The sequence below is a fragment of the Numenius arquata genome, chromosome 18, assembly GCF_964106895.1.
Source record: "Numenius arquata chromosome 18, bNumArq3.hap1.1, whole genome shotgun sequence".
In the NCBI taxonomy this organism is placed as follows: domain Eukaryota; kingdom Metazoa; phylum Chordata; class Aves; order Charadriiformes; family Scolopacidae; genus Numenius; species Numenius arquata.
Window position 1 is genome coordinate 8,191,435 of NC_133593.1, and position 68,873 is coordinate 8,260,307.

Sequence of the window (68,873 nt, forward strand, 5' to 3'; positions counted from 1 at the left end):
TTGTGCAGGGCTGGCACTGGCCACACTAATGGCTTGGGGACAAGGGGAGCACCAGCATGAGGCAGTGCAGGGGTTGTGGGGGCCCCAGCAGCATCCCGAAGGGTGACTTGGGGAGAATGTGCTTGTTTCCCTGAAATACCCGGGAGCAGGGCAGGGAAATGGCAGTTGTGGGGCTGCACCCTGTGCCACTGACTCAGCGCCTGGTGACTCAGAGCCCTTGGGGGGCGCTGGGCTGTGGGCGTGGGCCCTTGCCCCCGGGGAGGCAGGGCTGGATATGGCCCCCCAGGGAGGCAGGGCTGTGCCAGTGGCTCCTCACCCTGGATGCCAAGTGCCGGTAACTCCGTGTATACCAGCCATGCTGAATCACAGCCTTGGCACTGCTGCAGTCCCCCAAAACGTATCGGCTGCATCCGAGCCTGGAATGGACATCCCTGGGAGCAGGGTTCAGGTGGTGACAGCGCCTTGGCAGGGTCCCCTCAAGTTTCCCAGCCAGGGTGGTTGCCGATGCCACCCGCGTCCTGGCACTTCGTGCTCCGGTGGCTCTACCTTCCCCTTGTGCCCGGCAGAGTGTCATCCCTCCTGCCTGGTTCCCATCTGGCCCCGGCACCTGGTCCAGGCCCTTCCCCGCATGGCTGAGCCTGCGGGCAGGATGCGGCCGAGGGCACCGATGAGGGATGCTGCCCACACTGCAAGGACCCGGGCAGCGGTGCCGGCACAGGCTGAACGAGGGCAGCCTCTGCACTTGAACGCTTGGCTGGCGCCCTGACATATTGGGGTTGATGACTCTGGCACTTTATATTTCCTTTGGCTACATGCAGCTGGGGAGGGTGGTTTAACCCCTGCCTGCCTGCACCCCACTCTGCCAACCCCAGTGGTATGGGGCAGAGCAGATCCTGGGGGTTCCGATTCCTCCCACAGCCGGGAGCAGGGCGAGGAGGAGCCTCTGTCCTTCAGCCGTAGGGGTTTGAGGGACTGGGAAGGTTTTGCTGGGGGCAGGGGGGCACAGCATCCCTTGCTCATAGAAAGGAGATAAGACCATGGCAGAAAAGGTGATGGAGCCGGGCTTCCCTTTTCCCCCCACTCTCCTTGGGGTCGCCTGGGGGGCAGCCACATGCTCCTGTGCCACCACCGTCATCTCTTCCTCCTCCCCGGTCCCCAGACCCCTGCGGAGGGTCAGCGTGGCTGCGTGCGGGGGGGGACGCTGAGCCCTGCTCCCCCCGGCAAGGCAGGGGCGGGAGGCGGGACGCGCTGCCATTGCCAGGCGGCACCTCCTTCCCTGGGCACCCCTGGCAGAAGAGCCGCCGTGCACCCGGGCAGCCGGCCGTGCCCGGTTCTCCCCTCCAGCACACACATCCCCCCCGCCCCGGGCCCGCGGCCCCCCGCCTCCCGCCCTCGCCCGCCGCCTTTGTTGTGAGATGAGAGCCGGCTGGCGGGGCTGAGAGCCGGCACAGCCCTCCCGAGCATGGAGCCGCTCAGCCACCGCGGCCTGCCGCGGCTCTCCTGGATCGACACCCTCTACAGCAGTACGTGCCCTGGGCTGGGGGGGCGGCGAGGGGGGTGCTGGGGTGGCGGGTCCTCCCCCCCCCCCCCCTACCTGTTGTGTAACGCTGCGTCGAGCCGGGGAGGGATGCTGTGCCGGGGTGGGATGCTGTGCTGGGGAGGGATGCTGTGCTGGCCATCCTATGCCGGGGGTCTCGCTGGCTGAGCCGAGTCCGGGCAGGGGCAGGCGATGCTGGCAGCGGGTTGTGCTGCCCTCCCTGAGCATCCTGTATGCCCCTCTGGCAGGGCAGCACTGGCCAGAGTCGGTCCAGTGTCCCCCAGGCTGCGGGGACCTGCTGCCCACTCCAGGGGGCTGCGTGAGCAGGATGGGTGACAGTGGCCCTGGCGTGGTGGGGCTTACTGGGGCTGGAGCAGCCAGACAGCTGGCACTGCCAACGGGAGTCCTTGGGGACGTGGGTGCTTTCTGCCTTCAGGTCCCATCCCTGTCCCTCTGTGGCCGTGGGAAGGCTCCTCTCCCCCAGCTGTGATTTTCTCAGCAAGCTCCAAAGCGCTGCGCTGAGGATGCTGTGGCAACGCGGTGTTGGTACCCAGGGGCTGGGGGTGCCTCCATTTCTGCAACAGCCTGGGGGTGCTAATTCCCCCTGGTCCCATGGATGGGCAGAGGGGAGGAAGGAGCCCTGGAGCTGTGCTGGTCCTGGTCCCATGGCATCTGTCTCAGTGGTGGCCAAGGGAGCCAGGGATACAGCTAGGGGTTGGGGGGGACTCAGTCACGGGGTCCCTGTTGTTCATTCTGGGGGAGTGTTGAGCCGTGTGGGCACCCTGGGGGTAGGTTTTGAGGTGCAGTGTTGAGCTCAGAGCCTGGCATTTGTGGGGCAGTGAGGTTTGGCATGGGTGCGTGGGGAAGTGGGATGCTCCAGAGAAGGGGGCATGGTGCCTCCGGCACGGATCTGGCATCTGCTGTGCCCTGGAGGAGCAGGGGCTGCTGGGGGGCACATTGCATAGGGCTGAGCCCCTCCCTCAAGTTTTTCAGCCAGGAGCCTGTGACACCCGTGGCCAGAGGCTGCATCCAGAGGCCAGCAGTCCCAGAGTCCAGGGGAACTGTGTGGCTTCTGCCGGTTGCTGGGCTGGAGCCTGGAGGCTGCGTCCAGCCCGGCCTCCATGCCCTCCTTCACAGCCACAGCATCTCTGCAAAGCGATGGCTCTGCTATCCCAAATCCTGCTCTGGCTGCCCTCGCCGTGGAGGGGAGAGGCATGGGGGAGGCTGCTATGCGTGTCCATGTTTGGGGAATGTGGGGTAGGGTCTGGCCTTCGTCACCCCGGGGAAGGCGGTGACGGTGCGGAGGAGATGCTGTTTGTGTTGAGCCAGCCTCTGGAGGAGGCCCGCGGAGGCAGGTCCGAGGCCAGCTCACGCATCCGTGTTGTCATGGTGAATTTTCACCCAGGCACAGGGAAACTGTGGCATTTTCCCAAAAGCTCGCGGGCTCCGTGCAGATGTTGGGTTTCTCCCAGTGGTGGGATAGGAAGGGCAAGGATTGGGGTGTGCCGGCAAACCACTGGGGTGCCAGGGAACAGCATGTGCCTGGTTGGAAAATGAAGAAAATGCCACCCTGAGCTGCTGTGACTGTGCTGCCTCTGCCTGGGCTGGGAAGGAGGAGGCTGCTGCCCTTGGCTGTACTCTCTCTTGGGGACCATCATGCTGGGATTAGCCTGGGTCAGACCTGGGAAGACCTGGCAGAATGGAAACATTATTTTCCTGGAGAAAATAATCCATGGGGATGTGTTCCTGGCCCTGTCACCCTCCTGCATCCATGTGCCAGCCCACAGGACCCCTGCCCTGATGGGTGTGAGCATCCAATGGGCACCAGCCCTTGAGTGCATTTTGGGGCCGAATCCAGCTCAGGGCCAGGGGTTTACAAGGCTGTTTTAGGTCGGGGTGTCCTCTCCCCACAGAATGGCTCCCTTGGGCTGAGGCTGCCCCTCTCCCCTCAGTCCCCACGCCTAGGGTGGAGCAGGAGGATTTCCACTGCTGCTAAAAAACGGGAGCAAAAATAGCACTGGGTTTTGGCACGGGCACAGGAACAGGCTGCAGGGGCAATGCAGCTGCGGGGGAAGGAGGGAGGCGCTCGGTTTGGGCTGGCTGGGTGGCAGGAGCACCCATCAGGCACGGAGATGCAGGGGCCAGCCCTTCCGTGCCCCCTCAAATGTTCCCCTCACCCATCCTGGCTGCTTGGTGGTGCTTGGTTGCCTCCCTACAGCGGGTGCTGGGGACATCCCTCTGCCTGGCCTCCCCAGGCGAATGCCCCATAAATACTGCATGGCCGTGGGTGGCACAGCTGGAGGCACAGCTGGAGATGTGGGGACAAGGCTCCGTCCTCCCTCCTGTGGGCAGCGCAGGGTCCCTCTCCCTGGTTGGGGCACTGCCTGCAGGTCTTGTCCCCAGCTTGGGTCTGGGACATAGATCTGCTCCAGCTGGGACCAATGGCTACATGAGAGCCGGGTCATTCCTGCCTCCCCGCAGGCCAGTCCCTTCCCCCCGTGTGCCATCAATGCTGCCTTCTTCTCTGCACTGCTGCAGGTGTCACCTCCCAGGGTCCCCAGCCGCCTCATTAAAGCTGTGTTCCTCGTTACCTTGCTGCCAAGCCGCCCCAGCCTGGGTTGCCAGGTCTCCCGCAGTGCTGGTGCCACTCTGGGTGTCCCTGTTGTCTGCCCCGTGGTTAGGCCCAGAGCCGCAGACCTTAGCCTTTTGGTGGAAGGAGGCAGTGGAGCCTGACAGCCTCTAAGTTGGTGTGCTTGGTGGGGACCGTCAGCTTTGTCCCCTCTCTTCTGCCTTGACTCCCCTTTCAGACCCCGCCTGATGGAGAAGGGTGCTTCGGCCAGAGGTTTGGGTTTCTCTGGGGCATTCCCAGTCCAGGGACAGTGCCTGGTTGGGTGGGCTCAGGGGAGCTGCGTGGAGTGGGTGTCTTGGGGAGGTGGCCATCGTGGGGGTACCTTATGCTGTCTTGGTCCTGGCTGGTGCTAGAGTCATCCCAGCTGGGACCCATCAGAGGTAGGAGAGACGAGGAACATCCCACCACGAGGAGGCAGGACAGGTTAGAGCTGGGGATTCCCTTTCCCTGGAAGCTGAGGACCAGGGGGACCTATGGGGTCCCTCATCTCTGCCCATCTAGCTCATTCATTGCCAGTCAGCTCTTGGGTTAAATGGGGGCTGTGGTGGCCATGTGAGGGTGGCTTCTGAGGGATGGTTATTAGCTGCTAATTGCTAAAGAAGCAAGGCCTGAGAGGGGCTGTGGTGTCCTGGTGGAGCTGGGATGCATCTGGTCCATGTCAGGGACTTCTATCGCACCCCTAGATGCAGGATGGGACCCCCCCATCCCTCCCCACTGGCACCAGCAGGGCTCTCAGCCTGAGCAGGCTTCGCAGCGCTGTTTGATTTAAAGATTTATTAACTTTCAATACGAAGCTGAATACAATATTAATGTGCCAAGCAGTGCTGGTGAGAGTCAGGGGAGTCCTCGGCCAGGGTGGCAGGACCGTGGGGGCATGAAGTGGCAGCAGTGTGAGGTCTGGTCTGGGATGGCTGCTCCAGCCCCCCCGCACCGTATTTTGGCCAGAGTATTGGCCAGGGTCTTGGCTGGGGTATCCCCGCTGTCTGTGCCCTGTGGGGACAGCCATGGGGCTGCTGGGTGGGGAGGGAAGCAAGGGGCTGGCGTGCGGTCGGGTTGGGCAAGCCTTGCCCACCACCTTTTTAGGAGCTGCCGAGAGGGTCTTGGCCGCAGGGCCCAGGTGGGGGTGCTGTCTGCACCCCGCGGCTGCCCCTGCCGCAGCCGGGCTCCCTTCCCCCTCCCCTTTGTCAGCATCTCGGGGCTGCTGCAGCCGCCTCTTCCCGCCGCCACCGAGCCGCTGCCGTTTCCATGGTAACAGGTTAGGATGTACCCCGGTCCCCCGCTGCGCCCCGGGGACCGTCACAGACCCTGGAGCCCCCCTGCTCTCACCTGGGGCTCCGGCTCCCCAAAACGGCTTCCCCTGAGCCATGGGTGATATGGGGGGGGGTTGTGGGGCATCCAAAAATGGGTGCTGGTCTGGCGTGGCCTCATCCTGCTCTGGGGAAAGCAGACCCCTTCTGCCCCCCCAGCGTGGTCCGAGCTGCCCACCCACCACTGAGCTGCTGCCATCCCCCTTCTTCAAGAGGGGGTGGCACTGTCCTCCGTACTGCAGACCCGGGCGTCTTGGCACCCATTCCCACGCTCTGAGGAGGACGGGTGTGGGGAAGCAGGGAGGACGGTGGCCGTGGCTGCCAGCCCAGCTCCATCTCTCCCCAGGGGTGGCACGGGGATGGCGGCAGGGCAGAGCCGCTCGCCTGGGGCTGGGGCGTCTGGCAGAGCAGCTGTCCCTGCGCAGAAGAGGCCTGCGGCCTCTCGGTGCCGTTAATTATGCAAATATAGGGAAGTGTGTCGAGCGGACACACTCAGCCCCTGTGGGGCCGAGGATGCTCTGTGTCATGCACTGCCTGCTCGGGCAGGCAGAAAGCAGGTAGCCAAGGTCAGCGAGGCTGGGGTGGGCTGTGGGTGTGGGCACTTGTGTCCGGGCATGGCGCTGGGTATCGGACATGGGGTCAGTTGCCTGCAGGTGGCCACAGGCTGGGGTGGTTGTGGTGCTCTGTGCAGTGACCCTCGGCTGTGCCACCACCTGGATGCTCACCACCACATTCTCTTCCCCTGGCAGACTTCAACTATGGTGCGGACGAGTACGACGCCGAGGGCAACGAGGAGCCCAAGGCGCTGCCGGAGGGCTCAGAAACCATGCCCTACATCGATGAGTCGCCCACCATGTCTCCCCAGCTCAGCGCCCGCGGCCAGGAGAGCGGGGACGGCGTCTCACCCACACCCACCGATGGCCTCGGCACAGGGGTAGGTGCTCGGGACGTGAAGCTCTGCACCGGGTGCGGTTGAAGCCGGGGCTGCGGGTGCCTGGCTCGGTTGTGTCAGCAGTGTCGGTGGTGCTCTGTGACCTGGGGGACTGTCCTCTGGCATCCCAAACCCTGCTGGCTGTGGTCCTCTGGGGAGCAGCATCCTGTTCTGCTGCTGGTGGTGCGGGTGCCACATCTGTGGGACACGTTGTGTCCCTGCCCCGTCGTGCCGTGGCAGTAGCAGAGCCAGGACGGCACGGGCTGGTCGGAGAGCGGGGTCCGGGGGCTGGATCCCAGCCGGGTTTGCTGGGAAGCGTGGGGTTCCCGGGGTCCCCTGCTGCGGGGAGCCCTTGGGGACATCGCGCAGCCGCTCCGCCGGGCTGCCGGCTCCATCTAGCGGCACTTGGGGACAAGCCGCCAGCTGGGGAGGGACACCAAGAGTGTGTCCCCCCCTCCTCTTCTGGGGAACGTAGATTTAACCCTTCCTCTCCCCCTGCTCTTCCGAGACCATCCTCGAGAAGCCGCTGGGGTCTATCCAGGATGATTCCCAGGAGGGATGCTTGGAGACCTGCGCGGCGGGAAACCAAAGGGCAAAAATGTTTGGCTTTTTTTTCCAGAATAAAAGTTTCCGTAAAGCCCGGGGGCGGTGGGGGCGCTGTCCCCGGGGACATCGGGGCTGCCGTCCCCGGTGTGTACCCTGGCCCGGTGGGCTCTTGGCAGGGCGCCGGGCGCCTCCGGCCCCTGGGCACAGGGCTCGGGGCTGGTGCGGGGAGCGCTCGCCTGGCCCCGGGCTGGGGGAGCCCCCCCGGCGCCCGCCGCTGCCCGGGCTGGGGGAGCTGCCGGGGTCCCGCTGCGGGCCGGGAGTTGGACGCGGCAGGAGGCTGGGCTGGAAAAAGTGAAGGGTTTTTTTTTTGTCATGGAAAGAGTTAAGCCCTTAACCCGGATGCTGAGGCAGAGGAGGCGAGAGGTGTGGCTTCCTCCCCAGGGCCCGCTGCTGCGCAGCATCCTCCTCCCGGCACCCAGCGCGGCCCCCCGGCGGTCCCTGGGGACAGAGCGGGGGGGGGGGGTGCCGGCCTTCTGCCACCCTGCTGCGCGATGGACCCTGTCCCGGGGCAGGGTGCAAGCCACCCGGGCTCAGGGCCCCTTTTCCCCCAGCACCGCCCTGTGAGCCCCAGCCCTGACACCTCGGTGCTGGGGTTTGGCGGTGGGCTCCGTAGAGGGTGGCCCTGGGGAAGGAGCTTTGGGGGACACCCTGGGGGACGCTGGCAAAGCGGTGCCCTTGGGGGCTGGTGGAGCGTGCTGGGTCTGGATGCAGGCAGTGAAGCCCGCTTGGTTGGCACTAACAGGATTGGGAAGTGTTGGAGCTCAGCGCCGGCTCTGCCTCCATCTCTTTATCTAGAGCTGCTTGTGACAGGGCTTAGCGGGGCACCGTCTGAATCCTGGCACTTTTAATCCTGCGTGTCCAGCCTTGCGATGGGCACAGGCTTGTGTGTGGGTCCTGCTGTGGCCGGTGGCAGGGGGTACCAGGCTCACCCCATCGCTCTTCTGCTGAGGGGGGACTGGTGTCGCTGCTTTTCATAGGTCTCGAAGAGTTTTCTGGTGGGGCATCTCTTCTTGCAAGCTCCTGGGGCAGCTGTGACCGCATCTGGGGTCCCTGGCCTCTGGGTGCAGATGCAGCCTGTGTCTCCCTCTCCCACCTGGGAAATGCAAGCACCGTGGTCGCGGTGTGAGGTGGTGGCCCAGCCCCTGCTTGGGTGCTGCTGGGTTTGGCATGGCGGGTGGCTTTCACCTGGGCACAGAGCATTCCCTGCTCTGGGGACCTGGCGGCGTGCAGGGTCCCTGTGCCCTGGCACAGACCCCTCTTAACAAAGGCTGGGCAAAGCCTGAGCTGTGGCATGGACACAGGACTGGGCATGGGCTTTGGAAAGTCCCCATGGCTATGTCCCTGCCCACTTCTCAGAGCTGGAGTTTGTTCCAGGCTTGGGCAGGCGCGGAGAGAAGAGCCGGCTCCTGCGGGCAGAGCACGCGCGGCCACTGGTTCCCCTTTTGCTGCCGAGGAGTGGGGGGAAACTGCTGAAACAGCTCTTGCGTTAGCGTCCCCTCCTCCAGCCCATTCTTGCTCCATTCGCCAGGGCCCACGACGTCCCTCGCAGGCGTCATGCCACTGCTCGTGTCCCCGCTCCCCGGCTGCCCTGGGGTTGTGGTCTTTCTGGGGCAGCGGCGAGGTGCCAGTGCCGTTCCCCATAGGATGTGGGGCAGATGCTTCGGGAAGGCGTGGGTCTCAGTTGCGTTGCCCCACAAAATTGCTGGGTTCCCTCTGGGGCAGGGAGGGCTCCGGGACCCTTCTGGGGGTGTGGAGCCAGGACCTTTTACAGGACCTGATCCTGCTGCTGCCCTCCCAGGTCACTTGGAGGCAATCCCTGTGGTCCGGCTCTCCGCCTGCCTGCGGGACATGGGGGGCCAAGGGGGCCATGGCAGGCAGGATGGGTTCTCTCCCCTTGCTGGCTGCTCTGCTGGGTGAAGGCACGGGGGGGGGCTGGCAGGGGTTAGGGGACCCCTCCCTGTGGGTCTCACTGGGCACGCCGAGCTCTGCCAGCATTGGGAGAGCTGGGCTCGGGGAAGGCGGCTGCTGCGTTCCCCAGCCTTGACCACACTCCGGCGGCGGAGCAGCCCCACCTCCAGCGCCAAGAGATGCATTTCCTGTAGCGAGCGTGCAGGGCGGAGCGGCAGGGCTGGCTGGGGCGCAGGGCGGCGGGCAGCGGCCCTCCACCACCGGTGGCCCCCCCCGGGGCTGAGCCGAGGCCAGGGGAGAGCCAGGCTGTCCCTCTTGTCCCAACGCTGGTGGCCCCGGAGTTGCCGCCGCCGCTGCTCGGAGGAGGTTGTGCAGCCGACCCGGGAGTGCTTGGCGTTGCGGCCGGGACGCCAGGGCGGAGGGCAGGCGGGAGCACCGGGAATCCTATAATGGCTCCTTTCATCCCACGGTGGTGGCCGACGTCCAGGGCTGAGTCAGGCTGGGCCAGCTTGGCCGTGTGAGCCCCTCGCCTGGAGCCTTGCGGGGTCCCCTCCGCCCCCTGCTGCCTGGCCAGCCATGGATGAGGAAGAGGAGGCCATAGGGTACCTGGATAAAGTGCTGGAGGATGAAGATGACTCTGAACCGGGAACCCCTACCAGCCCCGTGTCTCCGTTCTCGGCCGGCAAGAAGGTGGGCGGTGGGGGTACCCCGCTCCCGCACTGGGTGGCGGGTGGGGTGGACAAGGGGCATCTTGCTGGTGCTGGTGATGCCCAGGTCTTGGGGCAGCTCCTGGGTCCATGCGGTGGGTGCTGGTGGGGGGCAGAGATGGGGGGACAGTGGGAGCATCACCACAGCCCTGATGCGCCCCCCAGGACTGCCTGTGGCCGGCGGCATGGGGCATGGCTGTGCCAGGCATCGGATGAAAGGGCTTGGTGGGTGCTTGCACAGAGTGGGGTGAGCACACAGCTTTCCTCCTGGGGGGGTAGTGGGGGCCACGCGTGCTGCTAGGGGGGGGCCGTGTGGCTCAGCAGAGCCGATGCCGGATGCTCAGGAAGGGGCTGGACCACGCTCTGCCACTGCCCCACCGCATGACCACCAGTGCTTGGGGCAGCCTGGGGGGACCCCTGTGTTGGCAGGCGCAGCCTGGCACCCTTCTCTTGCCTGCCTGCCTGGGTTCCCCTATGGGGCTGGCACGGGGCTGGAGGAGGGCTCCGGCTTCACTCTTCCTGGGGTCTCCTGCAAGGGGCGGCCACCAGACCCTGCACCTCTGGGTTGTGGGGTTCCAGCTGGCATCATCCCCGCGGGCTCTGGGTGCCAACAGGCCCCTTATCTCCCTGGCTCCCACGCAGGGCCCAGGCTGGGGGAAGCAGGAAGAGCCCATGACTAATCGGTGGCAACGAGCCCGCGAGCTCCCAGTGTACAAAACTGGCCCCCAATATGCACTGGTCACCATGGCCTGGCCTTAACAGTGCAGCCTGATGCGGAGCCATGGGGTGGGCACCTTGGTTGGCACAGCAGCCCCCAGGGCCATCTCCTGGATGCTGGAGTGGGATGGGGAGATGCTGATCTGCGGCTGTGTCCACCCTGGGGCTGAGCACCCCTGGGTGCTTGCAGCTGCCAGGCACAATGACCAGGACTGGCAGGGGCGAAAGAGGACCAATACATCCCCAAACCATCCCAAATGGGTCATTGCTCAGAGCAGCTGGTGTCCCCATGGCTATGCTTGGTCCTCGTCTGGGTGGCAAAGCCTGGCTCCTGAGTGTGATTTTTAGGACAAACAGGCTGTGGTGGAGGCCAGGGCACATCGGGCATTTGAGGCAGTGCAGGGGCTGCGACACCCATGCCTGGGCGCTGGCAGAGCCTCACTGGGGGTCCCTGAGCCCCCCAGCCTGGCCAAGCATTGCCTGTCTCCCTTCTGTGAGGGTTGTGCCACTGGAGCATTGATGCTGCGGCAGATACAGGCACGGGCAGAGCCACCGAGGGCTGGAGTGGCAGCAGGGCCCCTCACAGCCTGGGACCTGCCTTGGTGCCACCGGATAGTGAGTGATGGGGTGGCACTTTCCCGGGAAAACCTCAGCTGGGGAAAAGGGTGGTGCTGGATCACGTGGCAGCACCGTCTACCGCCGGGCATGATTTCACCGGGCGTCTCTGGACTCTGCCCTGGGAGAGTCCTGCTGTGCCGCGCGCCACCATGGAGTGCTGCCAGCGGTGCCGGGCTCCTGGCCAGCCAGGAGCAGGGAGGGAAGCAAAGCCCATGGCTTCCCAGCTGACTCCAGCCTGGCTGTGTTGCCCAGCGGGCACATGCCTGGCCCTTGCTGTGGAGGTTCCCTGACACTGGTGGGGACACATACCCACACAAGGATGCTGGGGATGACCTGGTGGGATGAGGGGTCTCCTCCCATGCCGGTTGCTGGCTCAGCCAGGCTCCTTGCTGTGTTGCACAGGGTGAGCGAGATGCTGGCAAAGGCCTGGAGATGCGGAAGCTGGTGCTCTCTGGTTTCCTGGCCAGCGAGGAGATCTACATCAATCAGCTGGAGGCCCTCTTGTTGGTGAGCAATAGGGACATCCCCCAGCAAGGGTGGATGGGTGGATGGTTGGATGGATGTATGGACAGTTGGGTGGGTGGGTGGATGGATGGATGGATTGGGTCATGGCTTCCTGGACAGCCTCCCCTGGACAGCCTCCCTGGATGCTACCTGTGTGGGAGCAAAGCAGCAGAAGCCACACTGGAGCCAGCCTTGCTCTGGCCTGGCCGCCTCTGTCTCGCCTCCCCCTGCTGCCAGCATGCCTGGCGGGGAGGTATTTATAGCCCCAGTTCCTCTTGTGGACTCGCTGGCCCTCGTGGCGGAGACGCTGTTGCACAACATGGGGGTCACCACTGCTATGGAGGGGGAAGTCTGCAAGGGTGCATAAGCTGGGAGCGGTCCCTCGGTCCAGCTGCTAACCACGACTTGTCCCAGGCAGCCCTCACTGCCAGCTCAGATCCCCCTTGTCCCCAGCATTCCCCTCCAGCCCTTGTCTCAAGCACTCTCCCTTCTCCTTCTTTGGCAGCCTATGAAGCCATTGAAGGCTACAGCCACAACATCGCAGCCCGTCCTCACCCTCCAGCAGATCGAGACAATTTTCTACAAGATCCAGGACATTTATGAGATCCACAAGGAGTTCTACGACAGCCTGTGCCCGAAGGTGCAGCAGTGGGACAGCAACGTCACCATGGGCCACCTCTTCCAGAAGCTGGTATGTGCTTTCCCTGGGGCTTTCTCTGTTTGGAAGAGGAGGAGGGCTGGGGAGGTGGAGCACCATGCTGCGGGGCTCGGACACATGGTGTGGGTCAACTTATGCTGTCATAACGGGTCAACGTGCTCACCAGGGGCCACGGGACTTGTTGCATCCCTCCCTGCAGCAGCAGCTGCCTGCACAAGCCCTCCCATCCCAGGATGGGAGTTAGTGCAGCCTCCATGCCCCTTGCCGGCCCACAGCTGGCAGGTCCTGGGTGCAATCATGGCAGGGTTTTGGCTGGAAGTGTATGGTGTGGCTTTACCATGGGGCTGGCAGGAGCCCAGGCATGTGGGTGACCCTCTGGGGACAGGTAGAGGGTTGCTGCCTCTTCACTACCTGAGGGTGATGCAGTGGTGGCTCCCCAGGGTCGCGCTCTGGGTGGTGCCACTGCTTCAGACTTATGATGGGAGCAGAGGCTGTGCCCATGGGTGCCGTGGCCAAGCTGGGGAGGGGAGGAGGAGAGGACAGGTCAAAGGGTGCTGGGAAGCGGCTGTAGCTTCAGCCTCCACTGTTCAGGCACTTGTTACCTCTCTGCTGGATTTTGAACGTTTGTGGTGGCCCCACCATCCTGCCCTGGACAAAGGCTGTCCCTACAGAGCCAAGCATGTGTCTCCCCAGCTGGCTATGTAGACCATAGTGCTGAGTGTCCTGCCGCGAGAGGACAGCTCTGGGCAGTGTCCCTTCAGTGCCTGCCCAGCCCTCACACTGTGGGGGGAATTCTGCATCCTGCTGGGTGCCTGGCTAACCCCTGCTCCCCGCAGGCCAGCCAACTGGGGGTCTACAAGGCCTTTGTGGATAACTACAAAATCGCACTGGAGACGGCGGAAAAGTGCAGCCAGAGCAACTACCAGTTCCAGAAGATCTCGGAGGTAAGCTGGACCAGGGCTGTGCCGAGGGGACGGGGCCGCCATGGCTGGGCTGCCCCAGTGTAGGACAGAGAACACCATCCCCATGGCCAAGCTGACCATGTGTGTCCCACAGAGATGCTCTCCCTGCCCTGGGGACTCTCAGGGACTGTCCCAGGAGCAGGGCCATCAGAGGCTGTCCTGGAGGGTTGTGGTCCCTGAGTGTTGAGGAGGTTTGCCCCATGCCTTGTGCAAGCTCAGGTCGGGCTCAGCCCTCGCTGCCATCGTTTCTGGGATGCTGGGGCAGCCTGCGCCCACTCGCCCCATCCAGTGACCGTGGGTGCTGGGGACCTGTGGCTCATCTCCCGCTGGCTGCATCTCCATACCTGGCTCCCCTATAGAAACAAGGACCTCCATGGCCGCAGCCTGGCTCCCTGCTCCCTCCAGCCCCTCCGTAGCAGGGCTATTCAGCTCAGTGGGACCAGCAGCCCCCCCAGGCTGCTGTGGGGCTGGGTGTCCTGCTCCAGGGTGCACTGTGGGTCCACCGCATCCCGGCTGCTGGGTGCAGCCAGAGCTGCTCCCGACCAGGCAGCACCACGTACAGTGCCCATCTCCACCCCAGCACCCATGTGTGGCCTCCAGCATGGCCAGGCTGAGGCTGGGGGGAGATATCAGGGTGCAGGAAGGGTCGGGGGGACCCCATGACCTTGAGCAATGACCTTCCCCCCACCGCGGGCTGCTCTGATGGGCCTTTCCCTCCCTAGGAGCTGAAGGTGAAGGGCCCCAAGGACTCGAAGGAGAGCCACACGTCCGTCACCATGGAGGGTACGGCAGGCGCGGGCGTGGGGAGGGGGACGCAGCCTTTTGTCTGCGCGCGGGACCGGCGCGGATGAATTACTGAGCGGCTCCCGCAAGCGGAGCTCTTTGTGTTCCCGTGTGCGGAGCCAACGGGGGAGGAGGGGGGGACACGACGACAGCTCTTTAGGATGCTGGGGGCGTGCAGCAGCCCCCCACCCCCTGCCCACCCCCTCCTCCCCACCCGCCGGCTGCGCCAAGAGCCGTGCTGAGGGGCCGATGCCGTGCCGCAGCCGGGCTGAGCTGCCGCGGGGCGGCAGAGATGGCTGCGTGGAGACGGGGCTGCCATGGAAATCCTCGTCGTCGTCCGGCTCTGCTGTAACTGCACCTACGGTGAGGTGGGGAGGGGGTGCGGCTCCGAATTCGGGTGATGGTGGGGAGCGATGCTGAGGGGACGCTGGCCCGGGGCTGGCTGTCCTTGCCAGGGGGTGGAGGCTGCGTCGTGCTCTGCAGGCTGAAGTTGGGAGCGTCTTTGTTCCAGGCTCTATTGAATCATCTTGGCTCCGGCACATGCAGCCACGCGCTCGCGTTCCCCACTGGGCAGGGGCTCGTTCCGGTGGTGGGACAGCGAGGGGCTGGGGCAGGCAAGGAGACCCCCTCTACCTGGGTTGTGCTGTGGGGATGGCCATAGGGAGGGGTCCCCGTTTGCTTGCTGGAGGCTGTGAGCATCTTGGGGCTGGAATGCCCTTCTGTCCGTGGCTGGGGAGGAGAGGCGATGAGCATCCCTGCCGGCTGGTGCCTGGCCCCATGCTGCCTGCGTGTGGGTCCCGGGCTGGTGGGACTGTGCCAGCGAGGAGCCCAGCGCTCCTTCCTTGTGCCAGGACAGCCCCTCCTGTGGCTCCCTGGTGCTTTGCATGTGTCTGTAGTGATGAGAGTCCATCCTCTGTGTGGGTCTGGGGTAGGGGAAAGGGGGGGACAGTTTGCCTGCCCCCTCTCTCCCAGAGCAGGGCTCTTGCTGGCTCCCACGGGGAGCAGGGCTTTGATTTTGGGGGGATACAGTCTCCGGTTCAGGATCCAGCCCCATATCCTCACCTCCCGAGCAGAGAGGTGAGGATGGGGATGAGGATGCTCGCTGGGATGGGGATCCCTCTCTCAGGACTGGATGCCACAAGGCAGCACTGTCTGGGGATTGGAGCTCATAACATGTTGGGGGGGGGGGGGGGATGAAGGCAGCACCTTTCCTTCCCCTCTCCCGCAGCCCAAAGCTCAGCCCCCTTGGCCCTGGCAGTTTGGGGAAGTGCTTCAAAGCGAAGGGAAAACCCAGAGGCATCAGCCTGGCTGTGAGCAGCCCGGGGAGACGTGCAAGCATCTGGGCATGGGGAGCAGCACTGTGAGCTCTGTGCCTTCACCTGCCCAAAGAGCCAGGGAAGAGGGTCCAGCTGCTTGGGGTGAAATGTGCCTCTGAAGAGCCCCGGGGGCTGGTTTCCTGCTGGGATGGTGTCCAGCAGGAGAAAGGGGGTGTTTGTACCCTGTTGTAGGGCAGCTCTGTCCCCCGGCCCTGGACGGAGCCTCATATGCAGTCATGGGGGGCTGCAGGGAGGGAACACGGGGCAGCAGCATTGGGATGATGCCCTCGTCCCTACATTCTCTGTAGGTGGGAGTTTTGCTGCTGCTGGAGGAGCCTGGGTTCCCCTTGCACCCCTGACTGGCTGGGGCAGGGGGAATATGGGGTGTTCCATGAGGTGGCAGAGCCCGGTGAGGGCAGGGATGGGACCCGCCGCTGAGCCAAAAGAGAAACTGAAAAAGCTGCCGGGGGTGACGAACGGCTCTTCCGCTCCACAGCCACCACACGGCAAGCTGTCAGTGCCGGTGCCTGCACCACAGCCGGGGAGGTCCTTCACCCCGGAGGGGAACGAGCTAGCACAGTGGCAGTGGGGACGTCCCGCAGCCAGTCCGGTGGCAGTCGGGGCAGAGCGGTTTCTGTGATAGCCCCTCCAGCTTTGCCGCCTGTGGCAGCAGAGAGGAGGAGGACATGGTGGCTGGGTTGGTGTCCCCATTGTGTCCTGTCTTGGGGCAGGGACAGATCTTGCTGGCATGGGGCCATGCCTGGAGTGGATGGCCATGTGGGAAGTGCCACATGGCAAGTGCAGTAGGCTGGGCTTGTGACCCCAGCAGGGACCCTGTGGCTGCCCATGCTGCTGGGCATCTGGTCTCCCCTCCTTGTCCCCATGGGATGCAGTGCTGGTTCTTGTGGGCGGGAGAGGGCCCAGAGCCCCGGCAGTGGGTGACTGCTGATGCCCCCTCTCTCCCTGCAGCACTCCTGTACAAACCCATCGACCGGGTGACGCGGAGCACCCTCGTCCTGCACGTGAGTGTGATGCCAGTCCTGGGGCAGGGGGGCTCTGCCCCAGTTGCTCCTGGGGACCCACAGCCATGGGGAGTGCTGCTGGGGGGGTCTCTGGGGTGGATGCTGCAAGCAGGGCAGTGCCCTTGGGCTGCTCAACTGCTCCTGTCCCCTTCCAGGACCTCCTCAAGCACACCCCGGCTGACCACCCTGACTACCCACTGCTCCAGGACGCCCTCCGCATCTCGCAGAACTTCCTCTCCAGCATCAATGAGGACATCGATCCCCGGAGGACAGCAGTCACCACCCCCAAGGGGGAGGTGAGCCAGCGGGGTGGGCAGTGCCTGGGCACAGGGTGAGGGCTGAGCCCTCTGCCAGCCCCTAGCTGGTGTCTCCACCCTGAGGAGCTTCATGGTGCTTGGCCAGGAGATGGAGGGTTTTCTCTAGACTTAGTCCTAGGTGGAAGGTTAGGGCTCTGCCTGGTCCTTGCTGCTTGCTGGCACCCTACTGAGCATACAGGACTCAAAATAGCACCCAGAGGACATGGACCTTCCCATGCTCCTGGTGGCTGAGCCGTTGAGAGGGACAAGAGCATCTGTCCCCTGCGGTTTGTTGGCTTTTGCTCCCTGCCTGCTCTCATGCCAGCCCTGCTGCCCCGCAGACCCGGCAGCTTGTCAAGGATGGCTTCTTGGTGGAGCTGTCGGAGGGCTCACGGAAGCTGCGGCATGTCTTCCTCTTCACCGATGTGCTGCTCTGTGCCAAGCTGAAGAAGACAGCGGTGGGGTAAGGAGGGCACTGGGCATGGGGGGAATGTGTCACAACCCCCCAGTCCTTCAGTAGGCTGGGGGTTGTGCCAGGATGGGGGATCAGGCATCACTCAGTGCCCGCGCCCTGGCTGCAGGAAGCACCAGCAGTACGACTGCAAGTGGTACGTGCCCCTGGCCGACCTGGTGTTCCCCTCGCCGGAGGAGTCGGAGCACTGCCCACAGGTCCACGTCATCCCTGACCATGAGCTAGAAGACATGAAGATGAAGATCTCGGCCATCAAGAGTGAGGTGCAGAAGGAGGTGAGAGAAGACTGTGGGTGGTCAGGAAGGTGTGGGACCTTCTGCTGGGGTGGGTGCCTTCCTCTGGGTCAGGGATGGGACATGGCGGGGGGGTGGGAGTGCCTGTGAAAGCTCTTGTCTGCTCCCTGCCTGCAGAAAGCCAACAAGGGGCAGAGCAGAGCCATCGAGCGCCTCAAGAAGAAGATGTTTGAGAACGAATTCTGGCTGCTCCTCAACTCACCCGCCATCCCCTTCCGCATCCACAACCGCAACGGGAAGGTGAGGAGGGCGGGCTGGGGGCCGGGCTCAGCCCTGCCTGTGCACAGCCTGCTGCATCGCCCTCCCTTTTACAGAGCTACCTCTTCCTGCTGTCGTCTGACTATGAGAGGTCTGAATGGAGGGAGGCCATTCAGAAACTGCAGAAAAAGGGTAAGTTTGGGACTGCTGAGGCCATCCTGGGGCTCCTGCTGCTGCCCAGGGGCCACAAGGACCCTGCTGCTCTTTGGTCCCCATGGCCGGCAATGGCTGCATCCCTCTGAAGCTCCTCTCCTGTTCTCTCCCAGACCTCCAGGCCTTCGTTCTGAGCTCAGTGGAGCTACAGGTGCTCACGGGATCCTGCTTCAAGCTACGCACCGTCCACAACATCCCGGTCACCAGCAATAAGGATGGTGAGTGTCCACTGGGCTGGCAGGTCTCTCTTTGCCTCCAGGTGATGCCAGGGAGGAGCTGTGGGATCGGTGGACTGGAGCAGGGTCCCTGCTCGGGGACTCTGGCTGTGCAGGGGGACAGCTACCCACCAGGTGGCACTGCTGGAGCAGAGTCGGGCTCCCAGGCAGAGCAATCCCGGCTGCAACATGGGGCTGCTTTTGGGGTTTCTCCAGCACCCCCATGGGCTGGGCGGGACTGGGGTGTCCCCAGGGTGAGACTCAGCCAGCCCTACTGGGAACCTCCCCCAGGGCTGTCCGACAGCAGGAGAGCTTGGGATGTCCATCAGGGATGATCGGTAATGGGGGATATATGTCCTCTTCCAGACCTTAAGGACAGCCCTCTTGGGGCGTGGGGACATTGGGGTGTCACCGCAAGCACCTAGTGCTCACTGTGGCAAAGGCTGCCTCGGGGATGGCCAGCCTGAATGCTGGCCCTGGGGCACAGGAGGTGGCAGCTGAGCCCTGATGCAGCCCCTGCTCTCCCCGACACAGATGACGAGTCCCCTGGGCTCTACGGGTTCCTGCACGTCATCGTCCACTCTGCCAAGGGCTTCAAGCAGTCTGCCAGTAAGTGTGGGTGCCCACCCTTGCTCAGAGGGGCCGGTGCCAGCTGGGGGAGCTGGGGTCCAGCATGTGGCCCCACTCTGCCCACAGAGGTCCCCCGGGAGCTGGTGGGGATGTTCCTTATGCGCTGAGTGGTGTCTGCTCCCCCAGACCTCTACTGCACGCTGGAGGTGGACTCCTTTGGCTACTTTGTCAGCAAAGCCAAGACCAGGGTTTTTCGGGACACCACCGAACCACAGTGGAATGAGGTGAGAGGAGGATGGGACACAGGGAGGGGACTGTGACCCTCCCTTTCCCTTCCAGCCCCAGCTTTGAAGCTGCTCTGGGGCTGAGCCACCCTCCCTCCACACTCCAGGAGTTCGAGATTGAGCTGGAGGGCTCCCAGTCCCTGCGCATCCTCTGCTACGAGAAGTGCTACGACAAGACCAAGCTCAACAAGGACAACAACGAAATTGTGGACAAGATCATGGGCAAAGGGCAGATCCAGGTACACGCTGGAGCTTTTGGGCATCTTCTCACCCAGTGTTGGACCTCTTGGGGCACCTGGGCTGGGAGGGTTGTCCCGGGGTGATGCCTGGGATGGGAGGTGCCTGGCAGCTCTGCTTTTGGTAGTGGGGTGCAGGTACAGGGATCACAGCTTGGGGTTGAAGGCAGTGAGGTGGGTGATGGTCCTGGGGCACAGTGGCTGCAGGAGAAGGTGGGACAAAGTGAGAGGGGGTCCTGAGGAGGTGGCAAAACCAGCAGCCACCCCCCAGATGTGTGTCCAGTCCCAGCTGGGCTGGAAGCATTTCCATCCTGCTGCCCTCCACGCTGCATCCCTGAGGGGGGTTGCAGGGAGGGGTTCGACACTCGCCCCAGGGAGGGCTCTGAGCTTGCAGCCCCCTGTTCCTCCCTGCCAGCCATGGCTGTCCCCCTCTGCCACCATCTGCCTCCCCTGTGCCTCCATCAGCTGCTGTTATGGCAACGGGGGTTTCCAGGGCAACGGCTGAGCCACCTCTGATTGGCAGTTGCCAGGCAGGGGAGGATGGAGGCCTGGGCTGCCCTGAGATGCTCCCAGGTGAGCAGGACTGGGAAGATGGAAGGGGGGCAGGCAGCCCCCAGACCCCACACCCTCCAGCACCCACCTTGGCCAGGCTGCAGGGATGCCCAGGGCAGTGGGGACTGTTTGGGATGGGGGTGCCCCTGTGTGTTCCTGGTGGGGACCCCTGGTCTGGCTGCCTTCCACACTGCTAGGGACAGTGTCACGCCTTGGGGACAACCCTCGACCCAAGGCCACTTCAAAGGGCCTGGCGCGGCTGCCTGCTCCGTGGGAAAGTGGCTGAGGGCAGGTCCCTTGGGAGCGGGGAGCAGCACGGAAATCTGCTGGGGAGAGGATGCTGCGAGGGGGATGGCACTGCGTTGGGCACAGGAGGAGAGACAAGAGGTTGGCTTCACCAGCGGCTTGTTTGTACCCAAAATCGCCCGTCTGTTGCCCCCTCCCCTGGGAATAGCAGCGTGGGGGTAGCATTGGGCCGAGTAGGAGGGCTGAGGCAGGGAAGGGGCTCGACGCCCCACAGGGATCAGCCCAGCTGTGCTCTCGGAAATAGCCTGGGTCAACAAACATGAGTCATGCTGGGAGACGCAGGGGTTGGGACGGGGACAGCACAGCTCGTCCCTGCCGTGCGAAAGTTGTGGGGGAAGAAAGGGAGAGAGAGGAGGCCCTGGGGCTGCTTATCTCAAGGAGGACCTGGCTGGACGGAGCAGTGTCGGGGTTGGGGCTGTCCTGCCATCACCTGGAGCCACAGCTTGGCCCCTGTCGCAGGACTGGGGAGGTTGGCAGGGCAGGGATGGGGCAGCATGGCTACGGGCAGGACGGGCAGTGCTGCTCGTGGGACTGTGGGTCGTGGCCAAGCTCCAGCACTGCCCTCTTGCCCTCTGCCCTGAGCTGCTCAGTCAGGGATGCTGCCCTAGATGGTCCTTACCCTGGGTGGTCCCTGGGCTCATCATGGGCTGCTGCTGGTTCCAGTTAGAAGCAGGAGTGGGAGACACAGGGAGCACTGGCATCAGCAGCTTGGCAAAGGCCCATGGTTTGTGGAGGGCTGCCAGGATGGCTGAACCCACCCTGCAGCCAGCACTGTGCCCACTGCCCAGCTCTAATCTGACAGCCTGCGCACGTGGGTCGGCCACGAAAGCAGCTTAGTGGTATCAGCAGGAGCAGGTCAGCATGTGAGTAGGACACTGCAGCCCCTCTGCGGGAAGCGGCGGGATCTCCTGAGGCTGTGGAGGTGCCACAGGCAGGCGTCATCTCCTCCTGGCACAGAGGATGTGGCTGGGTCCATGGAGGGGCTGGGGTTGGCACCGACCTCCTCTTGAGCATCTTGGCTACAAGCCCCGAGGAGTCTGCGGCGTGGTGAGCATCAGACCCCTACCCCACGCCCCGTCCCCGTGGCTGGCAGAGGGTGGGCACCCTGTGCTGTGTGGGCCCCGCCACACCACTGGCTGCTGCTCCATGGGAAGGTGTGTCTGGCTTGGGGTGGCTTTGCTGCAGCTCCTGGTTGGCCTTAACCCTGTTTTGTTGCTGTTAACCCCGTTTTGCATAGAGTTTCCAAGGCTGGGACGTGCCATGGTTGGGGTAGATGTGCCATGAGGGGCTCATGTCCTCGTGTGTGATTTGTGTCCCAAGCGCTGCAGGGCTCAGCCGTGCTCCAAGTTGTCCCAGTCACTCCCAGCAGCTGGGCTGCCTTACACTGGACTGTGTCCAGTGGGTGCTGGCAGGGGTGCCTGGTGCTGTGGCGGGGTGGCAGACAGATGCTGGGGGTGGGCAGAGCAGGCTGCGAGTGCTTGTGCCCACATTGCAAGAGGGGAGAGGCTGGATCTGGCCCCTATGCCCTGGGGCGGGTGAGGAGATGGGCAGCGGGTGCATGAAGGGGGTCTCAGGGTGGTGGGGCAGAATGGAACAGCCCTGTCCCCGACCCCCATTTGATGCACAGGGGGGATGTGGCTGTTGAAGCGGAGCCTGTGTTGTCATGGGCAAGGTGCCTGCCTGCCATACCCGCAGGGAATAGCTGCCTGTCCGTCTGTCCCCCTCACTGGGCTGGCAGAGGCTCCAGAGGGGGAGATTTGTGGTGTTGAGCCTCCCTGGTCCTGCAGGGACCCACAGGGTGACCCATGTAGACTCAGATGGCTGCTGAGGGCTTGACCTGGGGGCAGTGCAAGTCCCCCCCTGCTATCCTGCACCTTGCCATGTCCCCACCTGTCAGGAGAAGCCCTGAGCAGACAGGCAGGGACCCTTCCAGGGCTGGGGTGCAGGGCAGAGCCCTGCCTGCACCCCGTCTCCTGCCCTGCATCCCTGCCCCACCACATCACCCCCTGGCAGTGGGGCTGACAGGGGCCAGGACAGGCTGGGGAGGGCACAGCGGTGTCCCTGCACGTCCCTAGGCATGACAGGAGACCCCAGAAGTCCCATCTCTGTGCCCTTTGCCGAGACTGGGAGGGCCAGCCTGGCTCCTCCGCAGAGCCAGGGATGCTGTGGCCGACAGCAGCGATGCCTCCAGGGTCTGCGGTCACCGATGGTGCAGGGAAGCGGATAATGGATAACGGTTAACGGTGGATAACGGCAGCGGGGAGGCCAGGCAGCCCCTCCAGCCTTCCCGAGCCACAGCGGGCGGCAGGGCGAGAGTTAAACGCGTGGGGGCCGCTGCGGGGTGGGGGGGGGACGGGGGACTGCCTTTGAGTCACTTCCTCGCAGAGGGAGGGAGGCTTTTGGGGCTGCCGAGCTGCCTCTCCACAGCCTGGCTCACACCCTGAAGATGAGCCCTGCCCGCTCGCCTCCCCGCCGCCCCAGCCGGGCTCCCCTCGCCGGCCCCCGCCACCCCGACCACCACTGACCTCCCACCCGGAGCAGAAGGGATGCGGGTGCTGTCCTAAATCAGCCCCGGCCACCTCCATCCCGGGTCCTCCGGCCACCCTCCTCTCGCGTCCCCGGAGCCGAAGCGGTCATCGCGATGACGGAGGTGCTGGTGCAGCCGGACGGCAGCCCCAGCCCCACGGGCGAGCGGCCGGAGCACGGCGTGGAGGAGCCCGAGGGGAAGCGTCCCCCCAACACGGGTGCCCGCCTCTGGGGCAGGGTGCGCAGCAAGCTGCTCCGGCAGAAGGTGCCTCTCGGGGTGCGCGGAGCGGGGCCGGCTGGGGAGGGACGGTGGCAGGCACCAAACGGGCTCTGGGATGGCTTCATCGTGTCAGCAGGCTCTGCTGTGTGTGGTGGCTGTGGCTTTTTGGCTGGTGGCTTTGTAGGGTGCAGGGGACTCTGATATGGGGGGGGGGCAAAGTTTGTGGGGTCTGTGTGTGGAGTGAGGAGGTTGTTTGGGTGCTTTGGGAGCTCTTAGAAGCAGTCAGCAGCCTGTGGGGTGCTCGTTTCCCTCCTTCCCTCTCCCTCTACGTGCTGTGGAACCCATGGCAGGGGCTGAGCCGTTTGTGTCGGGGGGGGGGTGTCCTGCAGAGGGCGGGGGGGGAGCTCCCCTGCCCTGGCTGAGGTCGGGCTCCTGGGGTGCTGCAGCCCCCGGTGCCTGCGCACCCCCTCTCTCTAGGGTGCTGCTTTGTTTGCAACTCACCCACCCCGGGTCTATCCAGGTTTCCCCCAGCTCGCAGCCCTGTCGCAGCCCCATCAGCCGGTGCTGCCCGTCTTTGGGGGAGGATGGAGAGCAGGGGTGGGCAACCGAGGTGACAAGGGAGGGGGCACAGCACCATTACAGGCTGTCCTGGAGTCCCCGCAATCTCATGGCGGACTCCGGGGGTTTCCCTACGTGGGGTCCCCCTGCGTGGGTGGGCAGCTGCTGGCTCGGGGCTGGGCTGCAGCTGCAGGCAGGAGCTGCCTGGGCACCTGGGGGTTCGGTTTGGTGGCAGCGGGGGCCGAGGTTTGGCGGCGGCGGGGCTGCCGGCGCGGCAGCGGGGCTGCCTGTGACGCAGCGGCATTAACCTCGATTCTGTGCCGCCGCCGCTGCGCCCGCAGAGGGGATTAAGGGGCGGCGAGGGCTGTGCGAGGAGGCTGCCCAGCGGCTGTTGCTGGGTCAAAACATGAGGGGGTTGCGTTTCCCGGCCCCACGTGTCCCCACCCCGGCTTCCCCGCTTGTTATCGACTGGGAGCACTGGGGCTGCAGGGGCAGGATGCGATCCCGGTGTGCTGTGGGTGTTTGCTGCCTCTCGGGTCACTCTCAGACGGGAGCTGTGAATCGCTGCTTTTTTTGGGGCTGTGCTTTGCCGATGACAGCGTTTGTTGCTGTGGGGGCTGTTCTGCCCTGCTCCATGGGGAGGGAGCTGCCGGTGCAGGGGTCTGGTGGGGGCATCTGCCCACTGGACCCAGAGCAGCCATGGGAGGCCAGGCTAAGGTGTCCGTGGGTGCCGTGCTGATGGGAAGTGACGCTGGTTGTAGCAGCTCCCTCGGGATCCTGCTCCCCGGGACTGTGGCGGAGATGGCCTCACTGGCTGAGTCACTGGTTTGCTCCCGATGGCTTCACCCTGGGCTGATGGTTGGGTGACCTCATGGGCGAGGCGCGAGGAAGGGACATGCCCAGCCTGGCAACCCCTGCCCTGCCGCAGCATCTCAGTGCTCAGGGCCCTGGAGAGCTGCCACAAGGGTCTGGAGCCATCTCGGCTCCTCACCTGAGAGCCCCAGGGAACTGGCGCTGCCTGGGTCTGTCTCGGCTGCTGCTGCCCACGCAGGAGCCGCATCCACGGCACACAGCCCGGAGGCGCCTTGAGGACAAAATCCCAGGATGTGGCCTCATCCCCTCGAGTCCAGAGTCACCCCATCTGCAAGACATGCAGCAGGCAGGGGCTGCGGGGGGCAAGCGCCAGCAGGACTTGAGGGGGTCCCTCTGGCACCAGAGCCTACCCAGGACGCACGGAGCTCTGCAGGGCTGCCGGGATGCTCATCGCCTGCCATGCTGCCACCTTTCCCTCTGCAACCAGGGGCCTTGTCCTACATGCAAGCACCTTCAGATAATTTGTGAAAGAGGGATGTTGGCACATGCCTGCAGCCAGGACCAGGGGTTGTTTCACCTCATGGAGGATGAGAGTGGCACCACAATGGATGCTGGCCTGGGCGTGGATGCCACGCCACTGCCGAGAGTCCCCTGAGACACAGAAGGGAGCAGCCTGGAGAGGCACCAGTGACCCAGCTGAGCCATTTCCCTGGGTGCAGGCTGTCATTTGAAGCTGGTTGAGTGCCGAGCTGCCGGAGAGGAGATGCTTGGGATGCATGTCACTTGTGCCAAGGATGGCACAGTGCTGGCTGTTCCCCGGGGCTTCCCGGCCAGCAGTTCCCCACTGGCTTGGGATGTCCCTGCAGTGTGCTAGAGCAAGGCAGCTCCATTTGGAGCAGAAGGAGATGGTGGTGGTAGTTGAGATGGGGTGTTTGCCAGCACCGTGTGGGTAGGAGCTGCCTCTGGCACTGTGGGTGGATGCTCCCATCCGTCCTCCCACGCCTGGAGACGAAGCATCGGCCACAGCTTTGCTTCCTGCAGGGAGCAGGCAGCGTGGTGGTGCTGCCTGCTGCGTGGGGTGCCAGTGGGCACGGCTGGAGGAGAGCCAGGGCCAGGCCACAGCCGGTGCCCCACGGGTGCACGGGGACCTGCCTCAGTTCCAAGGGAGCTCAGGCCGGTGGCATCAGCTGAACTAGCCCAAGGGGGTGTGCCGGCTGCTGTGGGGAGCAGGATAGGGATGATTATGCCTAACTGTGGGCAAGTGGCTGTGGGGAGGTGGCGTGCTCAGGGTAAGGTCTGTGGAGCTGGCGGCAGCCAACCTGGCTTTTATTAAAGCTTTCTTCAGAGTCCTGCTAAAGCCCTTCCAGATGTGAGCTGCCAGGGCCATCGGAGCCAGGGGGACCCAGGGGACGGGGATGGGGAAGGCGCATGTAGTGGTTGCAATTAAACTTGCACTGCAGAGAGGGGAGGCCTATGGCTCTGCTGGGGGGCAAAGGGCTTGGATGCTGCCATGCGTGGAACCGGGCTGTGCAGGGAAAAGGGGTGAAAGCCCCCTGGGACAGGTGGCGTTGGGTTGGCGTTGGCCATGGTGGGTGCACAGCAGTGCTGCCTGTGTCTGGTCTCAGGTGCCACAGGAAGATCTGGCACTGGGGGAGAACACGGGGGCTGGGGTTGGCGAGGGTCTGCCTGCAGCCTCGTGATCCTGGTGTCCAGCCCTGCTGCAGGACCCCACAGAAGCCCAGGGCAGCTGCAGCCTTCCTCCTCCTCCCACTCTCCCCACTGCCCTCCCCAGCAGCCGCAGGGCTGGCGGGGAGGAGGTGGTGTGGTGCTCGCCGGGCTCTCCCATGTGCTGGGTTTGGGGCGCCAGGGAGGGCTCCACGTCAGGAGCCTGGAGACCGCAGTGTTTTCCGTGGCACCACGGCCACCGGAGGAGCTGCTTGGGCTCACCGTGGCACAGGGCTGGGTGTGGGGTGATGCTACAGTGCTGGGTCTGTGCTGAGAGCCAGGGCAGCTCAAGCCTGTCCTCAGGAGTGTGAGGTCTTGGTGTGCAAGAAGAGACATGAGGGACCCTGTGGTTGCCCCCATCATGACGTGTGGTGGCTTCATGGACAGCCAAAGGCTGGGGCAGGGGAACGGCAGCTCCATGGCCAGAGCAGCAGCTCTGGACATCTTTGCGTTCACCTGGAGCATCTCCCAACCCAGCAGCTGTAGGAAACTCCCGTGTCCTTGTGGAGTGACCCTGCGCATTTGGCACAAGCCTCGCCTGGCAGCTGCGTGCACACAGCCCTGGGAGCCCCCACCAGCCCCTGCCAAGTTCCCGCATCCCATCTCCTTCCCCAAGGGGACATTAGTGCCGGGCTCTGCCCCGCTGCCCGCCCCGTGCATTACAGGGATCGATGGGGCCGGATCAATACCACCAGCTGGGGACCAAAAAGCCCCAAAAGGCAACTGCACCCGCCTCTGCCCAGCCCTGGGGCCCAGTGCCCGCCGTGGCACGTGCCGGGACCTTGGGAATGCCAGCACCTCGCTGCAGTGGCCGGGCGCCGGGGCAGCGTCACTGAGTCCCCCGCTAGCCCCAAAGCCAGAAATAGTGGAGCCCGTCATTCCCAGGGGTTATAAATAGCCTTGGCTATGGGGAGATGTTGTTTTTCTGCATGGAAAACGCTGCCCTAGTTCTGTTTCATCAATCTGCTGCCAGAAATAGTCCTGATTTCTTGGAAATTTCTTACTGCTCGGGTGGGGGTTAAAGCACTACCTTGCAGGGGCTCAGGGTTTTGGAGGCCAGGCAGGGAGGCTGAGCCCACCTGGCTTTGGGACATGGCCAGAGGGACCCCAGACCTTCCCTTCTCTGTCCTCCTGCCATGGGCAGCACATTGCCAGGGAAGAACACGATCTGTGCTCAACACTGTGGGTCGGGGGCTTCAGAGGCTGCTGGGCTGGGGTGGCAGTGGGGCTGGCATGGGGCTTTGTCCCTGCAGAGCTCATGCACCATCTCTCTCCGCAGCTGGACCCACAGGCTGTGCAGACAAAGAACTGGCACATGGATGTGATCGAGATGAACGGGGTAAGTAGGACCCACAGCCCCTCATATTTATGGCAGCCCCTTCCCCGGGGCTGTGCCGTGCCTTCATGTGACATGGAGGTGACAGGCCAGGGCCAGGCTGCTTGGACTCACCCCTGTCTCCCGCAGATCAAGGTGGAGTTCTCCATGAAGTTCACAAGCAGAGACATGAGCCTGAAGAGGACCCCGTCCAAGAAGCAGACTGGTGTCTTCGGGGTCAAAATCAGCGTCGTGACAAAGTATGTGTGGGGCTGGGGGGGGGGGGGGCTGATCTGCTCTGGTCCCTGTGGGTGTGGGGTTGCACCAAGTCCCCTTGTTCTATCCTTGCACCACGTCCCTATGCTCCCACCAACACCAGAGATCTCGGCTTTTGCTGTCTCCTGGAATTTGCCCATTCCTTCACCAGCTCCCTCCTTCCCACCCATCCTGCCCCTGGCCCAGGGTTTACAGGCTGGACTGGCCACTGCGGGTCCCCTGGGATTCTTTGCTGACACTTCCACTTTCTGAGCCAGGCGTGAGCGCTCCAAGGTGCCTTACATCGTGCGCCAGTGCATCGAGGAGGTGGAGAAGAGGGGCATTGAAGAGGTCGGCATCTACAGGATCTCTGGCGTTGCCACTGACATCCAGGCATTGAAAGCTGTCTTCGATGCAAGTGAGTGTCCCGAGTGACGGCTACCCTTCACATCACATTCCCCTGGGAGGGTTCATAGGCACTGAGACCCCCCCCTCAGGTCCCCTGCCCTGCAAGCCCAGGGTCTGGTTATTGCACTGCATGTGTGTAAAACGTGCTGGTGTGCCAAGGAAGGGGCTGGGGATAAGGAGGAGGGTGTAGCTGGAAAACAAACGCCCAGAGGTCCCAGCCTTGTTTGTGCCTTGGTGTCTCTGAGAGCTGCTGCCGCGCCTGGCTGGCTCCTGGGAGACACTGAGTCAGGGCAACGTTGCAAATGGATTTGTAAATTGTTCCACATCCCGTTGCCCAGCCAGGCGGGAACCGCTCGGCTCTTCCCAGCCCCAGCCTGGCTACGCGGGGCTGTGGACCCAGCGGTGCTGTCCCTGCCCTCCAGCCGGCAGCCTCCCTGGATAGGTGACACGGGAGGGTTGAGACCCAGAGGGGAAGGAGGTGCAAGAGGCGTCACATGTGGGTGCTCTCTGGACAGATAACAAGGACATCCTGGTCATGCTGAGTGACATGGACATCAACGCCATCGCCGGCACCCTGAAGCTGTACTTCCGCGAGCTGCCCGAGCCCCTCCTCACTGACAGACTCTACCCTGCCTTCATGGAGGGGATCGGTAAGGGGTCGGGGATGGGGAAGGGGTCGGTGCCCAAGCATAGCTCTATTTGGCACTGCCTCCTCTGGGATGGGAGACTTCCGAGGGTCCTTCCCAGCTTGGCCCACTTGGTCCTAGCTGTCCTTGCCAGCTTGAGGCCAGCTCGGGGCTTGTGATGCTGCTCCCCAGGGTGCGGGGAGAGCCCTGTGGGGCTGGGCTGGCCGCTCACACACTGGCTGCCAGGAGCCATCTGGCCATGGTGGGTCCTGCTGCTGCACAAGATGTCACCAGGCCCTGTCCTGAGCCCTCTCCCTCCTTGTCTCCAGCCCTCTCGGATCCTGCTGCCAAGGAGAACTGCATGATGCACCTTCTCCGCTCGCTGCCTGACCCCAACCTCATCACCTTCCTCTTCCTGCTGGAGCACTTGAAAAGGTAATGGCTCAGTTTGCGGCTCCCAGGGGAATGCCCGGCACAGGCGGGAGGTGCAGGACGGGTCTGTCTCGCTGCTTTGCCGTGGGGATGGGATGTGAGCAGAGTTAGAGCCGCTCTGATTCCTGTGATGCCTGCGTGGTCGCGGGCTGATCCCAAACTGGAGGCAGATGGTGCTTTGCTGGTGCAGAGCAGGGTGGCAGTCGGGGCCAGCAACAGCAGCTCAGTGCTGGGCAGGTGACAGAGTGGTCCTTTCCCCTCCCAGCCCCTCCAAGAGGGTGCAGCCCCAGGTAAGTCCCACCTGCTCCGTCTCCCCGGGCTCAGGAACGTTCACTGGGCTCCTGGTGAGGCTGCAGCCTGGTCCGGCTGGGACCCGGCATGCCGTGAGTCCCTTTGGCTGATGTTGGCATTGGCTTCCCACGGCTCCTCTCCACAGGCCCTGTAGGATGTTGGAGGGCTCCTGGAGCCGTTTTGCCCCACAGAGCGGCCCCAGGGCCACCAGCCATGGTGCCAGCAGGGACTGTGCAGTGCACAGCTGTTGATGAGGGTCAGTTCTGCAGGGAGCACACATCCTCTGGCAAGATGCGGCTCTTGGCTGCTGCAGCCGGCATGCAGTTGGTTGGACGGGCTGTCCCCAGGGAGCAGCTGTCCTTGACGCAGGGCAGGGAATCAACTGAGAGCTGTGCAGTGTCCCCCTTAGCGGGAAAACTGAGTGCTGCATCCCTTCCCACCAGTCCAGCAGTAGACCCTACAAAACAAGGTGCAATAATCCCTGTAACTTGTCTGCAGCGGTTGGGCAAGAGCCAGAGACAATCAGTTCTGTGGACGTGTCCCAAAGCTGCAGGTGATGCCTTGTGTGACTCGTCCTGGGGCGAGTACAGCAATGTTACGATTTGCCAGGCTTTATCTTGGCCCAGATAAAGCCCATTCGAACCTGAGGATGGATGGTTCTGGGGCTTGCTGGGGGCATGAAACCCATGGAGAGCCCGGGGCTGTGGGCAGGGTGGGAGTGCGGCACGCAGAGCCTGGCCGGAGCTGGCCACGAGTTTGGGACCGGGACTCACGGCTCATGTTACTTGCATCATGAAGTGGTTTGTTGTTTTTTTTTTTTTCCCCCTCTGGTTTGGCTAAAACCAAACAGAAAAAGTGATTGATGCTGGGGGGCGGGGAAGGAAAAATCCGTTTCCATCCTGAGAACCGGGCACAGCCAGTTCCCACATCTGCTCCCCTGGCCGGGGCTCAACCGTGCAGCCTGTGCCGGGGAACGCAGCTGCCTCCTAACATGGCAATGTTGTGGCCCTGGTTCCCTCGGTGCGGGCTGGCTGGGGTCCCGCGGGGTCGGAGGGGTAGGGAGCCTTGTGGGGAGTGGGTGCGGGGAGGCAGGGGCTGGTGCAGAGCTCCCCGTACCCTGCCGAGGCTCGGGGAGAGCGGAGGCTCTGCAGCACATAAGCATGCAAGGGCTTGGTCGCTGCCACATCACACCCGAGGCTCCCAGCCAGGCCCGGCGGCTCCGGCGGAGGCCGGGAAGGGGGCAGAGCTCCCTGCCCTGCACCTGGGTTTTCCGGGGGCCGTGAAAGGCCACGGCAAGCTGGAGATGTCCCGCTGGGGCTGGGAGAAAGGAGATCAGCCCTCGCCCCCCTGTATCACCCATGGCTGCCCCCTGCTCCAGGAGAACAGCATTAGGGGCTCACGCTCCCTCTCCCCCTGTACCCCGCAGGGTAGCTGAAAAGGAGCCCATCAACAAAATGTCTCTCCACAACCTGGCCACGGTCTTCGGGCCGACACTGCTGAGACCCTCGGAGGGGGAGAGCAAGGCACATCTCACCCTGGCCTCCGACATCTGGTCCCACGATGTGATGGCCCAGGTAAGAGCCGTGCTGGCAGCATGTGGCCACCCTGGGGTGGGGAGTGGAGGGGTTTACCTGCCTGTCCGGGTAGATTTGTCACTCTTTGCTGGATGTGGTTGCACAGGGACAAGCTGGGAAGTGGCAGCTCTGCCTCTTTCTGGCCTAACACGCCCTGTTTGCCCCCTACAGGTCCAGGTCCTTCTTTACTACCTGCAGCATCCTCCCATCTCCTTCACTGAGCTGAAACGCAACACGCTTTACTTCTCCACGGACGTGTAGCCTGCGGGGAGAAGGCACCAGCTGCAAACACTCCCAGCTCCCTGCTGGGGGACACGGACTGGATCGCAGCCCCCCCAGGGAGACTGGCTCGGACCCAGGACGGTGCCACCTGCAGCTCCTGTACAATTGCGTACCGGTGGCCCGGTCCCACCCCAGGCGCCGTGCCTCTCTGTAAAGTAGTCGTGTCTTATGTCCCTTCTTGTGTTCAAGAATTGTTTTTATGTATATTTGTTCAACAGAAGAGGTAGTGACTGACAAGGGCTGTGGACACAGGCTTCCCCCTTGGCTAGTTTTCTCCTGGACTCCTTTCTGCCCGCTCGCTCCTACCAGGCACCCCTCGTCTCGCCCAGCTCGAAGCCTGCAGCATCCCACGAGTGCCTGTTCTGCTGCCCAGCTCCCCTGCCCCACGCCTGCATGTGCAGCACCGGCTCCCTTCGGAGGCTGGGAGCTTACGGGCTTCCCTCCCCGGTGACGGTGACGACCAGCTCTGCTTTGCCTTGCTGCCTGCGCAAACGTTGGACCCCCCCTCCCCGTGCCTGGATCCTGCTCTGGCCCAGCAAACCTGCGACCACGAGAGCAGAGGAGCAGGGTGCTGCTTCCTCCTCGCCACGTCTCTTCTGGGCGCTTTCAGGCCAGACCCCTCTACAGCCCTAATCCTGTGCTTTGCCTGTGTGCATGTAGCGTGGCGGTTACTTCCCTCGCTGTATCTCGCCCCCGAGTAGCGTTTTGGGGTAACCCATCACACCGGGCTGGAGCGAGAGGTGCTGTGCTGGTCTCGATGCACGGCAGGTTGGAGGGACGGCCAGCTTCCTCCGCCATGGGCTGACCCTAGGTCTGTGCTGTGGCACTGACCGGGTCCCATCAGGGCACGTGGATCCCACAATTTCCCCATCAAGCCCTGGTGGGGCAGGGAGCAGGGTCCCTGCCGTTTTTGCTGTAGCGAGGTGCACACTCCCCCCCCCCCAGCACAGCACTGCCGTAAGGGTTGCCAACACTGTGGCAGAGCTTGCCGGGGCACCAGTGTTCCCGCTGCGGCCATGAGAACGGGGAGTTTTTTGTTTCTGGGCACCAGGCAAACGGCAGCACGTGGCCCTGCCTCGGTGCCAGCCAGGCTGCCGGAGGCGAGCGCTCTGTGTGGCACCTGGACGGTCACCCAGCCTGGAAACCAGCGCAGAGGGACGGGAGGAGGAGGAAAGCCTTCGTGGCCCTCACTACCAGAGGGAGAAGTGCTTCGTTTGCTCTTTCTCACAAAGCAGTTGGTGCTGGGTTCGCTGTGCCCGGCCAGCTCAGGTCCATTTTGGTTAGTGGCTCCAGTTTTTGACACACACCCCACCCCCCCCACCCCCAGGCTGATGGCTGGAGTTGTCATGCCGTGTCCCAAGGCAGGATGGCCACATGCCTGCACTCACTGCCAGGCTGCGCTCTTGTCTGCCTGAGTGCCTGGCTCCCGGTATGTCCCCCACCCTCCCAGGTAGGTGCTGGTACCTGTTGGGACACGAAACCTTTCGCTCTGTGAGCCGAGTCCGTGTTCTCGTGGGAAAAGCCCCCTCCCCGAGCACGTTGGCCCCGCGCTGTCCCGTGCCAAATGGAGACAGTTGAGAAGTGACCAAGCGTATCCCCGCCGACAGCGGCGTTGCCTTTGCCCTCTCCACCAACGGACTGTTCCAGGTAGAGCCCGGCCGCCTGCCACCGATGCACCAGGTATGTCCCAAGCCCCCCCCTCCCCGGGGAAGGCAGCGCCCGCTGGCCCCGCACCAGCAAAGCAACTAAAGGAGGGGAGGTTTTTCAGTTCTCCCCCCCCCCCCTCCAAAGGGCTCACACTCCAGACCCTGCTCCTCTTGACTTACCAGCTGAACAGAAGGGAAACAGCATTGCGGAAAATAACCAGGCGTCTGCCTTGGCCCTGGACCCAGTAAAGGAGGCCGAGTTTTAGATCTGACTGCACAACGGATCCCTCTGTGTGTGTGTGTGTGTCTGATTTGTTACATGTGTCCAAGTCTCTGTCCACGATACTCTCATTCCAGATGGAGACTCTGTACAGCCAAATCTTACCCCCCCCCCCACCACCACCACGCGACAGTGGCTGGAGGTCTGGTCCCCACAGCCCCGGCACAACAGGCTGCGGCCATCCCTGTGACTGGCTTCTGCTTGTCCCTACAGGAAGGAAAAGAGGTGTATATGTGTGTGTGGGGGGGGGTGGTGGACTCTTGCAGCTACAGGTAGAATAGAACTGTTAATTAATATTTGACTTTACAAAGTTGTTAAGGATATATTTTTGTTTGTGTTCTGTTTCAATTTCTGTAGATTATAAACTTTAAATGGCTGTAAACCATGTGAGGAGGAAAAAAAAAAAAAAAAAGGTTAATAAAAATGCAAAGCCCCAACATTTGCACAAAAGGAGCCCCGTGGTGTTGCTGTTTGCAGTAAGCGTTCACCTTGGCATCACAGCTTCTTTTTCTATCGTGGAAATCTTGCTAATTGCACTTCAAGCCAGTGGTATAAGCACAGGCATTGTGCCAGGCAATCTTTTAAGAGACATCTTATGGTTTGGGCTACATCCTTGCATTTCAGTACGTTCTGAAGGAAAAAAAACCTGGACTGTCTGGAGCCAAGCCTGTTTAATCAGCCCCAAATTACTCAAGCTTAAAATTCAGCTGACTTGCACAGCTTCTGGCCTGAGGATACTGAACAGGCACGGCAAGGGCCATCAGGCGATCTGGAAACCTCATCTGATAGATCACATGGTGCTGTCTCCCCACTTCTTTCCGTGTGGGAACAGGAGACAATATGCCTCCAAACTGACCACCGTATCAGCCAAACCACCCTGCTAGGGTTGCTCCTCCAGGTAAGCCAGTGCTGTCACCGTTCTGGGATGTCAAACTGTGGATGCAAAGGAGGGGAAGGGGGGGTGGGAGAACCGCCATTAGGTGTGTGCACTGAATCTGAAATCCCGCTGCCTCAAAAAGATGAGGGTGGGTGTTTGCCCTCGTGGAGTGGTTCAACGACAGTAAAAATCAGCCTGAACTATTCCGAGTGTAAAAACTGCCCCCCGAGGCCTGAGAACTGAGCTTGGTTAGATGAGCAAGAGGGCTAATACGAACGCAAATCAAAAAGGGAGCCGCTCCTTGAGCTAACCAACAGACGTTTTGACTTCAGTACCAGTGTTCTGCAGAAATAACACTTCACTTTCCCCAGTGTAATGCTGGGGCACTCAGAGGTGGTACAGGGATGTGAGATGGGAAACAGACTGTGCGCTAAGTGAATGCCCAGTTATCTGTCTAACAGTGGTTTATTCTCACATCTCTGCTTTCTAATGTCACCATCAAACTGCTGGAACTAATGGTGTGAGCCTGAGGCAGTAAAGCAGTAGCAAGATACTTGTACTCCCACAGCGAGGTTAAATCAGGCTAGCCAAGTGGCTACAGAGAATTATACTTCTGCAACAACCTCTTTTTTCCCCCCTTAAACTGTTTTGTTCATCTGCCAGTAACCACACAGTTCTAAGGCTAAGGATTCCTTTCTGCTTTTCCCTTTAAGACATGGTAAAGAAATCTGGCTCTCATCTCTGTACTTGAAATAAGACAAGTTGTACAGATGGTGGTTTGTCTTCAGCTGGTATTTTAAGAAAAGCCTGGAACAAACTATTTCTCCACAGGATCTTACCTCTCCCCAACAGAGTAGCAAGCTGCAAACTGATAACTGTTAAACACTTGCAGCACGTTCAAATACACAGTAACCTAAATCACTGCATTTCTTTTTTGAAGATTGTCCTCCTGCCTCTTTTGATGCTAGCAACAGACTTAATTAAAATCAGACCCAAAGGACCGAAAAAGCTCAAAGTCCAGGCTTGTTTCCTGGAAACTGACAGTCAGCTGATCCGTGCTGGAGATACTGCTCACTGCGCCTGGCTCCTTCCTTGCATACTCCTGCAAGTCTGCCTGAAGCAGCACGCCAGGGCTCGGAGCCAGATTATTGTTAGTCATTCAGGAAAAGCAGCCAACACCATCCAGCTTGCACTGATCAAGAGTCCAAAGGCAGCGGAAAGGTAAGCCTGATGGCTCTTCTGCCGTGATGCAGGCTCTTTGCAGCAGCACTGGAACAAAAGGGAAACTTTGCTCCCAAGGGATCCCACTGTTACCGTAGATAGTAATCAATTGCAGCAGAGAAAGCGGCGAATCCACCACAGCCAATAACCCCTGCCTTCAATCCAGCTGCAATGTAAAAAAAGTGGGAAAGAATGAGACAAAATAGAACAGTTATTTTACTTCCCAGTAACTAGCTTACGCTGTGCTGAAGAGCTTAAACCTGCAGGAACTTGGCGATCCTCTACCAGGGGACACTGGCACTACCACTGCCCAAGGTGAGGAGGGGAACCTGGCACACATGGGACTCGCACTAGCACGGCTGGACTAGCACGGCACGCTGGCCGGGTGCTGTGCTGCTAAGTCTCCCGCCAAGGGCTGGAAGAGGAAAATGCCATTGCTGATTTCAGTGCTCTCTGATCTGAGCACTGCAAGTGGCTTTGCTGTCAGACTGGGGATGGAGAGGAAGAGCAGCTGCAGCTTTGAAACCTCTAAGAGGATTAGGTCCAGGATAGACACAACTTAATGAGCTCAATTAGAAGCACTTTCAAGAGCACTTTCTTTTCTTTTATGATCTGTGGACAGGTTTTTTTCTTAGGGAGAGGTGAGAGAATTTTGATGTTTCTGATGAGCAGAGCAGCTTTCTTCCTCCTTGAGGCTTTTCTCTAGATGTTGCTAGCACTCAAAGCTTCCCAAAGGCCCCACTATTGCCTGCTGGACTAAAATCCCAGTGCTCCTGCTCCTTTACAGCTAAATAGAGTTGTCTCTTTGAATTGATACATGAGAAAGGAGGAAAGCATTTTACACATTATTTCACTGGCAGTAACTGTTAATTTGCACAGTATATATAAGTAGAGCTCTGTTAACACAAGAGCTGTAGCTTCAGAGAGTTGCTCAGTATGTATTTTTGAGTCCCTCCTCACAACACCACAGAAGAGTGTGGATAGCTAACACCATTTCCAGATTTTTCTTTCAAGTCACTTCTGTTGATTTTCCTCCAATCTCACTGTCCCGTACGACCAAGACTTCCCTACACACACATATCTTTCAAGCTGACAGGAAAAGGAAAGAGATAGCAGTTCTGCCAGTCTGGAGTACACTCTCATGTTGTCATCACCATTACCCCATGCAAAGAGATTTGTAGCGTGTGTTGCATTAAAAACACTGCATACTGCATAACCAAATTAGAGTCTTATCACAGAAATAATTACAGCAGGCACTACCAACCTCTGAAGCCGATTGCTCCTCCTGTGATGCAGCCGCTAATAACACTATTCTTCCAGTCTGACTTTCCACGGTACTGTGAAATTAAAAATCAAGAGTCAACAAATAAATACGGAATAAACACTCAGTGTCTGTACTAATACCAAGAAAGGGTAAATGACCTTCCAGCCCCTTCTCAGCCAAGGATGTTTTTCCCTCTATTCTCAGCAGATGGCCCCCTGCACTCTCTATATAAGACTTGCAGGGCCAGGAGAAGAGGAAGGAATGGGTCACCGGGAGAGGTAAAACAAATCCGTATGGTGCAATGCAGTTTTACGGCAAAGATTCTCAGGTGAGCCCATACAGCTCCAGAACACAGTGCTCTGCACTAGCACCAGCTCAGAGATTTCAAAGGCGCTATAACCACACAGGTGCCACGCTGAGCCTGGCCCCACAGCCTGGTTCTCAGCACAGGTAAGAGTCACAGCACTCTGCTGACAAAGATGTACTATTTCCATAGCCAGAGCACACGAGTTTTTCACCAGGGCACAGATCTCTTTGTTTTGCTCCATTGTGTGAGCAGATACACTTTTCCTCTACAAGAGTAAAGAAATAATTGTGTCTTTCAATTAAAAGGCAGTACCGAAATTCATAACAGGCTAATTTTCCTATTTAAGAAAATGGAAGATTTACCACTGAGCTGCACAAGGTCATTTCTTGCTGTAGGGGCAAGATCAAAATAGGCCTGTTACTTAAGTAACTTTCATGTTAGGATCCCTTACTGCATATGGAATTTTTAGAGGCTCAAATTACATGTTGCAACTCATAGTTTGATGTTTTAAAGTAACAAGTACTTGTAGCTAGGGTTTTAAAAAGTAAGGCCTACACTTGCCAATACATTCAGGACTTGAAATGAAAAGGACTTCGCTATTGCATGCTTTTCTGCTCATTCTGTCAGAGAACAGCAGTTCTGAAGACAGATATCAAAGCTGAAAAGCTTTGATGGCTAGGAAACAGAATAAACTAGCCTGCTCCCTTGCCCTGTTACAAAGGGGATACACATACTTATTTGGATCTACTAAAAGAGATTATTAAGTGTACAAGAAAACATTTATTAATGCATAAGAAGTTATTACTCACAGATTCCACCACGCATTCAGTGCAGGAGAACATGGCACCCACAATGGCGAAGTTCTTTGCATAGGATATGCCTCGCTGCCCCATATCTTTGAGGACTTCTTTTGCAGTTGGCGTGCGATATGGATCCTTGGGATCAAACCCAACGTTGGTGTCGATGCCAGCTGTGAAGACACCAAATGCGCCTCCCAGAACAAATCCTGTAAAAGACACAGAATATAAAATGAACCTTGGCTGGATTCGAGCAGCACATTCCCCGCAGGCATCAGAGCACCTCAGGGCACCCTATCTGTCAATGCTGCAGCGTGAAAGGGGCAGTACAAGGGCACAAGCGGCCCATCTCTGGATACTACAGGCACTGTTGCTGACCCCCTCCCTGCTGACAGGCTGTGCTGTGCTGAGGGAAGGCTGTGCACACCTCGTCCTTTGCACGGAAGGCAGACAGGCAGAGATCCCTCCCTGGGGCAGACACTGGAAGAGCTGTCCACAGGGGGTCCCTGTGCTGCTGCCTCTTCCCCATCCACCCCTTTCCCAACGCCACGGGGACACCCCCCCCTCCTACTCCCTAACCCCGTCCCTCCAGACTCCCCCGGCCCCCTCAGCCGCCCCCGCCGCACCTCCCACGCAAGCCAGCACCGCCTTGAAGGCGCAGCTCTCCATGGCCCTCTCCACCATCTTCTGCTCCTCGCTCTTGGGCGGGCTGGGGATGCCGCCGAAGGCGGCGGGGTCCCAGGCGCGGGGCCGCCGCTGCTCGCCCACCAGGTGCTGCAGCAGCAGGCTGTACTGCAGCGGCGGCGGGGGAGGCTCCGGGCCGCCCGGAGCAGAAGGCGGCGGCATTGCCGCCATGACCGGCCTGGGACACCCGCCGCCGGCTCAGCGCCGGGTCTGGGCCCACTCGAGGCGCCGGTAACGCGGCTCCCAGCAGCCGCGGCGGCGCGCGGGGGCCCACGGGAGCTGTAGTTCCTCTGAGAGGAGGCGCCCGACGCCCTGAGCCACGCCGCGACTACGTATCCCAGCGTGCCCCGCTGCAGCGCCCGCACGGAGAACTACAACTCCCGGCAGGCACCATGGGGCGTCAGGGGACCAGCAGTCCCTGGGGCGGAGGGGGACTACATTACCCGGCGTGCTGCGCGCCAGCCCCCTGGCGGCCGTTAAAACCGCTGCAGGTGAGGTGAGGGCTCTGGCTGCTGGAGCATCCTCCGGAGCGGCGGCGGCGGCAGCAGGTGAGTGCGGCTCCGGCTCGGTCTACCGGTTCCGGCTGGGGCAGGCCCGGCGGCCTCGCCCGGGATCAGCCGGGGAAGGACTGAGGTGCCGCAGTGCGGGACCGAGCCCCTCTGCCCTGGCTGAGGTGCGGGGAGGAGGCGGGAAGCTCTGAGGTGTCTCGGCGTCGGCACCGACCCCCCGCCGTCCTCCCCCCTGACTGACTTCTGGCTGCGACGGGGTCTGAGGGCAACAGGTCCCGCACCCTGGGCGGGTGTAGCTTCTCCCCGTGTAACCCTTTGAGCGGCCGGGACGAGAGCTGAGCGTGAGGGCAGCAGATACCGGCGGTGACCGGGGTGGGAGCCGAGCCCCGGTGCTGCTGTCGGTGCAGAGACCAGCTCCTTGCCCCTGTGGCCCACCCGAGGTGTGGGGAGGATGGAGCCCGGGCCGGTCTGGGGTTTACCCCAACAACCTTCGAGCATCGTCTGAGGTGAGAGTTGAAGAGCCTCATGGCACCTCAGCGCCTGAGCTCAGAAAAGGTATCTCTGCTCTTCCGTGGTTTCCACAGGCAGGTGAGAACGTGTGTCTCAGGCCATCTCCTTTTGCCTTTTTGGGGAAACCTGGGCCGCCACTGGCATAAAGTGGCAAATTTTACTGCAGGACCTGTATGTTTCAAAAGGACTTGGAGAATAACCAAAATCTGTCTTTCTGTTCACAACATGCAAACTTAGCTGGTGTCAAATCACACAGAAACCTTGGCTCTTGGATGCTTGCTCTGTTTGGTAGTGAGAAACGTTGCTTTTATGCTTTTTACCCTCGGTAAAAAAGGTGCTGTGAACACGAAAAATCTTCTGCAGGCTTTGCTTGTGTTGTGTTTTGCTTAGCCTGCCTTACTTTCTGCTTCTTGTGGACAAGAACCAGTTTCCTGTTCAGCTTGGCACAAGTGAAGACAGGTGTACCTTAAAAAAATAGCTTCTTGACCTTTTTTTTGATACTTTTCTATTTTAATTTTACAAGTTACCTACAGGTTTTTAAACCCCTGAGAAATAGCTGTGATAGTTTCAGTGGGATACCTCAAAATAACTGAAAATTATTTAAGAGATTTAATAACTATTTTTAAAAAATGCATTAAGTATGAAATCTTCCTGATATCCTGAAACACAACTCTTTAGAGATCCTGCAGTAATCAATTTTCTTTTTTTTTTTCTTTTGCTCTTTTTCTTGCTGATGTTTTAACTTAGGACTGCATATGTAGGTTCAAACAGCAATTTAAATTGATGGTTTTATCACTTCAAATATTTCATTGTACAAAGTTCATTTTCAACAACTTTCCTCTTAAATTCCACTGCCCTCTACTGGCTGGACCAGTAGGGTCCACCTGCCCAGTGTTCTTTCCTCTCGTCTTTTTTCTTTCTTACTCCTTTTTGGTTTGCTTGTTTGTTGGTTGGTTTTCTTTTGTTTTCTTTTTTTTAAGGTCAGAAACCGTTGAAAAGTGTGCTGTGAAAAATCTACTAAACCAGTATCTTTACAAGGTAGAGAAGGTTGCTGGCAGGTTGATCTCCCTAAGGAGCCCTGAACTTTAGATTTCAATCTTCTCCTTGATCCAAAATAACCTAGTTGAGCTGATCTTGAAGTCACACTGCAAAGCCTATTTTTCAAAGGTATGAAGGGAAAAAAGGTATGTTAGGCTTGGGATCTGAGCACTGAGAGCTTATATGTATAGCTGAAATATTGTTTTCACTTTCTTTTCTCTCTTCCTGGGTTTTGAAGAAAATGCTGAGTTACTATTTGTTTTAAAATATAATATTATGATTAAAAATGTTATGTAAATATAATTATGTAAAATACTTTTATTTATAAATATTTGTATATATAAATACATATGTTATATTCCCCCACCTTAGGTGTTTAAATAGTTTTCGTCTTTTCTCATTCATGCTGTTCTCTGTTCTATATATGAACAAATATGTGCTCTTGAGTATTTGAATAATGTCATCTGCCTGAACAGCCTTTTTGTGTGAGTGAAATCAGATGGAGGATTAAGGCTTGGAGCGAGAATCTGAGAGTTCAATACATTTTTGATAAATAAGTTGTTCAAATGAAACTTTCAGCTATTTCTTTTTTATAAACTTGTGAACCTTCATTATTGCAGGCGTGTGTAGCCAACACATTTGATCCTCTTCCTTCGCCAGGCTCTTATCTGGATGCTCTGCCTGAAATTACACTTTCATCTTGGAGCTGTTAAGTCCTGTATAAGAGCTTAGGTTATTTTTAACCTTCCCTAGTCCCAGATGAAACATTTTCGTTCTGTGTGATGACAGCATTAGGTGCAGATGATCAGGACTTTTTCTACAGCCTGCAATGGACGCAATGCTCCAATGTGCTCAGCGTCTGTTTCAGCAGAGGGCAGCACATGGGGATATTAAATAGTTGCGTTCGCTTGACCTTTACAGTGACGCAGTCTTTCTCCCACACTTCAGTGTTCTCCAGACATGATAAACCTTGGAAATAATGGGGCGGTTGCCTGAAATTCTGTTTTTGCATATGGCTCGTAGTTGTAGAGTTCCCAGGTTTTGAATAGGCATTGGCTGTCATTTTTGGCATTTCTATTTTTAAAACGTAAGTTTTTATAGGGCTCAACTTCACTTTGTAAAACTGCTGGTTCCACAGGCTTTTCTGAAGTTATCTAACTGGGCAGGAAGTGGCTGAAGGTGGAAGTCAACAATAATTACATTCAATCCATTTTTCTTCACTCATGCCTACCTGCCTGCACCATTTTCCCTTACCAGAACTGTGATGATCCAGGGGAATGAGAGTAAGAGGGGATAAATTAACGGATATTTTCATGAAAAAAGGAAAAGCTTTCCATCACACCGCAAGCAGAAGAAAGTGTGGCTGCTTTGCAGTTGGTCACGCTGCCAACTTTGCCTCTTGTTTAGCAAAGAGGTCTCCAGTGGCTCCAAAATGAAGCATACTGGGGCCTACTGGGCTCAGATTCTGGCAGAACCAATTAATGTTTCCATTCTGTAGTCTTCTCATCTATATACTAAGGCTGATGCTTTCCTACTTATCATCCAGATTGTGAATGTAGTATTTTTTTGTTGTTGTTTAGAAGATTTTAGGTTTGAGAGGGCATTGGAGAAGTGCTTTGTGAATTATACCTAAATTCAGTGAAGGAAAGTTTTAACTTTTGTGTTTCCCTTGGCTTACATGAGTTTACCCAATTTGTTTGTTTGAGAGTGTAGTTATTTTTTCTTCTAAGCTCGTAAGGCTTTCCATACTGGAGAATACTGTCGCTACCACAGCAAACAGCTGAAGTACTGAAAAAAGGCTGGACTGTAGCTAGATGGCAGGTGTATGAGAGTTAAAACTGAAAAGACATCCTGACTCGCTGATTTATTTTATTTTTTGCTTTAGATCAATGTAAGATAGACTGCAGAGAGAGATAGTTCAATAAAATCTCCTTTTAGGATCAGCAGACTTGTTCCTTGTGACTCTGTTCCATAACTCAGTGAGAAGGAGCAGGATGTGGGTTTTGAAGATGACTGTATGATCCTTTCTGCTCTCTTTAACGTTTTATATCTCAAAGTGCACATCCTTTTTGAAATTTAGGTGGTTTCTTTGCGTTTGTCCTACTTCAGCAAGTTACTTCTTCCCCTTTTCACAATTTCCCTAGTATTACACGTATTTTTTTTCACCTATGAAATTCAAAATGCACTTGTGTTGTACCTCATGGTCTAAAAAAAGATCTGTATAAAGTTCCAGACATCATCATCTCCCAGGGATTTTAGCTGTTGCTATAGAAGCCTAAATTCTCTTTTGAGAGACCTTTCCAGTATAAAGAAGGGGGAAAGTTGTCATGGAAATATGCAGCAAAAAGAGAAAGGAAATCTCAATTTGATGACTCTTACATAGGCTTTGCCAGCTTGGTGAGGTGGCTTCATATCCAGAGATCTGATTCTGCAGGTTCTCTTCGTCACATTCCAGTGGGCTGGAAATCTACAGACCAGAACCTAAAGAAATAAATTATTTAATGTTTATATAACCAAAGATACCTTCTCAACACAGCGAACTTCATGTTTACCCAGATTCAAGTTTCCTCACTGCATAATAACATCTAAAAAGCAGTACGACACTATTCCTTAGGCTGCCCAAACCTTCAGATGGGGAGGGAAGGTCCCTTTTGAACGGAGTTTGTGGCTGCGTTGCAGGAATGGGGCTCATCACTTCCCTAGTCTCAGGCTGTTGGGGTGGGAGCAGAGAGGAATGTCGTCTGCAACCACCACCAATGGTCCTCTGTTGGAAGGGACCCCTTCCAGGTGACGTTGGCAGGGAATTTCCAGCAGCCTGGTTTTCATGTGGGATGAGCTGTAGCACAGCTTTTTATTATGCTTCTGGCAACGACGGCTCTGAAAGGATTTATAGAGCTACCACTATTGAAATGAGGCTTGCAGAACCAATTTTTAAATGACTAACTAAAAATAGTTTCTTCTGCAAGCTTCAGTGCCATTTCAGATTTGAACAGGAGCCCTTTGTGTCCAGTTAAATAGTGGTATAAGGAGATCTCTCATCATAAATTTCATATCCACTTATACTATCACTAAGCCTGGTTGGTTCCCTGGTTTCAAGCTTTTTGTGTCTTTCTTACTCAAGCCTCCTGATATCTAATAGATGGGATTATGAGTGAGCTGCCTTTAAATATCTATTAGCAGAGTCACCATGGTAACTGCTGTTAAGACCTTCTTGCTGGTAGAAGGTTTCCAGCTCCCTGAGATAGAACAGGGCAAAATGCTTAGGCTGTTGTTTTCATGGTTTGAATGAGATCACACGCAATGGCAAAGAGGAAAAAATAACACATTTCTTACTTTTAATAACAGTGGAAAGGAGTCAGATTTATTTATTTATTTATTTTTGGAGTCTGTCTTCAGATCAGAGAACAGTTACATGGGCAGGGACAGACCAACCCTTGAGAGCACACCTTCACCAGCGAGCTCCTGCAGGAAGAGGAAAATGTCACTCTCCTCGACTGAGCCAACACTTGGCCTTTCTTTTGATACTCAAGTGAACTAATTAATCCTAATGAAGGATGCAAAGTCGTGATGTTCCACTTGCCACAGGAGCAGGCAGGGTTGCTGAGTGATTCAGTGTCAAGTAGAAAAAAAAAATTGAGCTGGCTTGTGTGTTCTCTCCCTGTTTCTCTGTATTCCCAAACTGCTACTTTTTTGCTCTAAGTCTTCAGCTGCTGTGTACCAGGCTAGCAGTGGCAGCTGGGCAATAGCCAAAGTGACTTTCCTGCTGTCCTGGATTTCCTAATTTTCCCCTTCCTTCTCTCACCTCTGCTTTCTTTCCCAAATGCTTGTTGCTTGGCCAATCAATCCTCTTTTGCTCTGTAATGACAGTTGCTTCTACAGGCTTCTCCACATGACAGGTTCACCAATGTCCCTCATACTAACTCTGTCACCTCAGGGGGTTGTTTTGCTTTCATTTATTTATTTATTTATGGTAAACAGGTCACAAACTCCATAGGGTACTTCATCCTTTTTGCGCAATCTGTTCTCTTGCTTCATGACCCTCCTGTTTTAGTATCCGCTGGAGACTTTAAATTTTCCCTTGCTTTTACAGAAACTTGGAAAGCTGAGCACCTATTTCTGCCGCTCTCCCACTTCACTAGCTGTGCCTGCTGCTTTTGGCATTAAGGCCTTCTACCTTTGGTCAGGGAGGCTTCCATTCATGTCACAGGCTGTTTGGCGTAGCTGTTCTGTACAAGAAAATGGGAGGCTGATCTTAGAGAGCTTGAGGAGAAGTGCAATTTGCATTTGTTTTCTGTGTCTGGGGGGGGGGGGGAACAACTGACATGACAGAGGCAGAGCGAGTGGTACTGTGCACCTCTGATGGAAAGGGTTCTGCCGTCGGGAGGGTGAGGTCATGCTGATGAAGTGCTGATATTTGCCCTTATCTAGCTCATAGGCAACATGATCTGCATACAAAGATCTTTTTTGCTGAGCTTAAAAATGCTCGTAATTGATTTTTAGTTATGTTTATTGTATTCCAAATTTGGACTGAGGGTTTGAGTAACTATGATTACTAACCAAGAAATCCAAGGAGATCATTTTCATAAGAAATCTTGAAAGCAGAACCTGGAACTCGGAATAGAATTTACTTGCGTTATACCACTGTGTGTTTCTCAATGGTTATTCTGTAACACTGTGGTTAATACTGGGAGGATCTCGGTGTTTGGATACTTCAGCTGCATGGTTAAATTTCTCAAGTGTGCTAAATTGATTTAAAAGTTTAAGCAGCAGCAAGTATGTTGGTTCATACAAGCTGTCTGGAAGCAAGGAATTGTGGATTTTTTAAATTTAGATTCTTCCTTTTTTTTCTGGATTTGGTTATGTCACCAAAGCCAAACTTTTATGCTCTGATTGTTGGTGCCTACGTATAGCAATATGCATGTCTCTTGTGAAACTGCTGACTTATTCTATGAGAGCTAAAGTCAATGGGCACTGTAAGTCCTTACTAGCTTGTGATATTTTCAGTAGTTTAGGTGCCTTTGGTTCCCTCCTTGTAAAATAGATGAATTATTAAGCTACTGCAATGATTAGCTGATTCTGTTCAAGTAATCTGTAAAAGATGCAGAGAGTAAGAACAAGACAGAATCTCTAAGACATTGCTATATGGGGAATCAAACCTCACCAATAGCTCTTTTTTTTTTTTTCTGAAATCCTGATCTACATTAGAGGGCTTGTTTGTCTCCTGGGACTTGAACTCCTTGTGCTTCATCAGTTTTCTCTGTTCATTTGTCCTAGTTTTTGTTGCTACCGGGCTCCCCGTGATGCACTTCGTACATCTAGGCATACCCTGCAGTTCTGCTTCCATTCAGGGGCTGTCAGCAGTTCCAGGGCAAGTCCCTGTGAAACAAAGCTGACAACTCAGGTCTTTTATTTGCATCACCCTGAAACACACCAAAAAGTTCAAAGCAGTGGGATATTCCTCCACCATCCCTTTGGGGTTTTTTAATTCTGAGGCAGCCTCCAGCACACATCTTCGCCAGTCCTTAATTTTCCTGCACAGCTCTCCATTGTCAGTGATCAGCAAAAATTTAATGAAACAGTTTTCTGTTCAAGGCTCCTTAGTGTTTCTAATGGATACCTGTTGTAATTCCTTTCCCGTTAGGTGATAAAATGCAAGTTTTTTCTGGCATGTGATCCCTCTGGGACAATAAGCAAAGGGAGCAAGTAAGGTTGCACAGTGTTTTGCTTGTGTAGGTAGTGAAACTTGCTGTGCTACTTGACTATGGTAATTCTCTATGAATTGTTAATGAATGCCACATTATAACCTATATATCAGAAAAGTAACAGGGAGGAATAATAAAAGAATGGAGATACTCCCTTTCCTCTAAGTCTTTTATTTAGTCATTGAAATAGGAAAAAAAATTGTTTAAGTAAAAAAGAACACTGAAAGTCTTATTTTCGCCTTCTAAGGAAGAGAAATGAGTATTGCCTTTTTCACATATTCAGTTTTATCTGCATTTTAAATAGAGGGGTGACTGCAGTAAAGCTATCCTTGGTTTGTTGCTGTATCTCTGGTGCCTAAGACAGTGCAGGCATTTGAAAATTGCAGAGAAAAATAAACTTTGGATAAATGTGTGCAAAAGTGATCACAGACTTTTATCTTAAAAACATGAAATTCAATGAATATTCCTTTACCACGTAGATTTCCTTCCTCATTTTGCCTTTTTCTGTGGGTTGGCTGTTTTTTTGTTAAATAGCTGTCTGTTAACTCTTCAGTGTTCTACTTGGAAATGATAGAAATGCTGAAAAATGCTGGCGCCTCTTACAGACTCTTACTTTTGAAACAGGCAGTTTCCTAATTCTATTTTTGACTGACTTAGTGGCTGTTCCCTTGGAAATTTTAGAGTTGTTGTCTGGTCTTTTGAAATTTTGGCAAAAAGCACCAAAGGAAGCTGTTTTTCATCTCCTGTAGGACTCCATGTTCCATAAAACATATCTGCCTTTATTCCAAATTTAATGATTCTAGTCTCTTCCAGCAACAAATATTTTCTCTTGTTCCAAGTCTAAGCTGGTAGCCATGCCACAGGTTACCCCTCAAGTGTGAGTGGGAACATGGAGCTGTATGGAGGGGGGGGGAATAAAAAAAAAAAAAAAAAATATCTGAGTTCCCCAAATCGGCACATGCAGCTTTCTTGCACTGGCAGAGCCTTTTTGGCAACAGTTGTAAGAGCTCACTCTCTCTATCCACCCATTTGATCAGCATCATTCTTGTTAACAGATCAGCAGTTGTTTTTGTCAAAATGAAAAGTGGTGCCCCATGATTCATTCTGCAAATGTCCACTAGCTGCTTGAACTTCCTGACATCTGTAGTGGAACTGAGAAAATAAAGAAGTTTGTATCAGTTACATACAAAAAGGAAGAAAGCGTGGAATAAATGCTGTCCCAAAGCCATGGCCTGACTCCACTAATACTCGCTGTCTGATGCAGACTTTCCTCTGTAATTACTTTTGGTTTTATAACTCCAGACAGTAATGTTCCAACCTCTATAACTGAATTAGAGACTTGCTTTAAAAGATGTTGTTATTGACATAATAGCCTTGTTTATGGAATTTCTCTCCTCTGTAATTAAGATTGCAGGCACAAAAGCAGTTAAATATAGCATAAATATCTGTACATTCAAAGATATTTTAAATCTTGTTCCTTGTGTGAGGCTTTTTTTCCCCACACCCTCTTCCTGTGCATTTGCTTCTCAAGCAAGCTGTGCTGCTAGAAATTCTGCCCCTTGCCCATCCCATTAAGTTATGTCTCATCTATATTTATTCTTGTAAAATGGGACAAGCAACGCAGGTTGCAACATAAAATTGAATTCATCAAATACAGTATTTTAAAGGTGTATTGATTAGTGAGGTTTGGTCTTACTCTCTCACACCTTGTTTCAGAGTTGTGGCGGTAGTGGATGGAGCAGCATGCAAGCAATATGCTCACTGTTATTTTGTCTGTCAACTAAATTTACCAGCTGGGTGAGAATCTAGCAGATTCTTTTAAAAAGTTTGTATCACTTACTGAAATTGTTTTCTCACCCTGACTGTGTGAAAGTAATTACGGTTAAGGCTCTGGACAGGCCACAGGCTTTCTCTGTGAGCTTGGCCAACTCATTTTAGCTGTCTCTTTCTGGGCTTTGTTCATTAAACAGGCAATTTTTCAATTCAGAAGGTTTTGTGCTGCTTAATACTTTGGTCTAAGTAAAGAGATCAGATAATTATAGCAATAAGTGCTACCAGAAAACCTCTAAATAAACAAATGTACTGTCTGGTCTTGTGCTGTTGGGTTTGGGGAAATTATACGCCACTATTCCAGCCTGTCTACCGAAGATGAAGCATGTAAATGCTGTGACTGTCTCTGCACATCCAAGCATTTTCATTTTTAGGCTTTGGTCAAGTTATATTTATCAAAAATAAAAATATCTTTGCAAGTGAAATATAGTAGCTCATCTCCTCTCCCAACTCCCCTCACTTCAGTTCTTTATTTCTCTTGGCTGAAGGATAGGAAAACCTACTGAGCTGACAACGCTGTTCCCCCAGTGAGCCTGTATGAACTCACCAGCAATGGCAAAAAGACAGGTTGCTGCAGTCCAAAAAGTGTGAGTGTTCTCTTCAGACAAAGAAGCTTTTTTCAGCAAGGCGTATGCAACTGATGTCCCTCCCATCTATGAGTTCAGGGTCCAGGGACCTGCAGTTGTTTGCTTCCGAGTTGGTATTTTTCAGCTGTTATCTGTTCAGTTTTGAAGGTAGTCCGGAGTCAAAGCAGAGGGAGTGACTTGTAGTCCCTCCACTGGGTACCTAAGTGACCTCACTGCCTCTGTGTGTATCGCTGAATGTAGTGTCACTTCCTCAGGGAGGAGAAATGCAGTTCATGTAGATCACAATATCTGCAAGAACTTTGTTAGTATGAATGACAATGTACTGCCTTCTTATCTGAGCTGTGAATTAACATTGCTTACATACTGCGCCCACGCTGCTGGGAAAGGATCCCTCTCTGCAGTTCAGGAGAGATCTTCTGATCTGTAGTCACAGTCTGAATGTGTTGGGTCAGAGACTTCAGAGAGTGGACAGACCCCCTCTCCGGACAGAGTTGAACAAAAAGCTCAGTTTTAAACAGCGTAGGTATCTGTTTGAAATTTAGACTTGATTTCTCTTTGCATCCCCTCTGTTTCCTCCAACTTGATACTATCTTTGCCTGCTTTAACTCCATTAAGTCCTCTGGTCCTTTTCTTCCTATTTTCAGATGCTAAATTATCTTCAGAAACCTTCAGAAAGGGGAACATTCTTGAGCATTGCTCACTCTTGTCCCTTATTTGCTCTCTTCTAAATAGAGAACAGATTGACACTTCCTGGACAGCTCAAGAGAAGTCATTCAGGACTGATTCTAGTTACTTTTTGTGTAAAAAGCCTCTGTCTGGTGTATCTTTCCTCCCTGCATGCACACACTTTTCCACTTTTTTGCAGCAATGATGAAGGCAAAGGGAAATGTCGTAAGGTGTCCTGGCTGTGATTGCTGGCACTCTGGGGGAGAGATTATTAGCATGGAATATAAAAACTTCTGAAAGCTGCTTCTGTGGTTTCCGCTGAAAAATGCCTGCCTTCTGTGGCCACCTCCTTGTCCTTCCAACATTGTATGTACCACATGTTTTTACTTGATTGGATCATGCAGACTATTCTGGGGTTTATGTTCTCTGCCTAGTGTCCAGTTCTGCTGTTGGGGATGATGGGACACTGAAAGAAACTCTTCCTCTCCTTGACAAATCGAAGCATCTCAGTGTTTTGGAGGTGGGATACAAATTACTTTCTTGCATAAATCCTCTTTGCTTTGATGAAAATATAATATTTCTCATTCCCCTGAGTAAGCAAGTGTGCATATGTGTGTGCGTGTGTGCTGAATGCCAAAGCGCTGGTGAAGCCAGCTTGCTTCCGTATGTGAATCATTTCTCAAGCAGCTCTCTGTGTCTCGCTGCAATGTGGTTTTCCTCTCAGGGAAGCACTCAAGCCCTGAATTTTCAGTCTGGCTTACACATGCTGTCAGAAGCTAGTGGGAGACAGTTTTCTTTTTAAAGCAGAAAAGAGGACAAGCTTTTACTGTAAGTATTTTAATATCTTTTATTTTTTAAGGTGGGAACTGTATTATCTCTAGAGGGGTTCTAGGATCAGTAATGTATTCCTAGAGTGAATAAACCTGCTTTGCTCAACACCACTTTTTTTTTTCCATAGTATCTCACTCTAAAACTAAACTGCATGAAACAAAATGTACAGTGCAGGCAATTCTGCATTAGCTGAAAATGGGCTGGGGGTTGTCTAAAAGCCATTACAACAATTAAAAAATCCCACCATGTGAGTCTGAGAGCTGGCTACTGTATTTTTTCATCTGCTCAGCTAGACAGATTTAGTGACGGAAGGGTTGAAGCTGTTTGTGTGCGTGGTTCTGCTTTATCCTTTGGCAATTAAAGGTCTTGCTCCAACAGTTAAATGAAGCAGGAGCACGAGCAGACTTTCCTCTGCTACTGCGTGTTCACATAGTCCAGTCAAGAAAGGGCAGAAAGGAAGGAGCTGCTGAGCAAGTAGGTTTGGCAGCTCGCATCTCTGCAGGGGAGCAGTGAAAGCACTGGGGAGCACATCAGACAGGAACCCTGTTACAACACTGCAGCGAAGAGCTGTTCAGTTTCTCAGCAGGACCCTTTAATTAGAGCAGTTGAACAGTTGTCCTTAAAATTGTACTGTGGACTGAAGCTTGATCATAATAACAATAGTAATAATAACAGCATTTATATGGCATGTAATATGGCAAAGTTGTAGCAATGTTAATTAAGTCCTGTATGTGTAGCAGTGAAAGATTACTGGTAGAACTGGTTTGAAAACAGGGATTCTCTACCCCTTTCTCTTGTACACAGTCTAAGTTCTTCTAGATGTCCTCTATTAATCCCTTCTGTCTCACCTCAAAAAGGGACTGTTTTGCATGTTGTTCTTCTACCTTTTCTAAATTATAAAGTGCTCTCTACCTCTATAACCTCAGTAGGAGGGAGGATATTTTATTTTGCTGAAATACGGTGTTCTTTGCCCAACTTGACAAGTAACTAACACAAGAATACCTCATCCTAACATGCACATGTTTATGTACTAACCCTTCCCTTTCTAGTTCAATTCTAAAACAATTTAATTTCATTATGTAGCCCACCAAGGTGGGTCTTTCAGTCTCAGTGGTCCCCTAAGTAACAGTTGTAAACAGTTAATACTGTTGCCTAAATCTGTTTGGTTCCTGTTCAGTATGAATATTTTTAAAATGCAGAAGTCCTCTAATTTTTCATGCAGTTTTGGAGTTACGTCCTTGTCTTTGCAAAGAACCCTTTCTGTTAAAAGTTCATACTGTCACTCAAATGTTTAGAAGTTCTCATTTTATTAACTTTAAGTGGTCTATTCTGCACTTTAATGGAGGATAAATATCTCCTTAAGGGATAGTTTCCAGATCTCAATTATTTCTCTGCATTATGATGGATGGAAAATGGGAGTCAGAGAAACATCCCAGCATGTGGCAATCTGTGGGGCTGCTCACTTGTGCATGTGTGACAGATGTTGATTTATCTCATCTTTCTTTTTTTAGTTCTGTGGGGTTCCTCTCCAAGGCACATGAATGAGCGTATCTTCATAAATATACTATTTACAGAACAATTATGATCCCATTTTTATAAAAGGAAAAACTAAGGCAAAGAGATTACAGAGCAATAAATCTGTGCTGGAGCTGAGGATAGAATCGGGTGGAATTGCAAGCCGGTGCATTGACTGCGATGGCATCCTTCTGTGCTTTGAGGGGACAGGGAACCTGCCAGTCTGTGTGCATGTCCCAGTCGATTACCAGGTAGCCACGTGCTGTGCATCTCTCTGCCATTCCAAAAAACATGATCATTCCTTCCCTTTCTTGTAGATGTATCTACCCTCTATGCTAGAGAAAAACGTAATGACAGGTAATTATTAGGCAAACCACTTGCAATTATTCTTAATTTCTTTGGCAATTATATAGCTCTTACTCTATCTAAAATGAAACCTTCTTTTCTTCCTTCTTGTGGGTTGGCAAAACATGAAGTGTTAACCATATGTGTCACTTGCTTTGTGCTGTATTCACTACGACAGGAGTTCAAAGAACCTGGATTAATGAGCAGTAGGTACCTTGCAATGGTTCTAAAATGTTTTGTTCTCAACCTGCAATATACTGAACATAAATTAAACCTGTCTATTCGGGACAGAGTCATATTGGGGAAAGCCCAGAGTGACCTAATTCTGTGTGATTATAACATGGTTGTAACTTCAAAAAGGAAGTGTAGAATCAATGCATTGCTTTTGCCCTTCCTTAATCTCTTCTTTGACTTATGTCTCCACAGGGTGGATGTTAGCACAATATAAAAGGATATACTTTCCCTGCTTGCTATGCATTGAAGTAATGAAGGAACTATGACTTATAAAAAATGCATTCTCCAAATTCTGTAGTGTGGGATCACTTCCTAGATGTAGTTTTGATGTGAGTTGATGAAATCGTGGAATTTATTGCCTAACTTCTACGTATGCATTCCACCACTACATGCTTTCCTGTACACTCTCCCAGTATGAGAATACGCTGACCCTGCCTGTCTGCCTTCGCGCAAATGCACCGTTCTGGTTGGGTTTTTTCCTTGCATGTATCCATCAGCGATGCAATGAACATGATTCAGAATTGCCATGTTTAACTCTACATCTCTGCCCTGGAGTTAGTGAAAGATCATAGCAGTCTTCTGTCCTTTCAACCTTAGCAAGATGCTGCATCCACTTAAACCAGAGAAGCATGGTGGGGTGTTTGCTCACAGCCAGCATATGGTTGTTCTTTGGTTTCTTCAGGTATCACACCATCCACCTGGTAGTGTCCACTGTCCTTCTGGAGGGCTAATGAGCAGAAAATTACAGATAGGTTGGGATTTTTGTTTCTGCATCATGTTTACAAGATCAGGTGTCACAGGGAGGTAGAATAGTTTCTCTTCTGAGATGTGTAATGGTGACTGGTTAGGTAATCAGTGTGAGGGAGGAGGAGGAGATTGAATATCCATGTACAAACAATGTAATTTAAATTACAGGAGGAACGTGTTCCCAGTCATTTCAAAGTACAGCTTTGGCTTGATTTTTAAGCATCAGTCGCTGTGCTGGATGACAGTTCTGGGTATTTTAACTAGGGAAGCAGCAAAGATTTCTGTATTTTCCTCTCTTATAACTGGCCAATAATATGGAACAAGGAGAAGAGAAATGCAGTAAATAAATCCTTTGTCCATATGCACATATGAGGATTTTTTTAACTTCTACATTTTTTTTTTTTAGTGGGATTTAACTAAGAATAAAAGATGACAAATCCAAAACTCCAGGGAGAACTTCTGTGGAGGAGGGTGGGCAGAAGGTTTTGCAATGTTCCCATCTGTCTATGCCTGGAAAAGCCATCAATGACCCTAATGGCTGCTGTGGGAAGAGGATTTTCTTTTGAGCCATGTTGAGCCATGAAGTTTAGCAGTTGCTGACCTGGACTCTGGCAGCCTTTTTGGGATGGTTTCAGAAGCTGAGTTGATGGCCAGAAACATGTCATTTGCAGCTAGCTGGAACTAGCCTCGCCTAGGCCACTTCTGATGTAATTTACACATCCTTGTAACCTTTTGGTATATTTATATATTAGTTAATAAATATCCATTTTAGAGAATTATGAAAAACACAGTAAGGAAGTAAACAAGAAATTCCTTAACACAAAAATGTGAGATTGTCTCTTACCCCTGTAATCAGAGGTAAAGTAATATTGTCTTTGGGAGGTCCAAGGGAATTTTCTTTGTCTGTGTGGTTCCATCTGATACCATGAAGGGAAAGGAACTGGCTCTGCAGCATTTGCTGATACTGTAGAGGAAGGGAGCCATATGCGCTGTAAAGAAAACTCTCATCTGATGCCATATTGAAAGTGTTCTTCTGAGGCTTTTTTTGAGCCCTACAGGATAGCAGTTAAATCAAAGAAAACCAAACTCCAAAAGAATAATTTTGATATGAGGATACAATATTCAGGCAACCTTAGTACAATGAAGATTTTCAAGATGTGACTCTTAAGCACTGTCAGAGCCACTGATGGTTAAATCCTGGGACTGGTGTTTTGTTTTGTATTTTCCCCAATGATTAACTGGATGACTTTGGAGACTAGTATGTGTCTCTAGTTTCTGTGTATATTTTATACCTAAAATTTATCAATGTTTAACTCTTTGCAAAAGCACCTGGGTTCTATAACTGCCTATCTGCATTATTATAGTACATTTTTCTCCACTCTTAAATGTTAAAGAAAAAGCACCCAAAAAACCCCCTTTGCTTGAGGCATGCATAAAACCATCAGACTTTTCCCTGCTGTAGCACGCGGTCTGGACATGAACATTTCCAAGTGATGTTTTGTCTCCTGGTACTCTACCAGCAAAACATGAAAATTCAGCTGCAGATGAGACTACAAAGCAAGTCTGCTGAGGCAGACCAGAGGAAACTGCTGCTCAGTGTTTGGGGTCCTGTTTATAATTGGTTCTCTTTCTTTGGCCAGCAAAAGCAAGAAGACCCTTAGAGATGAGGTTTTGGGAAACAGGCGTATCTTGTCTGTTCCGTTGAGTTATGTTTGGGTGGAAGAAGATGGTCTGGCTTGTGAATATTTTTTTTTTTTGGTGGGCTTTTTAATCCTGCTCTAATGAGTGCTAAGCTTTGTACCAGCAAAAATCCAGCAAGTGTCCCTACTTGGAGAACAGTTTTAAAGACATTAAAAACAAGGTAACAGAAACCAGAGAAATAAGAGGATGAATGTGTTAGGTACAGAAATACTACATACTGACCTGAAAGGAGCAGATGCCTAAGAAAAGCTACTAAAGATGACCAGAGAGTGAACAGTTTGGTTTTAATTGTTAGCCTGGCCTTATTTCCAAATAGGCTTATCTGTGCCATCTATCTCCAAGTTACCGATTACTGTATTGGACTATCAACTTCCTGGGTTTGTGACCCTGGCTTGATTCCTGGTATCAGCTAAGAAATCAAGATGAGTCATATGGAAGCATCTGTCAAGGCTAAAAATTGTTGTTTAAAGTGAATTGATGTGAAAGGCAGAAAAGAGCTCTATTTTAGCTCAGCTGGCTATCCTGCCATATAGCTTCCTACACACCACTAGAAAATGCTTTACAGTTTACTGAACTTGTTAGATATTTCTGTGTTCCAGTTGATAGTTTGCTAAAAATAGCAGAGATTGATTAGGTTGGAAGGAAAATAGTATAAGCATGATGCAGATTTTACATGCTGGAAAAAAAAAAACTAAACTGAAGAAAACTTTTATTTCGTGAGACCGTGTAATAAAGGTTCTAGAATAGCCTGACCTTTTGATGTAATGAAAAGTAACTGAATTACAGGAAAATGGCACTGGGGACTGTGGGTTTTAGCCCACCGAGTCACAGGCTTCTGTCCTTTGAGAGTCCTATCTGCAAAGTTGGTGCTTCTGACCTCATTTTTCAGAAACGTTGGGCATTCACAGGTCTCAATGAACCTGCCATCTGGTACATTACTCTCCAGATCTAGTAATGAGTTTTCATCATTCTTTATTTCATTCATTTTCCCAAAGCAACTTGAATGACTCTGTTTTAATTTGACTGTCCTGTTGAGCGAGTAGCGTTATGCACAGACATGAGCACCAAAACCTGAATTGTGTGAAACATGTGGGATACAGATAACTTGTATTTCTACCCCCCCCAACAGGGATTTTTCCTATGACTTTGTTTCTGCAGATACGCTAGTAATTTTTATTTACATCATAGTGTGATTTCTAGGTTTCTTGACTGTGAAATAATACTGATTGTCATCACTCAAATCAATCTATCTATTCTTTTTAGTTATTCAGAGCAAAATAGCCTTTAATAGTAAGCAGAATGTGTTTCCTAGAACTTTGTTCTACAGGACTGGCGAATTCCTCCTTTGATGGATAGCCAAGCTGTAAGATCCAAGAGACCTAGCCTTGTTTCTGCTGATGCTGACTGCCTTTGAGAATTAGGATAAATTCTTAATCCAGTTTTTCTAGCCATAAAGTGGGAATAATTCTAGTCTGGTTCTAAAGACTTTTATTAATAAATGCATGTAGAGTGACTAATAAAGAAATGTCTGGGTTCTCAATCTTTAATAAAACAGTAAAGTTTCAAGTAAAACAGACTGTCTTTCCACAGTAAAACTTCTCCCAGCTGCCAAAATAGTCCACATCAAAAACTTCCAAATACCCTTTAAAAATACCAGTGAGAGGATGAACTATATAGCATGGCCTGAATTTTTAAAGACTGATGCCTGCAGGGAATTCTGAGGATTACTGAGAGAAAAAGCTTTGTCAGGACCAGCTTTACATTTTTTCCAAACCCTCTTGATTATCTCATTTGCAGCACCTATTTCAGAGGAGAGGGGTATGCAAACACCAGCACTTCTGAGTGTAAAAGATTTTAAAAACAAACAAACTAAACAGTTTGGAAGGGACAGAATAGAACTGATTTTGCTGCTCTGAAGCTACATATTGTTGGCATGAACCCTCATTTATTTCAACATGGAGCTGCTTCTTATCTTCAGTTCCTACATGTTTTCAGAGTACAGCTCCAAGCAGGGCATGCTACAGGGATTTATTCGTGGCCTGCTAGGAACTGCTCTGGCTGATGCCAATGAAAGAAAGACTTTGAATGTTGGGATGGCAGCATTCTGTTTACTTCCTAAGGAAAATTCCCTGTGAAATGTGAAGAAAGAAATGAAAAATGAAATCGTAGAGCTCCAGGCATTGCTTAAAGTGAGTCATCTTCTGGGAGAGTGGGCAGAAGCATTTCTCATCTGAAACACATTGAGATATAATGGGTGTAAAACTAGTGATTTTTGTCATTGTATTTGCAAAAGCAGCTTGGTTGCATCTCTTGTGGAAAGCTTATTTTCTTTCAGTTCTCTCTGAGTCGCCTAGAGATCAAGTCATAATCTCTCTGGGGTCCTTTCAGAAGGAAATGCTGATATTTAGTTAAAAGGATAGTAGACTGACTTCTGTCAATATATTCTAGAGCTACTGGGAGCCATTACCAGGTGGTAGTGTCACAGATGCAGAAATGCAGATACACAAGGCTTGGAAGGTTGTGCGCAAAAGGATGTTGAACAATGTCCTCTTATAGTAGTTACACCATGAATGTATATGTGTTAACTCAGTCCTGACTTGTGAAGGTTTTCCAAGGTGCATTCAGCTGTGTTAAGTTAGTGGTGATACCATTCCCAAGCTCTCATTCAAGGATAGCTTATGACCATGACTGGCTACTTTCAAAGTCACTTCTGCTGGTTCAGAAAGCTGGTCTTGGCAAGCTACTGTTGCCAGCCTTGCCCTGAAAATCACATTGAGGAAGCAGAGGCTGCCATGTAGTCATTGCACTGCTCTGACAAGCTCCTGCCTAGTGTAAGGCTTGGAATAGAAGGGTAAATTCAGGTGTCTCTTAACCCAAACATCTTCAAAAAAAATTTTTTTTTTTTTCAGATTTAAAAATTATGTTTTTAATTGTTCATCTATAAAAAATAGTGTGTTTAAGAGAAGTAGATAAAAGCTGTATATGATGTTTTTAACATTATCCATTATAAGCTGTCCCTATATGAACTGTTTCTACACCAAGATTAGAGAAACCTCCTTGCTAATGTTACGTTTCCTGAATGCTAACTGGCTGCAGCCATTTTAGATATCTAAGTTAGTATTTATCTAAATTAGTATAGCTCCTTTTTTTTGAAGTAGTTTTGATTAGTAGTTCTCCTGAAGCAGTACTTCTAATAACTCAAATGTGTGTCACCTACCTAGGAATGAAAGCAACTGAAGATGTGTGCAACCTGGCTTTTTTCTTTGAAGTGCATATAAGGCTTGTGGAAACTATTGGGATCCCACTTCAGAGGTTGAAATCTTTAAGGCAGGTTCAGGTTAACCAGATACAGGGGAAGCCTTGCCTCCATCTTTTACAAATGCTGATTCCCATATAAATCCATGGAAAACTAATAAACATGCATAAATCCAAACACACTCTTCCCAATTTTAGTTTAATCTGCTTGGCATAGTGAAATATTATAAAATCCACATGGCACATAATTCAGATAACATTACATGAAAAAGCCGGTTTGCCTTAGGCTACTGGCTGGATTTCTTGAGTTGTGGTTTGTTTTTTGGGGTGTGGTTTTTTTTTTTTGCTTTTCTGTTTTAAGTACCTTTTCTTTTTACTAATGAGCATATCACCACTCCACTGCAACTTTAAAATGCCATGGATGACTCAAAATTAAATTCTTTTGGATATCAAGAAAGCATCTGTACACCTTAAGGCAGGAAAAGTATGAGATAATTATGAAGAAATCCAGAGGGTGTAATAAAGCAAAACGCATGTGCAACCACTGGATCTGCAACAACCAAAATCTGCATAATTTGAAGATCCTAATCAGGAAGATAGTTTGCATGTGTAGTTGCTTGTTTACCCATATAAATACTGTGAACAGTATGCCCATTAAAAAATAGTTTATTAAATAACATAAGGCACCAAAGCTTGCTAAGGTAGATCATGAACTGTGGGAATGCTAACCATTATTATCTATTGTAATATAGCTTATGTATCTGTTAGTGCTTTAAAAAAGGAGCCAAGTGATCAGCATAACCATCAACAAAGGCTTTCTCCCCTGATGAGATCAGTTGGTGGCTCCATGTATGTGTTAAGAATTTTAATGGAGTAATGACTATATTTAGTAATAATAATTACTAACTTTTTTTATTTCTCTATTTAGGAGCTGACAGGTTAGAGCTGTGGAGAAAGTAGACAGCCCTCCCTGCAAGAGGCACCAAGGATAAATAGAGGAAATGTCACTTGCTAGCTTTGTTCTCTGTAAGACAGCAGCAGAGCACTTGACATTCCCTTCTGCCTCTGTGCAGCAAAACGCTCCTTAAATAGCCCATCGCGGCACCTGGAAGGTGCTGTCAGTGTCAAATACGACTTGGCCCCAAACCCATGAGTTCAGTGAGTGTTCTTCTCTGTGAATGTGAAATAAAGTATAAAACAAATTATGAGATATAAAATGTGACCTGAGCCTTTCTACTGATTCAGCCAGGAAGAAATTGTTTTGGCATCTCTGTCAAAGGATTGTTGTCCAAGTTTGTGCTGGCCCAGCCAGGCTCCTGTGTGATAAACAGCATGTGCTCTCTGCAAGTGCAATCCTCTAGCTGAGACACGAGGCTGATTTCTGCGTACATCTCCTGGTTACCTGTTTAACAGACAAGGAGCAAGTTAGCCTCTGCCTACACAAGACTGATAGGCAGCTACATCCTGTGTCTATTTTAGAAAATGAAGCTGCAGAAGAAAAATGTTGCTTATACTGAAGTGGAGGAGGAGATATCAGGCAATCTCCCCTCCCTCCCACTCCCAACTCAGACTGGTGAGGTTATTTTATTATTTTTTTTAAAAAATCCAAGTAATTCTGTTATTCTGTTCCCAGTTTGGATTGGGCAATGGCTGGGGAAAATTTATGGCTTTAAGTCTACAAGAGTTGAGCTTGCGATTTAGTTGGCAGCTGTTTACCTACTGAGAGAAACAGACTAGTTGTTCTTACTGGCAGATTAAATTTGTTTGGCTATATCAAAAAAAAAAAAAAAAGGAATTCATGTCTGTTTGCTGATTCCTGGCAGGATTTCTTTCTTGCATAAGCTTATCTCTGAGGAATAGACGATCTGGATTTTTGTTTGCCAGGAAGTTGATATTTTTTTTACCATGTTTTGTAAATCTTGGTATTGTGAGACATCTTTTTATCACTGTGGCAACATCGACTGTTGCTTCTCCAGAAGACTCTGATAAGCTTAAAATATTTTCTGTACAACTGAGGAAACTTGCTTCTCGTGTGAGTTTTTAAAAGTGAGTGTTATTTCAGTTGAAGATGCTGGATCTAACAGTAAGAGAAGTAGTTTTCTTTTTATCCCAAGGTTGTCTTCAGTTGCTGTGGACTTCAGTGTTCTCAGTTAGAATATTCTTTCATTGTGCTTCAGTGTTGGCAGGTGTTCTCCTGTGGCTGATAGAGGTCTCTGACTTATGCAGTTCCAGCAAAAGTCAGTGTTCCTTCTGTGGTGTTTCATGTTATCATTCAGTGTGAAAGAAATAAGTGGCTGCAGCCTGCTCTGAGGGTTTCTCTAGGTTGAGTTTTGATACGTATAAGAAAGGGAACAAAGTTTAGCATGGCCTCTTCAGCCCTTTAAACTGGTGCCAGGTAACTCTGCTGCTCTCTTTCAGATGGTATATAGACAGTTTATGTTTCTGTGTGTGTGTGTTTACATATATATAATAATACTAATTTTTTTTTAGGTTCTCTAGACTAAGCTATTTGGGAAGAAAATGAAGAGTACGGCCAGGCCTTGGAGTGCAATGGCAAAGCAAGGAAGTCATGGGGTTGACAGAGGAAAACCGCTTTCCGCCACCTCAACAGGAATGAAGACATCCAAGTCCTCGACTTCACTTGCCTTTGAATCTCGGCTCAGCAAGGTACTAATCAGGAGGGACTGTTCAAGCATTACAGCCTTGTTCCAGGTTAAAGCTTTGGTTTAGGCCTGGAACATTATTACACCCTGAGACTTGAAGTGAGCTTGACCCACTGTATTAAGCCTAGTGAGATTATAATTGTGTTGTATGTTAGACTAACGCATGTTTCTGAAAATACTTCACGTCTGATGGGGGAGACACTGTATCTGTACAAGGTACGAGTGGATTTTCTCATACTGTCTCTGTGTGAGGGTATTGCCTTAACTCTGAAGATGGAGAAAAATAAATAACAAATTTACAGTTGCTGCTGTAAAGAAGCCACATTGAAGAAATTACTTTAGAGAGACTGCAGAAGTCTCTAAAGGTCAGAAAGTCAGATTGTTCCATTCTGCTCCTAAAAGTAAGCTGACAAAACCTCTTGCCAGAAGGCAAAACGTTAGCTGTTTGGTATCCTGGAGCACATCAACACTCCAGCTATTGAAACATACGTGCTCACAGGGTCCAGGAAACCACAGACTCTGAGTCAGAGATGAAAGGGAGAAAGAATTGTAGCTGAGAGACTACATTTTCTTTAAAGATTTTTACATTCAGGAACCACTAAATAGAGACAGTGCTTGTTGTGAGCTCTACTTTCATTTAACCCGAGCAGTGGTTTTCAACCTATGGTTCGTGGACCCCCTGAGTGTCACTGGACAACTTCAAAGGAAGTAGGTTTTGATTGGTGAAAACAGTTTAGGTGTCCACAAAATGAAAAGGATAGAAAAAAATACTGCTCTGGGGAGACTCTCCAGAGCTTTGGTCTTTTAAAATGCTTAAAGTATTTTTCCTGAAATTTAATTAGAGGCTGTTATTAGAAGTATACAGGCTGTTACGGGAGGCACACAAATGGGAAAGCAGCTGACCTAAGTTCTGAGATAAATTTCTACTTCTGTTTGTTGAAGCAACATAATTTCAGTGTTTCTCCTTGAATTCTAAGTTCATTGTGCTTTTGTTGCTTGGATTTCTTGAGTACACATTTAGTGTAGACTTGCTTTACCCTTGCTCTCTCATGTCCAATAAGGCTTACTAAGTAAATTATAATGATATCCGCTAATATGTTAAAAAACCCCACATACTATAATACCCTGTAAAGCAAATAGTTTACCTTCTTCCAAGCTTATGAAAAGTATCAGCATTAATCTTCAGAACTATGGAGAATTCTGTTCTGAAAACCAATGCCTCTTTGTGCCGTGAATTATTTCCTTGGCGGTCACATGAACAAAATGCTTTCTTGTAAACAGACTTTTTAGTTTCTGCTACCCAGTAAAATAGTATCAGGTCCTGCCACGAGATGATTTGCTATCTTTGATCACTGTTTTTCAATAAACAAGGAGGGTAGTTAACTGAAACCATGGATGAGGGATTTCCAATTGGTAATTGTATTGGATCTTGCACTGGCTGCTTCTGTGTTTTATTGTGGCAGCCTGAGCTGCTCAGCTAAAAATGATTTTCACATTTTTGGCTTGATCTCCAGCATGTTCTTTGTTTGTGTCAGATGACCTGCTTTATGAGGCCACAAAGTTTGGTGACTCCTGTTTGACAAACACAGGAAGGAACTGGCAGTTACTTGCTATTGGGATCGCTCAGAAGCCCCTTCAGAGGATCTGAGGTCGCCACTGGGACAAAACTGCATGATCCTGAGTGGAGGGACAAGAACCAGCAGATCCTTTTAGGATCTTTTTTTTTTTTTTGATAGACAGATTAAGGGCCGGTTATTTGTTGCTTTGACCTACTCGGTGTGTCAGACTCTGCAACTGGCACTTATCTGCACAGACCCAAATACTTGACTAAACGTAAGCCAGTGAGAAAATATGTTGAATGCTGCTCAGAGCAAGATTTGAGCAGTAGTCTATTCCTGTAAACCATTTTGTCCCTGCCTTTCAAATATTTGCTTATTTGAAGGGTCTTTCCCATTTTCATTCTTTGCTATTGAAACAGTAGTGTCTCTTAACCCACTTCACAAATATCTAGAACGCAAAACAAATACAAAAACCAATACAAAATTTAGTACAGTTATCAAAGCACTATTCCCATTGGGTTACTTTATGGAAATGTTCCTTTTCTCCCAGGGACCTTGCATTTTGAACTACTTGATGGGAATATTCAAGGCTTTAATCTTCTGGTTGCTCATAAAATCTCTGTATTGCAGCTGAAGAGGGCGAGCAGCGATGACATGCTGACAAAACCAGGGGTGACAGCAGTGTCTGGAGTCTCTCGACTGAAGAAGACCATTACAACGGGAGCGATTTCTGAGCTTGCTGAGAGTCGACTGAAGCCCAGCACAGGTAGATACAAAGATTCTGGACGACAATCTGCTTTATATGGAATGTGCTGTGAGTGTCACTTGGTTTACCCAGTTCCTAGCTGAGTTTTCCTCATCCCCCGCCTTATAGCACAGCTATAACTCACCTGCTGTAATACTCAGGATATAGAATGAGAGGCACAGTGCCTTGCAGACTGGCCTTTCAGTGCATCCTACACCCCGCGAGTCCGTCACCTAAAGAGAAAAGGGAGAAGCCAGGGGCTTCCAGGAGCCGTCGGGGGGTGAGCTCGGCCAGTGTGGCCAGGCGGGGGCGCTGGCGCCCCACAGGTACCCAGCCCATTGCCTCGCAGAGAGATAAACCCTTTTGAAAGCTTTCTCTTTTTTTTTTTTTTTTTCACATTTTCACCATATATCAATAGTATTCTCTCTTCTCCCTGTGCTGAATGAGCAGAGCAGTTACCCTGCTGTTCCCGGGACACAGCAGAGACGCGAGAACAAAGAGCCAGCCCTAGCATCTTCATGTATAGCTTGTGCTCCTAAGCTACGGTGTGTTAGCCCCATCAGCTTGTTCCTATTGGTTTCAAATCTAAGCCTTTTTCTAAAGGCAGCGACACCATCTGCATACCAAGGGCTTCTGTGCAAACGCTCTGCTTTCCCCCAGGAGCTCAGCAAACGCTTGCTTTTGTCTGCTCCCTGGTGGCATTTCCAGGGGAATGTGAGATCTTATTAAATTTGACCGTGACCTCCCCGTTTGCCTCTGAAGGGTTTGGCTGTGTAACAGAACAATGTTACTAATCAGAAAGGGATTTCGGGGGGGGGGGGGGAAGAAAATATCTTTATATACTTCCCCTCACCCCTGAAAGAAAAAGATGCATTTTGTAACAGCTGAAGGGCTTCACAGTAACCCAAGGACAGATCTTGTTGTGCAGTTAATTGGTGTGTAAATCCTCAAATTTACTAGTGACTAGTCGTATACAAAGGCATTTAAGATTCACCAGCCAATAAAGAGGCATGATGCTGGCAAAAGATGCTTGGGAGGAGTAACGTGGGGAGAAAACCTGTACAGATGATGCAGCATAGGATCCTGGGAATGCAGCCAGGGAAACAGCACTGCAGGGAGTCCGGAATGTAATACGTACGTCAGATACAAAAATACTAGCACTGGAATAGAGAGCCCCCTTCCGCATGCGTGCATAATAACTGGGATTGGAGGAGGGATAAGATTTATGATGATGACAGGTTTAAATACAAAGGGCAAAATGGTTTATGGAGGTCAAGTTACATCTGGGTATTGTTTTGCCAATTTAAATTACATCATTAGGTCTGATCTCATATATTGCTTTGCATCAGCACTTGTAGAAGTATGAATGGGAATATAAGTGCTAAGTGAAAAGAGGGCAAGTGTGGAGCATGTATGCTGTGTAGATAAACAGTAAGAATATATGTGATACCCCTCTAAAATTCCTTTCAACCTAGAGAGAACTGTACCAGGTCTTATCAGAGTATGTATTCAAAAATACCTGTATATTACATATCTTAATTTTCACAGTGGTTCCATAGTCCTAAACTGTGCTTGGAAGTCTAGCTGTATTCTGAGAATGTGTTGCTATCATGGCCACTGAAAGGTGCTAAATATTAGAGAGCAAGGTTACAAAGCTGGATGCTACTTTTAGATTGTCACACTATGAGAAAATACCAATAGGCATGTTATAATACCGTACGCTGTTGCTAAGAGGAAAAATAAAAATCAGTTATGACAGAGGGCACAACATGTTCCTGGGAATATTAAGTAGAAAAGAAGAGAACATTTTCAACCACTGTATATTATTGAAATGGCATCTCAAATAGTCTCTGATTGTGATCAAGACAACACTGCAATGCTAACTGACTGTGGAACTAATCCAAATAAGGATGTTTGTGTAGCTGGGAAATGCAGGTGTTTGTGTGCATCACCAACTGTGTAAGTCTTGAAATTTCATTCTGAAACCCTTTCTTTGGCTTCTCTGATTGCCTTCATCAGTTCTGCATTTTCCTTTCATGTTTTAACTGCAGGCATCATGTCTTCCTCCCTGGCTTGTTTGTGCTTTTTAGATTGGGCTTTCTTTGTCTGTTACTCAAGTGAGCCATTTGATTATTTTACTGAAATGATATTATTAGTTCCAGCTACAGTCTGGCAGTACTCAGTTGGTATTATAGCATTGTGTAAGAAAAATTGAAAGAAACAAGGTATGGAAATTTAAAAAGTTGGAGTTTCTTCTTTGGGTGTGACTGTCCAACATTTGTATGTTGACCTTGAGCAATAGCACATGTTCCAAATACTGCAGATAATAAATAATTGACTTTAAGTTTGCTTGTTTAAATAGGCTTGTTTGTGTGCTGCCTTTGGTGGAGCTTAAGTTATTCATTCTGGCCTTTTGCTGACATAACTACCCCTGTCTGCCTTGTTGGAAGCTAACACAGTAAATCATAAGCAACTTAAAGGGATATGAGGCCAATTTCATGTGTCCATTCTTGGCAAGTGGAGTTGAGCAAAGGGAACTGGAGACAGATTCTGGCTGGAAGTCCTGTGCTGTGATATTTGGCTTTGTAACTGCTTGGCCGTTTTGAAATCCCAAGTAATGGGAAATAACATGCAGGGAGAAATAAATGTCTTGGATTCAGCTTCCTTATCCAATGTTATGTGTTTCCATGTACTGTCCTGCAGTAGCAATTTGGTTTTATTTTAAAACCAAACTTGCAGAGCTCTTGCATTGCTTTTTATGTTTCGGTAGATAAAAAAGAGCTGGAAAAATTGCAGAACAGGAAGTAGTCACTAATCCTGAAAAAAGTTTATTTTAATGCATGCACTCATAAAGCCATCCAATCTATGAAGCCGTATAGTAAAGAAATTTTAAAATGTTTAAATAGAGAAATTTATATCTTCGTTAAAAACTCTTTACCTTAAGGTTCAAGAATCCTGGAAAAAAGGTGATTTTTCAGATTCTGATCCTTCAAGGCTTGCAGGCCAAATAACCTTAACTACTGCTATTAAGCAGCTTTGCAATTCCCTGCAAATGTGATCATATGCCTCTCATGAAGAGCATTATATGGTAGTACTGGTATGCAAATGGAAAATTTGGGGTTCAGGCAGGTGAGATTTCTAGGACCCACTGAGCAAGCAGTAACTCCAAATCCTTGCTTTTGATTCTGTCACTCACTCCCTACAAACTCCCTGCTCAAGCACTTTATGAAAATTTCCCTCGAAGCTGCCTAGTTTAATCATGTTCACATGCTTCCTCGCTGTTATTTCAGTGCCAGCAGCTATTATCTGTCAGGTTTGTCAAGAGAAAAAAAAAATCGTATGCTGGACATTAGGAAAGAGACACAGCCAGGATGTGTGGCTGGGCTGAGCTGTGAGCATGTAATTCAAAAGCATTCAGAGCACTTCAGGCATCCTTATTTCTCACAAATATATTGATTTTTATATCAAGGTCTGCCTGCTACGATATGAAGTATCAGTTATCCTTGAAACATAAGCAACACATAGCTGTACTTGTTTTCTCAGGCTGCTTCATCAGCTTATTTCGTTATTCCTAAGTAAAGTCTAAATCTATATAGACCTAGTGAATTTGCCATAGAAGCAGTAGGAAACTGTCAATAACAATGTTATAATCACCTAACTTAGAGAAATCCCCAGTATTTTACCAACAGGCTCAGGATCTTTCTAAAGCTCAAACTGTGTTGGAAGACAGGTACTATACCTTCTCACAATGACCATGGGATGTGTTATATTTCTGGAGGCCAGGAGAAGCCAAGATGCCAGTAGGAATGGGAGGTTGTCATCCTGTGTTCCATCAGAAACGGCCACTTATTTTTGTGTATAAAATAGGAAAATCAATAGTTGGCACACTTTTGCTTTAGCTGAAAAAGTGTGTTGCTTTCTGTGCATGCCTGCTGAGTTGATTAATGTCAATGGTTGGAGACGTTGCTAATGCAGAAGTATAGAGGAGGCAAACTCAAAGATATTTAGAGTTTCAATTATCTCCCAGGCATCTAGTGTCGAGGCTCTGAACTCTGCAGGTTACCTGGACAAAAGCTACTAATCCCGGAATGGAGCACTGCCAGCATTAGAAATGAAGCTGTACAAAGCATGCTGTTGTAATTAGCCTGGCAAATTAAATGGTAAAATAAAAATACCAAGAAATTTGGCATAATCAGTGAAGGCTATAGAAGGACCTGGAGATTATATTCTGTTGTGGAACAGTTTGGATTGAATAATGTTCAGTTCCAATAAGGAGGGTCTCTGTTTTGAGCAGTTCTTCTGTGAATTGTCACTCACATTCCTTCCCTATTGTTAGACTTAGCGTCCCAATAACTAAAAATGATACTTGTATATTTTCAGTTCCTTCCTACTTCTACTAGAGCACATACTATTAGTCCATTTGTCCATCACTGTTTGTTTGCGATGTAATTTATGTAAAAAGAAAAAGCTTGATTTCCTTCTAAAGCATAGTTGCTTATAGCTTTTCTGTGTTGATAGTGATGATATTCAGAAAACAGAGGCTTTAACTAAATGAGGTGAATTGACCCCTACCAGCATTGCTCTTAGTGCTGGGGAAGTATCAGTGTCACTTGTGAAACCTGAACAGGTTCAGCTGTGGCTGATTTAGAGGTGAGACTGGTGTATGATTTTATTGCACACAAAGCTTGTTAGATGTGCTTCTTTCCCATCAAAATTGAAAATGTGGCAGACTACAGATTTCAGAGCTTCCTGTGTGTTTATAGAATTGTCACTTCAAGATTCCTATTTAAGAGTAATATAATGAGTCTATCAAATTTGCTGTCTTCTTTCTGCTAACATCTCTGCTTGGCAAATGTTTGGCACTTTCTGATGGTGGGTAACCATTTAAGTTAACGTGAAGCTAATCCAGACCAGAAGCCTTCTCTACACGGTCAGAAAATTCAAGAAAAGTATTTTTCTTTAAAAAAAAAAAACTTTCCTTAAAAGAGTCCTTGAGAAAAAAAGTAATTGACAGTTTAATTCTTCATAAGAAGCTAATGCACCCCAATTAGAACAGGAAAAAGGAAAGTGATTTCTTTTGAAGGACAGCTCTCTGACCTTGGGGCCCTTTTACTCTCCCATACATCAGTTTTTGACAGGCCCTGCTTTTTGTGATCTGTCACATCAAAGGACTACTATAGGTTTGTAGCAAGGTTGCCGCACTTTGCATTCAGACTCGTTACTGTCTCATTTTTCTTGTGAGAGATAGAGACAAGTGTGAGAGACACTAATGAGATCGGTACGTTCCGTTCCACAAGACTTCACTAGAAACCAAATGACTGATCTCATCTGGGGTTTCCCAGGCACAATAAATGTGCTTTAAAACTTCATCTGGAAAGCTGGTTGTGTTTTGCTACCCTTTCCAGGTGCAACAGAGTTCTTGCATAATTATGCTTTTTTATAAAGAAAAAGAAGTTCTAGCTCCAGAACTGATATAAAAGGGAAAGGAAGAGTCAAAAAAACTGCTTTGTCAAGATGTCATTCAAATAGGCAAGAAGTACTGCAGGAATTTAACATGTAAAACAATGTGGAAATGTAAGTCTACATTGACATCCATAGCTCTACATGGAGCTGGATACGCATATTGGCATCTACACACACATATCTGCACAGTTGTTTGTAACCTATTGGTGCAAATGTGAATCTGAACCTTAACCTCTCTGATATTACTTACCAAAATATTTCCTCTAGCTGTGATTTCCCCAGGTATTAAGTAATCAGACTAAATATCAGCACCATTTTAGATGATTTCAGCCACAAACCTCTGAAGTGAAAGCTCAAGAATTGACGTAGATCAAATTTGGCATTCCAGGTTTAGTTTGTGACAGCTACTTGTCAAGTTTCTCTTAATTCTCCTTACAGTTATCTTTTTTTCTGATGCCTTTGCTGAAAAAGTTCCTGTATGATGTTAGCTGCCATGTTAAATTTTCATGTTCTGCTAATCTTTGCTCTCTTTCTGTAACCCGTGGACAGTTCCACATTTTAGGATGGCTTGGAATGGGCACTGCTTCACATGACTGCTCTTCAGGATTCTTTTCCTCTTTGATAAATATTTTTCTCTGGTAGGATATTTTAATCAGAAAAGGCACTTATTCCAGTAGGGCAGAAGGAGCTCAGTAACTCTTTAATGAGAAAATAGCCGTGGTCTTATTCAACTCTGATACCTGTTGGCTCGAGGTCTCGATCCCGTGATTCCTTGAACTAGAGAGATCTATCAACGGATGCTCTCTTCTTGTTCTGGAGGTGGCACATGAAGGTTGACGGATACAATTATTCTTTTGTTCTGTTGTTGGTTGTATTGTATAAACCTTTTTCCATAACTGGGAACACAGCAAGAGGAATGCATTTTAGTGATTGTCTGTTGGGATTTCCGATACCTGATCCTGTTAAGGAGAACGGTTTCTTTGAGAGGCATTTGCAGGCTGTCTGCTGTCACCTTGCATTATTAAACAAGTA

At 52.2% G+C, this 68,873-nt stretch overlaps 3 protein-coding genes across 7 annotated transcripts in view; 2 read left to right on the forward strand and 1 right to left on the reverse strand.

Moving 5' to 3' along the window:
- The first annotated feature begins 1,462 nt into the window (after window positions 1–1,462).
- ABR (ABR activator of RhoGEF and GTPase) lies at window positions 1,463–31,100 on the forward strand. 5 transcript variants are annotated; one of them, XM_074160912.1, is made up of 23 exons: window positions 1,463–1,523; window positions 6,223–6,411; window positions 11,373–11,467; window positions 11,970–12,155; window positions 12,959–13,066; window positions 13,807–13,867; window positions 16,153–16,205; window positions 16,361–16,501; window positions 16,843–16,964; window positions 17,083–17,248; window positions 17,384–17,506; window positions 17,581–17,656; window positions 17,791–17,895; window positions 18,427–18,501; window positions 18,649–18,746; window positions 18,854–18,985; window positions 26,962–27,021; window positions 27,148–27,257; window positions 27,531–27,670; window positions 28,176–28,310; window positions 28,616–28,721; window positions 30,436–30,583; window positions 30,755–31,100. In XM_074160912.1, exons 1-23 carry the CDS (start codon window positions 1,463–1,465, stop codon window positions 30,842–30,844), a joined length of 2,580 nt encoding a protein of 859 aa, XP_074017013.1. In that variant the 3' UTR covers window positions 30,845–31,100. The 5 variants fall into 5 exon arrangements, with proteins under 5 accessions (XP_074017013.1, XP_074017014.1, XP_074017015.1 ...); XM_074160913.1 differs by lacking the exons at window positions 1,463–1,523; window positions 6,223–6,411 and adding an exon at window positions 9,118–9,608 and having other exon boundaries at window positions 11,363–11,467; XM_074160914.1 differs by lacking the exons at window positions 1,463–1,523; window positions 6,223–6,411 and adding an exon at window positions 9,495–9,612.
- A 1,997-nt stretch (window positions 31,101–33,097) lies between these two features.
- Window positions 33,098–38,163, reverse strand: TIMM22 (translocase of inner mitochondrial membrane 22). Its single transcript, XM_074160682.1, has 4 exons — window positions 37,884–38,163; window positions 37,270–37,466; window positions 36,154–36,226; window positions 33,098–35,055 (listed from the first exon to the last, which is right to left on the reverse strand). The coding sequence occupies exons 1-4, from the start codon at window positions 38,110–38,112 to the stop codon at window positions 34,979–34,981; spliced, it is 576 nt and encodes a 191-aa protein (XP_074016783.1). The 5' UTR covers window positions 38,113–38,163; the 3' UTR covers window positions 33,098–34,978.
- Window positions 38,164–59,918: 21,755 nt separating this feature from the next.
- SPECC1 (sperm antigen with calponin homology and coiled-coil domains 1) overlaps window positions 59,919–68,873 on the forward strand; it is a 70,277-nt gene continuing 61,322 nt past the window's right edge. The window contains exons 1-2 of the mRNA XM_074160935.1: window positions 59,919–60,078; window positions 62,264–62,399. Of these exons, the coding sequence (XP_074017036.1) occupies window positions 59,932–60,078; window positions 62,264–62,399 (283 nt within the window). The 5' untranslated portion in view covers window positions 59,919–59,931. The remainder of the gene's footprint in view (window positions 60,079–62,263; window positions 62,400–68,873) is intronic.

Coding starts and splice junctions, on each gene's coding strand:
- TIMM22 (XM_074160682.1), bottom strand. CDS start 38,112: ATGGCGGCAATGCCGCCGCCTTCTGCTCCGGGCGGCCCGGAGCCTCCC. Junction 36,227..37,269: donor CTGAATGCGTGGTGGAATCT/GTGAGTAATAAC, acceptor TTAATTTCACAG/TACCGTGGAAAGTCAGACTG. Junction 35,056..36,153: donor AGGAGCAATCGGCTTCAGAG/GTTGGTAGTGCC, acceptor TTTACATTGCAG/CTGGATTGAAGGCAGGGGTT.
- ABR (XM_074160912.1), top strand. CDS start 1,463: ATGGAGCCGCTCAGCCACCGCGGCCTGCCGCGGCTCTCCTGGATCGAC. Junction 12,156..12,958: donor GCCACCTCTTCCAGAAGCTG/GTATGTGCTTTC, acceptor TGCTCCCCGCAG/GCCAGCCAACTGGGGGTCTA. Junction 17,249..17,383: donor AGAGTGAGGTGCAGAAGGAG/GTGAGAGAAGAC, acceptor CCCTGCCTGCAG/AAAGCCAACAAGGGGCAGAG.